This window comes from Oncorhynchus keta, chromosome 25, assembly GCF_023373465.1.
Source record: "Oncorhynchus keta strain PuntledgeMale-10-30-2019 chromosome 25, Oket_V2, whole genome shotgun sequence".
NCBI lineage: Eukaryota > Metazoa > Chordata > Actinopteri > Salmoniformes > Salmonidae > Oncorhynchus > Oncorhynchus keta.
This window is the reverse complement of record NC_068445.1, coordinates 17,061,879-17,133,967: the sequence shown is the minus strand read 5'-3', so window position 1 is coordinate 17,133,967 and position 72,089 is coordinate 17,061,879. Positions and strand designations below refer to the sequence as shown.

General features: G+C 40.3%; 4 protein-coding genes across 6 annotated transcripts in view; 3 read left to right on the top strand and 1 right to left on the bottom strand.

The window, feature by feature from the left end:
• The first annotated feature begins 16,699 nt into the window (after window positions 1–16,699).
• On the top strand, window positions 16,700–26,008 carry stc1 (stanniocalcin 1). Its single transcript, XM_035735975.2, has 4 exons — window positions 16,700–16,992; window positions 22,217–22,359; window positions 22,473–22,684; window positions 22,863–26,008. The coding sequence occupies exons 1-4, from the start codon at window positions 16,878–16,880 to the stop codon at window positions 23,161–23,163; spliced, it is 771 nt and encodes a 256-aa protein (XP_035591868.1). The 5' UTR covers window positions 16,700–16,877; the 3' UTR covers window positions 23,164–26,008.
• A 16,403-nt stretch (window positions 26,009–42,411) lies between these two features.
• Window positions 42,412–45,112, top strand: nkx2.7 (NK2 transcription factor related 7). Its single transcript, XM_035735233.2, has 2 exons — window positions 42,412–42,968; window positions 44,218–45,112. Exons 1-2 carry the CDS (start codon window positions 42,683–42,685, stop codon window positions 44,790–44,792), a joined length of 861 nt encoding a protein of 286 aa, XP_035591126.1. The 5' UTR covers window positions 42,412–42,682; the 3' UTR covers window positions 44,793–45,112.
• Window positions 45,113–60,772: 15,660 nt separating this feature from the next.
• On the top strand, window positions 60,773–61,978 carry LOC118357928 (homeobox protein Nkx-3.1-like). Its single transcript, XM_035735232.2, has 2 exons — window positions 60,773–61,092; window positions 61,303–61,978. The coding sequence occupies exons 1-2, from the start codon at window positions 60,894–60,896 to the stop codon at window positions 61,707–61,709; spliced, it is 606 nt and encodes a 201-aa protein (XP_035591125.1). The 5' UTR covers window positions 60,773–60,893; the 3' UTR covers window positions 61,710–61,978.
• Window positions 61,979–71,924: 9,946 nt separating this feature from the next.
• The window catches only part of slc25a37 (solute carrier family 25 member 37), a 10,936-nt gene continuing 10,771 nt past the window's right edge, over window positions 71,925–72,089 (bottom strand). For all 3 annotated transcript variants that reach the window (XM_035735973.2, XM_035735974.2, XM_052478768.1), the window contains one exon: window positions 71,925–72,089. This exon is cut by the window's right edge and continues 3,650 nt beyond it. The gene's annotated coding sequence lies outside the window, so the exon portion shown is untranslated.

The following is a 72,089-nucleotide window of genomic DNA, read 5'->3' as shown; positions in this document are numbered from 1 at the left end:
AATTTAATTCTAAACATATTAGTTTGTTGTATAATATTTGTAGTGTAATGTTACTGCTTTGTATGGTCATGTTTCAGTTTATGCATGAGTGTAAGGAATTAACAATTAACTAGCAATTTAACAAATGTAATAATAAAATATACTTGTTGATGATGAGCTCATAACATCACACTCCTTCAACGTTTATACTATTTACTATAATTGTGTCCAACTCACAATTAAACATATATATTAGTGTTGCACCGATATGTCGTTTTTGGCCGATACCAATATCCAATATTTTCTACCAATATCGATAACCGATATTTGCCATTATTGTGGCATTTTAAGCATTGTAGTACAGTAAAATAGTTAACACACAAATGGACACAGCGGTCTAATTTGATTGGCTGCTGTCCGATTCAACCTATAATCATTTAAATGAAGAGTTGATGCGCTGCACACTTTTTTAAATAGAATCATTTTTATATATTTGGGCTTGGGGAGGGTATCAAGTCAGGTCGAGTCATAAGGCTTAAGTCCAAGTCGTCATGAGTCATTAGTGTTAAAGTCAGAGTTGAGTTGCAAGTCATCATATTTGTGACTCAAGTCTGACTCGAGTCCAAGTCATGTGACTCGAGTCCACAACTCTGAAAAAGATACACATCAAATAGCACTATTTGACGTGTCAAATAAGCTTGTTGACCAATCAGGACCTGAATATGACTGCATGTCACAGAATAATTTAACGCATTCATACATTTTTTACATCGTTATTACACATTGATTACACTATCACTCGTATTTCATATGTCCCAACGACTCATCGATACGTATGCTATGATGTGGGTAAAGTTGTCTCACGCACCTATAGGGCTGGTCATAAAAAAGCTTAGCAAGCTTTTATGCAAATAAAAAAGCTAGCTAGCAAGGATGCAAATAATGTTCTTCCCCAAAAACATAGCAAAACAACATAATCTGTTTCAGTAGCTATAGCTCGGTGTCATCATCTAAAATAACCCTCATTTTTAAGACAGTTATTATTTGAGGAATGGTGGTCGGACCCATCTATGTGAAACTAGCCACAATAAGTATTAGCCACAATAGTGGACTTTGCGGTTAGCCTTCAAAATAAAAGTATGTCATTGACAGTGATGCAAATGAATACAAATAGTAGAATTATGCCATAATTTAATAGATCACGCTAAATGAGGTTGGAATGTTGTTATATAAAATCAACAAAAGACAATAATTTGTTTATTTGACAAAAATGTGTTGAAATCACACTGGATGTATTATACTTTAGAGTTGCATTGGGGGCATACTTATTTCACTGTACAGCTTTACCTATGGATTGCGGATCAATGACATGGGGTATCAGTCTACTCCGTGACACACAGAGAACATTAGCATCGTAGCTCTTATTGAAACAACTGGGAATTGAGCAACATCTATGTCTATTGAACACTATTCCTGAGGAAAAACAATACTGCGTGGATGTTTTGGAGTCTGATATCTCTGAGGATTGCGTTGGGATAAAATATATTGGGTATTGAGTAGACTGTTACCCCATTTCATTGATCCCCAACACTTACGGAGATAAAGCTGTACAGTGCAATATGAATGTCAATACACATAATAGGCTGACTGGGTCGGTGAGTATATGCCAAGACGTGCCAAGACGTGGAAAGCTGTCATCAAGGAAAATTGTGGCTATTTGAAGAATCGCACATATAAAAGAACACTTTTTTGGTTACTACATGATTCCATATGTGTTTTGATGTCATCACTATTATTCTAAAATGTAGAAAACAGTAAAAATAACGAAAAACCCTTGAATGAGTAGGTGTTCTAAAACTTTTGACCGGTAGTGTATATTCTCTACGTGTATATTCTCTAGTGTACACTCTCTACTACAAAACATGAAGAACACCATCCTAATACTGAGTTGCTCTTGACCCGCTCCACTACAGCCCTGTCGATGTTAATGGGGGGCTGTTGGGTCCTCCTTTTCCTGTAGTCCACAAACATCTCTTTTGTCTTGATCATGTTGAGGGAGAGGTTGTTGTCCTGGCACCACATGGCCAGGTCTCTGACCTCCTCCCTATAGGTGGTCTCGTCGTTGTTGATGATCAGGCCTACCACTGTTGTGTCAACTGCAAACTTAATGATGGTGTTGGAGTCATACCTGGCCGTGTAGTCATGAATGAACAGGGAGTACAGGAGGGGACTGAGCACACACCCCTAAGGGACCCCTGTGTTGAGGATCAGCGTGACAGATATGTTATTACCTACCCTTACCACCTGGGGGCGGCCCGTCAGGAAGTCAAGGATCCAGTTGTAGAGGGAGGTGTTTAGTCCCAGGTTCCTTAGAGTATTGATGAGCTTTGAGGGCACTATGGTGTTGAACGCTGAGCTGTAGTCAATGAATAGCATTCTCACATAGGTGTTCCTTTTGTCCAGGTGGGAAAGGGCAGTGGGGAGTGCAATAGAGATTGCATCATCTGTGGATCTGTTGGGGCGGTATACAAATTGGAGTGGGTCTAGGGTTTCTGGGATAATGGTGTTGATGTGAGCCATGACCAGCCTTTCGAAGCAGTTCATGGTTAGAGACGTGAGTGCTATGCGTCATCTTGAGCACAGACACTATGGTGGTCTGCTTAAAACATGTTGGTATTACAGACTCAGACAGGGAGAGGTTGAAAATGTCAGTAAAGACACTTGCCAGATGGTCAGCGCATGCTCGCAGTACACGTACTGGTAATCCGTCAAGCCCTGCGGCCTTGTGAATGTTGACCTGTTTAAAGGTTTTACCCACATCGGCTGCGGAGAGCGTGATCGCACAGTCTTCCGGAACAGCTGTTGCTCTCATGCATGTTTCAGTGTTATTTGCCCCGAAGCGAGCATAGACGCTCGTCTGGTAGGCTCTTGTCATTGGGCAGCTCTCGGCTGTGCTTCCCTTTGTAGTCTGTAATGGTTTGCAAGACCTGCCACATCCGACAAGCGTCAGAGCCGGTGTAGTACGATTTGATCGTAGTCCTGTATTGACGCTTTGCCTGGTTGATGGTATGTCGGAGGGCATAGCGGGATTTCTTATAAGCTTCCGGGTTAGAGTCCCGCTCCTTGAATGCGGCAGCTGTAGCCTTTAGCTAGAGCTGCTAACAACAATGTAGTGGATTTTCTGTTGAAGAACCCCTGTCATTGCCCATATCGGATTCAAGCTTCTTGGAAAAAGACGCATTGATCATGTAATAGACTAACGTCTGCATAGTCAAACTGCGTAACACAATGAGAAGGTAACTAAGAAGAAACAGGTTCACTGTAATGAACACGATGGGAGACAGAGAGCTGGTTTCATGCGTAGGGCGCAGCAGGTGTTTATTTGTAAAAGACCACAGGAGGAGGCAGGTAGCTGGGTCCAGGGGCAGGCAAAAGGTCAAACACAGGGGGTCCAAAAAGGCAACAGTACAGGCAGGGAAACGGCTAGTAACGTCGTCCAGGAGATCCTGGCAATAGGAAATCCGATAGGCTAGTACAGGCAGGGAATAGGCAAAAGGAGTTGTTACTGAGGCAGGCAAAAACTATCATATGCGGGAGGATTAAATTATGTGAAAAACAGAGCTCCGAATAGCATTTGTGTCAGAAAACAAACTATACCTCACAATGATGGGGTGCAAAGAACTGAACTACATAGTGTGTGATAATGACATACAGGTGTGAACAGGTGATCAGAATTCAGGTGTTTGGGATCTGGAGAGTGAGCTGCGTTCAGGGGATCTATGTGTTTGAGAGTGTGAGCTGGAAAGTGGGCTGGAAATTGAGCTGCGTTCAGGGGATCTACGTGTTTGAGAGAGTGAGTTGGAAGCAGACGTTACAGTCACAAACAGCTTATCAGCAAGAGTTGGCTTTTACTTAGAGGCACGATGAGAGGGAAAGTTCAGCTAATAAGGGCAACTACAAGGAGCTTACAGTGATAATTGCACGTTACAATGCTTTACTTGCTAAGCATATGGAAGTTGATACTGTCTTCTCTGGGATGGCAAAATCAAATGGAGTGACTTGAAAAATTTATGAGGAGACCCATGGTATAGGTGCGGACCACACGGAAATGATCATGAATCATTAAAGACAAATGATTTTAACCTAAAGCATTTAATAAAGACATTCATAGTGCAATATTATGGCGAATGGGAATGAGGGGGCTACTTACACAGTGTTGTGAAGTGATCACAGCAGTGATTGAATGAGGGTATGAGGCATGAGTTGATGTGTTCAGAGGCTTGACTTCAATGCAGGACAGGGGTTGAGGTGTTCATAGGCCTCACTGCAGGACATGCTCATTATGTATGGATGGTGTTGAAGAGGTCAACTCTTCCACTGAGGGAAGGACAGGTTTTGACTGGGAAGACAAAACACTATAACACAATACACTACAAGGTTAGACAAAAGAGCTAAGAATTATTTAGTCTAAGCAAGGAGTAAAATCACTGATCTGTAATAATGTGGTTTTGTTTGTGTATTTGATTGACTCTACATACAGTAATGAGAGACAATTGACAGGTTTACTGCTTGGAAAGGAAGCATTCAATGTGCCAGTGGATGAGCAGGCACATGAGACATGGCTTCAGTTCATGTCAGGACAGAGCTGACAATGGTAGTGGAGTGGAGTGGTCATCACCTCTTAATCAGGGAACAGGAGGGGACTTAGATGTTAATACAAATAGCAGATATTTTCCATTACAGGAGCGCCATCAAAGGTTTGGGCAAAAAGTTTCTCCATGAAGTTAAACTCAGACATCTTAGAATCCACAAAGTCAAATAGGTCGCAGAGAGGTAGGGTCATTTTTTCTAATCAGGTCACATGGTTTTAAAAAACTCCTGGAAAGAACTCCTGACCCTGGGAAGGATGAAACCCCTGTCAAACTACAGCAACCTCATACTTGTTCATATTAATTCAATTTAGACTAGACTAACAGAGGTTTCATCTACCCAGACAACAACTGATAGACCATAGAACTGACGCGGCTGAGCTTGCTTGATGCATGTTTTCATCATGCAGGCCTATGCAACTGCAGGCCTAATGAAAAGTAACTCACAGTCTATGTCATCACTATTATCTTGATTGATTAATACCAGTTAATAATGTTGGAATGAAAAGGTATAGGCTGCCTAGCCAGCCCAAGTTTGAATATAAACCAAATTTGATCACATGCACATTTTCTCCTGACAAACAAATACTATAAATACCTAACACTACCAATTTCATTACCCTCACCAGATGGTCAGGCTCATAGGTGACGTGTACCCTAGTGGTTAGAGCGTTGGGCCAGTAACCAAAAGGTTGCTAGGTCAAATCCCTGAGCTGACAAGGTAAACATTTGTCATTCTACCCCTGAACAAGGCAGTTAACCCACTGTTCCTAGGCTGTCATTGTAAATAAGAATGTGTTCTTAACTGACTAGCCAGGTTAAATAAATAACAAAAATGGGCTATATGCACTTGCTATTATTAGCAACCTACAGTTGATCAAACTGAAAAATCATCTAATTGACATTCTATATAGCATATCAGATCTCTCATGTTCGGGTGTAGCCTAGGCTGGTGCAGCATTTATGTAATGAGTTTTTGCTTGTGTCTGTCTGGAGTGATCATGTGTTATCACCTTTACTAAATAAATACCGGAGGAAAGTTGAAAGCCCACTTGTGTGTGTTCGAAAAGATCCACTGCATCAACCTCTCTTTTCAATTGAACTTTTAATGGATGATGAAATGGAAGTGATCAAATCATTCTGAAATGATTTTGACATCCCAGAGAAGACAATAGAAACTTCCATATGCTTAGCAAGTAAAGCATCTTAATGCTGCAAGCTCTTTGTAGTTGCCCTTGTTAGCTGAACTGTCATGCCTCTAAGTGAAAGCCAAACCCTGTTTCTTCAAAATTACCTTCTCATTGTGTTGCGCAGTTTGAATATGAAGACGTTCGTCTATTACATGATCGATGCAGCTTTTTCTAAGAAGCTTGAATCTAATGTGACAATGAAGGGGGTTCTTTAACAAAAAATCTACTACATTGTTGTTAGCCTCCAGTATTTATGCAAAGCTGTCATCAAGGCAAGGGGTGGCTACTTTGGGGTGGCTACTATTTGATTCTCAAATATAAAATATATTTGGATTTGTTTAACACTTTTTTAGTTACTACATGATTCCATATGTGTTATTTCATAGTTTTGATGTCTTCAATAAAGGAAGTCCAGTACCCAGTTGCACAGGGCGGGGTCGAGACCCGGGGTCGAGTTTGGAGGGTACTATGATGTTAAATGCTGAGCTGTAGTCGATGAACAGGTTTCTCACATAGGTATTCCTCTTGTCCAGATGGGTTAGGGCAGTGTGCAGTGTGATTGCGTCGTCTGTGGACCTATTGGGGTGGTAAGCAAATTGGAGTGGGTCTAGGGTGTCAGGTAGGGTGGAGGTGATATGGTCCTTCACGAGTCTCTCAAAGCACTTCATGATGACGAAAGTGAGTGCTACGGGGCGGTAGTCGTTTAGCTCAGTTACCTTAGCTTTCTTGGGAACAGGAACAATGGTGGCCCTCGTGAAGCATGTGGGAACAGCATACTGGGATAAGGATTGATTGAATATGTCCGTAAACACACCAGCCAGCTGGTCTGCGCATGTTCTGAGGACGCGGCTGGGTATGCCGTCTGGGCCTGCAGCCTTCCGAGGGTTAACACGTTTAAATGTTTTACTCACATCGGCTGCAGTGAAGGAGAGTCCGCAGGTTTTGGTAGCGGGCCGTGTCAGTGGCACTGTATTGTCCTCAAAGCGAGCAAAAAAGTTATTTAGTCTGTCTGGGAGCAAGACATCCTGGTCCGCAACGGGGCTGGTTTTCTTTTTGTAATCCGTGATTGACTGTGCCCAGGGTCTCTTGCCGTCCAATATTTCCTCCCATGTCCAGGAGTCCATTACACGCTGCTTGGTCCTTTGGTAGTGGGTAATTCTGTCATGCTCGGTATCCTCAAACTCCCTGTCATAAATCGACCAAGGCGCAGCGTGCATGTACTTCCACATCTTTTAATGAAAGTGAAACCGAAACAACCAAAAAACAAACAGGTAAACAGCAAAGACCGTGACGCAACCGAGGTGCACACAAACACACACGGAAAAATAATTACCCACAAAACACAGGTGGGAAAAGGCTACCCTAAGTATGGTTCTCAATCAGAGATAACGACAGACAGCTCTCCCTGATTGAGAACCATACCCTGCCAAAAACAAAGACATACAAAACATAGAATGCCCACCCTAGTCACACCCTGGCCTAACCAAAATAGAGAATAAAAATATTCTCTATGGTCAGGGCGTGACAGTATCATGCTTGTTCGGATGTCAACCCCAATACATGTTTATGTCATCGTCACCAATCAACTGCATTACACTTAAAAATGACTTAAACTACCATGACTGATTTATATGGCGAGCTATGCTACCAGTTTCTTTCTTCCGAAACCCCAAAAAAGACAACTTCTAAATATTATGCAGCAAAAACTGCCAAATATATTGAAATCTGATTTTAGTAACCACAATGTGGGCCTGTTAGAATATATATATATTATGATGGATTTGACGAATATCCACTTTGTTAAATCAGTTTTTTTGAATGGCCTCAACAACAGGGTCCTTGTTCTATCTGCCCTCCATTGATCTCTTACCGCATCCATATTTTATTTTTTTATTTGACCTTTATTTAACCAGGCAAGTCAGTTAAGAACTAATTCTTATTTTCAATGACGGCCTAGGAACAGTGGGTTAACTGCCTATTCAGGGGCAGTTAGGAATGGGTCTAGGGAATCACGTAATGTTCTCTAGACCATATATATGTTTTTATGGTTTCTACCAGCTTTATAAACTTGCCATGTTTCTTTTGTTCGAATGTAAATCCCCTGTGTGTTTATGATATTTTTATGTTTTTGACACACTGTTGGAGACAAACACTGTCCATCAGGATGTTGCTGAGGCAGCATTTACATGACAGTATTATTCACTGAAAGATTCCAAATGTCTCACAAGTCCCTTTTGCATGGCACTAATGTAACAATGTTGAATGTCAATTTATGACTAACAAGAAATACATGTATTCATTATACATACCTGTACACCTATGCTTTTATCTCTTAATTTCCTTTAAAATGATCGAGGACTACATCCCACCATTTTCCCAGGCCAAACCTATAACAATTAGCAACACAACTGCTTTTAACAAAGTGTTCAAAGTAACTGGATTATACTCTTTCACAGATTGGACATGGGGCACTTCAGTGGAATAAGCCAAATGCATGGAGATGACTTTGGTTGTGTCCTCGTTACGGAATATATAATCATTTACCAATGGAGTGGCTCTAACCTACTCAACACCCGTATCAAGTCTACCCTCGGCATAATGAAAATATACACTACAATTGTGGCTACTTAGATAGGCTATATCTGCAATAGGAGTCTGACTGTGGTCTTGATGTTTGGAAACATGTTGGAAATATTTACGAAAGTAATTTTGAAAGGTTGTAAAAACTGTTATTTGTTAACTTGATCACTCAGTTCATCTTGATTACTCAGATTCCCAGGAATTGATGGCAGTGTTTTTTAAATTCAATGTGTGGATATAATGTCAGATACTGTGTATATCTGCTGCAGGCAGATTATGCTAGAGAGATCCGCTATTCCCTAAAGATTGGTTGAACTAAATTGCCAGTGTATTCTCTGCTCAAACTGGCATCTGCTTTGCAAAGCTGCCTTAGGAACTGTTGTATTAAATTACTTGGCCTGCATTGGATGAAACAAAGGAATTGGGATTCTAATCTCTCTCAAAGCAATCTACCATTTTCACATTATGTGTGGTTTACTGTTCAAAAGAAGAACATAGGATGAACAAGCCACCCACTTCAGTAATTCTTTTGCACATTAACACATTCAGAGGAGTGGTTGACAAGGTACCGGTTGACAAGGTATATTTACAGTACAATGGCAAAATTATTTTTTTTAAATGGCCGTAACAATAGTTGTGAGCTACAATAAGGACAGATAGTTTTTAGAATATCCCTCTACACTCTGGTTGGTTACTCCTGTTTGGTTGAGTAGGTTTGTCCATGGCTAAAAGATGTTGTTACATTACAGCCTTATTCTAATTTTATTTTCATTTTTTTAAATTCCCTCATCAATCTACACACAATACCCCATAATGACAAAACAAAAACTGGTTGTATTTTGTTTTGTTGCAACCCCCTCAAATATCACATTTACATAAGAATTCAGACCCTTTACTCAGTACTTTGTTGAAGCACAGTATTTGGGGAATTTCTCGCATTCTTCTCTGCAGATCCTCTCAAGCTCAGTCAGGTTGGATGAGGAGCGTCGCTAAATAGCTATTTTCAGGTCTCTCTAGAGATGTTTGATTGGGTTCAAGTCCGGGTTCTGGCTGGGTCACTCAAGGATATTCAGAGACTTGTCCTGAAGCCACTCCTGTGTTGTCTTGGTTGTGTGCTTAGGGCCATTGTTCTGTTGGAAGGTGAACAGGTTTTCACCCTGTACTTTGCTCTGTTCACCTTTCCCTCGATCCTGACTTGTCTCCCAGTCCCTGCTGCTGAAAAACTTGGTGCCAAGTTTCCTACAGACGTGACACTTCAGAGCATCTTGTTTCTCATGGTCTGAGTGTCCTTTAGGTGCCTTTGGGTACACTCCAAGCGGGCTGTTGTGCATTTTACTGACGAGTGGCTTCCTTCTGGCCACGGTGCCATAAAGGCCAGAATGGTGGAGTGCTGCAGAGATGGTTGTCCTTCTGGAAGGTTTCCCCAACTCCACAGAGGAACTCTGGAGCTCTGTCAGAGTTACCATTGGGTTCTTGGTCACCTCCCTGACTAAGGCCCTTCTACCCCGATTGCTTAGTTTGAACGGGTGGCCAGATCTAGGAAGAGTCTTGGTGGTTCCAAACTTCTTCCATTTAAGATTGGTGGAGGCCGCTGTGTTCTTGGGGAGTTTCAATGCTGCAGACATTTTTTGGTACCCTTCCCCAGATCTGTGCATCGACACAATCTTGTCTCGGAGCTCTGCGGACAATTCCTTTGACCTCATGGCTTGGTTTTTGCTCTGACATGCACTTTCAAATGTTGATCCTTATATAGACAGTTGGGTGTCTTTCCAAATCTTGTCCAATCAATTGAATTTACCACAGGTGGACTATATTCAAGTTGTGGAAACATCTCAAGGATGATCAATGGGAAACAGGATGCACCTTAGCTCAATTTTGAGTCTCATAGCAAAGGTTCTGAATACTTATGTAAATACGTTATTTCTGTTTTTGTTTTGTTTTTATAAATTTGCAACAATTTCTAAAAACATGTTTCTGCTTCGTCATGATGGGGTAGTGTGTGTATATTGATGAGGAAACATTGTTATTGAATCCATTTTAGAATAAGGCTGTAACAAAATGTGGAAAAGGGGTCTGAATACTTTCAAGGGGTCTGAATACTTTCAGAATGCACTGTATATGATAGTTATATTTTCATTCCCTCACATCTGCATTTGAGAGCCCTCAATCATTGGGATGGTAATGACAGTGGTGAACGATATCTGATGGTGAGCCCCAGTCCCTGCTCAGTGCTGCCAGATGCAATCTTCCCTCCCTCTCTCCCTGCATGGAGCTACAGCCCACAGAGGTGCCACACTTCTACACAGTCCCAGAGCTTTTCCAGGAAGCCACAAAGCCAGTAGCCAAGTTCAATGTACAGTTTTCCATTCAATAAACATTAAATTGGCATTCCACATGACAGGTAAGACCTTTATGCAGTACAGTGGGCACGTAGTAAGATGACAAAGTCACTGTAGATGTCTCACACCTGTCGGTTATATTGCCTCCTCAAATTCCCTCTTGTGGACACAAGCATAATTGCAGTTAACCTCAGGTGGTATTGTAACTCTGACAGTTTACACTGCAGATACTCCAACACCAAATCATGCTGTACCGGACTGTAGTTACAAGACTATGACTGGCATATAATTGAAACTTCTATGACAATGACTGACATTTTTGTACAGGCACTGGCATAAAGCCATGCAGTGGATTTGAACATGGTATTACTCATTTATGAGATTAATTAAGTACATTTGATGGACTCATGTATGCGAGTATGCAAATATGTATGTGCTTAGTTTATGAGCAAAATATTTTGTGACATATCCTAATCAGGGAAGGCATGTATTACTGTGGTGGTATGAAAATGTTTGCAATATTGCAATGGCCATGGGGAAGTGACAGAGCAGCTACAGTGCCTTCAGAAAGTATTGACACCTCCTTGACTTTTTCCATATTTTGATGTGCTACATCCTAAAATAAAAAAATGACTTATTTTTTTAAACAGACATTGAATATCCCTTTGAGCGTGGTGAAGTTATTAACTACACTTTGGATGATGCATCATGGTTGCAACCAGGCACTAAAGTAATACTGCAAAGAATGTGGCAAAGCAAATTAACTTTTTGCCCTGAAAACAAATTGTTATGTTTGAAGAAAATACAATACAACTAATCACGGTTGTAGCACTCTAAATATTTTCAAGCATAGTGGTGGCTGCATCATGTTATAGGTATGCTTGTAATTGTTAAAGACTGGGGAGTTTCTCAGGATTCAAAATAAACAGAATGGAGCTAAGCATGTGTTTTGTCTGCTTTTTGTCCGCTTTTTGTCCGCTTTTTGTCTGCTTGCTGTCTGCTTGCTGTCTGCTTTCCACCACACTGTAAAGATAGAAAATCTCAAAACACAATGACTTTGTAATGAAACCATGAAAAGTAATGTACCTGACATCTGGTGCTTGGATGTAAACCCAATGTAATGTGTTTTAAATCAGTAATTAAGTACCTGAATATTGATGTTTGTTCAGTGCATGTAAAAAGCAGCATCAAAACACAAAAACTGTGTTTTTAATACAATCAATGGTTTATAAATGCAAATGGTTTATAGCCTAAATATTGATTGGGGATAAGGGCCTATGGAGAGTTTTTTAAAATGGAATTCCACCTTTATTTTTTCAATGCTTAATTTAGACAGATTAGAAACATTGGAATTTTACCCACTCAACCCCACAGCCACACAGTAAGTCATTCAATTATTTGTTCATTTCATTTTACCAAAATAATATAAGAATACATCCAACTTAATACATTGTTCAAAATTAAGTATCTTTCATGAGGATAACCAGAGTGAGAGAACATTTAGTGGTTGAACTCATTTGAAGTATTTGGTTTTAATCACCTTGCATTTACTCACTTGCCACGCAACTCTGTTTTAGACGATTGTGCATATTCATTTTTGGGGGGGCTTTATGATTCTTTCACACAATATTGTATGCATGTTTGAAGAAAGAAAAGTATATGTCTATATTTGTATTAGCTTGTTGTGCAATGAGGTATAATGGATCATGATGAATGGATATCAAAACCGTGAGGCAAACTGACGTTCTATGAGGACAGCAACCATTCCCACATTCATGATTGTCAATGGAAGAGGCAAGCACAGAATCCTCAATTCTTACAGTTCAACCTCTAATTACTACTGGTGGTTTGAACACTGTGCTTGACAATGCTGGCCAAAACAGTATAAAATGGCAAATGATCAAATACATAAAACAATGTTAAACATCCAAACTTCAGAAAAAGGGATCTAATTCTGCACTAGACACGATTCAAAACATCATAATGGTGTTTAGAAGCTTTAGAGAGAGAGGACACAACACCAATAGAGATGGTATCTACTTCTGCACTAAACAGAACTCGAAACACCAACATCGTGTTTTCAACCTTTACTGTCAGTGTTCCCAGTCCCTGGCAAGGTGTTGCACAACCTTTAATTAAGTGCTGTTACAACACACCATGTAATGTTTCAAAACATCTCAGGATGTTGTGTTTGAATACTTCAGCAAAGTTAAGGTTTCATCTCCTTCAAGTTGGTGGCAGCTCAGTTGCCACTAGTTTTGGTGTTACAAAGCACTTAATTTTAGCAGTGCCGACACTGAAAGATTAATTCACCTTTCAACAGGCCAAATCTACACTGGAGTTGCTTACCAAGAAGACAGTGAATGTTCCCAAGTGGCCGAGTTACAGTTTTGACGTAGCACTTTCTTGCAGTCAAATAACCTAGTGTCTTCATGGGTGGAATATTATTCATATTTTTCACAATTTCAACATTTTTTTTTTAAACTGCCGAACACCCGGTGTTTCTATGTCAAACAGTTTTGTTGTATTTCAGTCTTCTGTGATGTATATAAAGTGTAATACGCCGATTCAAACTCCAAATGTAATACATTTCAACATTTCTATATCTGACATGGTACAGGTGTCTTCTTTTTTATGTGTGTGAGCTATATACTTTTGTTTCAAAGTAGATTTGTTTAAGACTACCAAGAAACACTGTGTGACCCTGATTTATCCCACTGCAGTAAAAGGTTAAATATACTTTAAAATCTACGGCCAGACCAGAAAATGGTTGTCTAGCAATGATCAACAACCAATTTAACAGAGCTTGAAGAATGTTTTCAAGAATAATGGGCAAATTTTCCACAATCCAGGTGTGGAGAGCTCTTAGAGACTTAACCAGAAAGACCCACAGCACTGCCAGAAGTGCTTCTACAATGTATTGACTCAGGGGTGTGAATACTTATGTAAATTAGACATTTCTGTATTTCATTTTCAATAAATGTGTAAAAATGTCTAAAAACATGTTTTTACTTTGTCATTATGGTGTATTGTGTGTTAGATGGGTGAGGAGAAAAAATGATATTTAATCCATTTTGAATTCAGGCTGTAACACAACAAAATGTGGAATAAGTCAAGTCGTATGAATACTTTCTGAAGGCACTGTATCTGTGATGGACTACAGACAGGACCGGATGCAAAGTGCCTTGTAATCTGAAAATCTGTTAATACTACCTCAATGTAAATGAATGCAAAGCTGCCATGTTGTGCTATGCCAGGTGATTGAGTATTCACTCTCTGTGGCAGATTTGTCCTGTCTTTGAACTCTGCTCTCAATACTAGCATGATGCCAGTCTATTCTCTCTGCTGTGTTCTGGAAATTAGGGGAATTACCTAATTCACCATGACAAGGGGATTCACTATCACTTATCCAGGCGACACAGATATTGTCTCCTGAAATAGGTTTGTGTTATGGCTATGTTCCCAAAGGAAGATTCTTTACTTGAGTACTCATAAAGAGGGATTTTACCAACTTCTAGAGAGTCCCAGGAATAGGCACTCAATAAATCCTGAGATTTAAGGATCTATGTTTAATTAATTTGGGATGTTACATTTTGATGAACTCATTTGACCATTGCACTGTAGCACAGGGCAGTACGCCTCTGTACGACAGTGGACAGCCTTGGGTTTTCTATGAAAGGTATCTAACAGAGACTATGTTGCCATGTTTGAACTACCCTGGAAAGACAAGCTGCCAAGAGGAGACTTGGCAAAGTGCCTGGCTCTGAACGGTGTTCTGGGGTAAAACCAATCAGGGTTAAAGCATCACCATCGCCAAAGCAATTCTAACAAAGAGAGAGAGAGATGCTTTCATAAAAGTCTTTGAACATTTATTCTTTGAAACACCAGAAAAGAAAACAAGTAATTTAATGTAAAATGCTGAGCAAACATATGGATTCTTTCTTTAGCCAAAATGGCACTACATTTCTTATATTAAGCACTCAAGGGCACATTCCTATGTTCCAGTTTACTTTTCCTGTCATGAAAAAAAGTGAAACAAGGTAAATTACTAAATGGTGTCTGAGGACCGACTTCCAGGAGTGAGAGAATTCTATATTGGGCCTCTATTACGTTTGGAAGTTTCCTGGGACTGCCTATGAAGAAAATACCAATACCATAACCGTAAAATATATATATTAATAAAAACAAGTAATTAGAATATTCCACAAGGTAGCCTTAGAAAATGTGAATGAGGGCTCACTAATGTAAAAGCACTCTGCCAATATAAGATTGTGGAGATATTATAGGCCTACAAATTTAGATATGTGTGAGAGCTGTGTATTTGTGATGTTAGATGTGAGTTGTGTATTTCTGTATGTGGTGCCACGTGAAAGACAACTCAACTGATTAAATGCTTTGATTCTAAACAAGATGATGTTCTATTCCTTGTCTCCCAGATCTAATGCTATTATGGCCTAGATATGAAGATGTCTTGATAAGAGATAAATATGTATTTCTCTTGTTGAAATAGAATGGGCAGGTTTGGTCCAAAAATACAATAAGTTGAATCAGGTGTGTTAGTGCTGAACTGAAACCAAAGCCTGCACATAGTGGCTTCCAAGACCAGAAAGTGAGGATCAAGCTCAGGTATTACATTGGCTTTACACCAAAGTCACTCTAGTAGAGTAGCATAGGCTATACATACATCTACAAATGGATAGATGGATGGATGTACTGACATGGAGATACCAGCATTACACCTTGGCATAATGCCACTGTAATGTGGAATATCACCAATTTAACCAAACGTTTCTATTAGGCTTTGTTTGCCTTCCATTGATTAATGTTTGAATAGATCAAGGATGTCACTATGCTCAGACATGGATGACACTTTATTGGCATCCCTTTGGCACATGTAGCTCCAACTCGTTTGGATCCGTGCCTGGCTAAGTCTCTCACCGGCATGCCGCGAAGCAGGGAATACGTCAACAATGATGGTTATCCATACATAACATACTTTATGTCAATAATGAGGTAGTTTATCTCAATGTTAAATACATTCTATCCGTTAAACCAACAATGGTATCATTTATTGAGCATGGTTCAGCAAAATGCCAATGCGATAAAAGTCTAATCATTTGAATAACTTCAGTTGATATTTTTTCTAAGACATTTATGTACGACAAAGCGCGCAATCCATTTGACTAAAATCGCAGGTTATTAAATCACATCTATTAGCCTAAGCAGTATAACGTATACACATTATGTCATCTATTCATTCCGTCAGGCAATAAATCAACATAATAAAGTAATTGAGCATTGTTTCAAGATGCAATTGATACATTCGTGTTGACATAAATTGGACTGGACCATGCCATTGGTTGTCGAGAACTTACCCAGTGTCAATGTTGCTACCAATCTGTCCTGTCTATTTTAGCAAATGGAAATTGCAGAAAAGGACTATATGATATTGGTTTGCATGGGTTCAGGTAACATCAGGTAACATTAAATATATTTCACTCTTACAGAAGTTTGCATATGGCGCACATAAACTTAATTAACAATCAATCAAGTGAATATGCCAGTCAACGGTTGGTTGAAGAGAACAGATACACGGAAAGACATTGACTATTAAAACAAATGAATGTCAATTTTGACTGAATAAACAGGCTAATGAACTCTGTTGGACTTGAGATGACAAGAGGCACTAAAGCTTCATTGTTTTATCAACTCAAACAATAATGTATGTAGGCTATTATTGTCGCGTAATAGGCTGCCCAAGGCAACATGAGTTGAATTTCAATGTAGGCTACAGTAAAATGATCACTCAATTAGGCGACCGGAGAGAGAAAGCATGGTCGTGGAGAGAGAAAGCGTGGTCGTGGATGCTGTGTTTTGATTGGGCGAGCCAGGAGACTCGTAATGTGCGCAGTCCGATATAAACCCGTGCAGACCAGCGCTCTATCTGTCATGCTCGTCAAAAGAAATCAGTGCACGGTCCATGGAAGCCGCATTGTGTAGATGGTAGCCTACTTAGTAACCTAATAGAATTACATTGTTGAAAACACGGCACTGTACATCTTCAGAGCTGTATGAACTATATATCAGACAAGCAAGAAACACTATTTGTATTTTGTTAGATCATCAGTGATTATTGAATAATGCCTTTGAGGACCGGACTTTTTCTTCTAATGGTGCTGATTGCATCTGCATATGAACTGGATCAGAACGAGTCGTATTCACCCAGAAGAGCCCGCTTTTCAGCAAATACCCCTTGTAAGTAACAAACAGTATCTTTTACAATATTGCATATTTTTGAGCGGATGCGGTGTTCTCATGCACATATATATTTTTTTTATCCTATATTACCTTGTATGCACTGCACAGTATGGGGGGAAATGTTTGCGATTTCATGATATGCAGCTCTGTTTCCAAGTGAACGAACGCCTTGATCGACAGAATAATGAATAGCTCGAAGGATAGGTTACTCACCGTTACCGGTGTTTTACCGGCAACAGATGAGTGCGATGAGTTTCGCAGTGACTGACACCTGTGCTTGAAAGCTGAATACCACCATCAGCTGTTGAATAAATGGTCTATGAACAAATGTCTTTGAATTAATGGTCGTGTGGGTTGTTTAAACCCGATGAGTGACCGGAGAAGAGAACATGAGAGAGATTCATATTTCTTTTAGGACAGATATGGAAATGCATTGATACAGGTGAGCCCACTTGTATCGTGTGGATCAACGCATCAATGGTTATTTTGTCACTGCCTTTACTGTATTATAAACACTTGTTTTTCTTATAGATTGTGTCACATACTCGACAAGTAATGTCGTTTCAGTGTTGCATATGTCATACATTCGTCTACCTGCAATGTTGCTTTACGCACCGTTAAAGATGTATATATTTTTTTTAACCACAAAATAAATTATTTGCAAGTGTTTGGAAACAACTATGGACCCATCGCATTTGAAATGTATTGGTATTCTTCAAAGCAGTCACCAGTGTAAAGTGAAGATACTATTGCTGTAGGATAAATAAATACGGACTACTGCACGCACCTGTGGCTACTGGCTACGGTCTTGACTGGATGAATGAAGCACCTAATGCCAGAACAAACTTGAAGGGGATAGGCATATCAAAGTGAAAGCAAAGAGGGTGGAAACACATAGAGATAGATAGAGTACTCATTTTTGTATCTGTGTCATTGTAGCATCCGTGACAGCATGGGCAGTGCCATTGAGACAATCTCCATTTTGAAGTTGTCCACCTCCTAATGGAAAGATCAACCAATGAAGTTGGAAGTCCCACCCAGTTGACTACATTAAGGGCTGGCTCTCTACTTTTGGGGGCCCTAAGCGAAATTTGGAGGGATCAGCCAATGAAGTTGGAAGTCACAACCAGTTGACTACATTCAGGGCCGTCTCTAGCCTTTTGGGGGCCCTAAACACTTTAGCATTAAAAATAAATCTAAATTCCAGAAATTCTACTCGTTTGGCTATGGGGTGGATATACATGTTGGCAGTTCTAAAGATAATTTCCTGCAATTCTACACATTTTGAGTGAGCGTGACTAACAAAATCAATGTGGGCCACCTGAAGGTCAGGACCCCTGGGCACATGCCCTTCGTGTGCAGTCGGTATTCGGTCAATATTACTAAAAAAATGTTAGCTGACATAGCTAACTGACTGACTTAACAAGAGAAGAACTGTTGATGCACAACCAAATTTCGAACTGTATATTTTACTATTCTAACTCTCAACGGTAAGTTGAGACACCGACTGAGTTCCTAAAATAAAAAGTGGCAGCCTGTAGCCATCCTTGACTACATTAAAATGGAAGCGCTCAATGGCACTGCCCATGCTAAAACGTCCGTTTGGCCACTAGAGGCCTATATCTTCTCTATGTGGAGACGTTCATTTCTTCGAGGAAGGAATGTTGGCCATTGACAAGGTGTTCTATCCAGACTCAAAGAAGTACAGTGTGCAATGTGTGACATGATCAGTCGCGATTTTAGCATGTAAATCTTGGTAGGGCAAACAGCCTGTAATCGAACCCGGGGCTGCAGTGGCGCATTAACACTAATTGTTGAATTTGCGATTTTCCAACTTGTGCAATGTTTATGGCCAATGACCACCGATACATTTTATCTATAATTTCTCTTCATATGACAAGAATTGAAAAGGATTTGCCAGTAGATTGCTGACTTGAAACATGACTACTGGTCTAGCTTGCTAGCTAAGATTTTGAAAGTATGATGACATGATCAGTCCAATCAAAGCTAAGGAAGATATAACGTGGTTTGATGTGATTTTATCTGTGGCCAATGACATTGAGCCTTCTTGGATGGGCATGTCTAATGTTAGTCTAGGGCAGCACACAAGGGGCCTACATTTGTTTTAGCTCTACCCGTAGATTCTGCGGTGACATAGTGTCCCCATGAGTGACAGAACACTGAGCCAATCACGGCGCAACTAGAGAACATTACCAACCCCTACGCTCCGTATTGTCCGCAAGCTGCCCCACCGACACAGAAAGCACTGAGCTAGGCTGAAACACCTGCATTTTGGAGGTGCCTTACTCAAGAAAGCAAAAAAAAGACCATGTTTGTACGTGGCTTTATTAAGTCAATTATGTTTGGTTTTTTTTCATTGTTTGCAAACTGATACATGACATGTATTAATGCCAAAATACCAGGCAAAACAGGCAATTTTTTTAAATTGATTTAGCTAAACAGGTGGGGCTCAAACCTGCCCTGAATGACGTGTCACCACTGGGCATGATGCTCGTCCCCACCCACTCATTCCAGTCTGGTCTCATAGACTAGATATAACATAGTAAATGTAAATCCAGGACCCTTATTTATGATATAACAAGGAAGGTTACTTAAGGCAAAAACAAAAGTAGGGTCGCTTGTCAGGGTGGATCGGTTGGCATATAATGCAAACTTCCAACAACCCAAAGGTTGTGTGTTCGAATCTCATCACGGACAACTTTAGCTAATTAGCAACTACTTACTACTTTGCAACTACTTATTATGTTAGCTAACCCTAACCTTAACCCGTTAACCTAACTGCTCCTAACAGAGCAGCACACCTTGCCCTTAACTGCACATGCAGAACTAACATCAACAACATGCATGTCAGTCTTTCCTGATTGAGGGTTGACAAGAAATGTACTGCATCTTGTCTAGTTTTTATGATAAATATTACTGTGATGAAAATTCTAGATTGTCTGCATAATCAAATAACATTCAGCTCAGACACCCATACATTTATTTAATTTATTTAATCTTTATTTAACTAGACACCCATACATACCCCACAAGACATGCCACCAGGGGTCTATTCACAGTCCCTAAGTTCAAAACGAATTCACGGCAACTCATAGTTTTATACAGAACCATTATCGCATGGATCTCTCTTCCATCTCCAATAGTAAAGCAAACAGCAACATTTCCTTTTAAAAACAGATTAAATAACTCATGGAACGGCAGGGACTGTGAAGGGACACACACAAGCAGACACACTCTAACAGTCAGATTCTTAGTTGTATTATTTATATTCGTTTTTAGTTGTATTGTTGCATCATTGCATTTTACATTTGTGTGACTGTCCTTGTTTATCGGTGTATCAGTGTTTTGTTACTTGTCATGTTTTTTTTGTGGGTTGCAGGAAGAGTAGCTGCTGCTTCTACTAAAGATAATGGGGATCCGAATGAACAAAACCACTAACCCTAACCCCTAGCCTAGCTAATGTTAGCCACTTAGCAAATGTTAGCATTAGCCACCTAGCCACATAGCTAAGGTTAGCCACAACAAATTGAAATTCATCAAATATTCTATGTTTTTCAAATTTGTAACATATTGCACAAATTACAATTTGTAACATATCATATGAATTGTAATTCGTAACATACTGTATCATCCAAAATGGAGTCTCCTGGATTTACATTTACTATGTGAAGTCCAGGTTGCTCATTCAGTAGGCTCCCTTTAAGTCCCTTTTCAATGGCTTGCCAACTGAAACTGCTCATAGTATTTCAACTAAGCACGGCCCCTTAAAAGTGATGATATTGTATAGCAATAAAAAAAATCTAAATGAATGGTCTAGGTCTACATTGCAGGGGGCTGTCTGCCACCATGTATTCTGTTAACCGGTAAATTAGTTGTTGGAATAAGTGCTCATGCACTCTTTCCAAAAATGTGTATATGAGATGTTTTTCTATAGCCTACATTCTCAGAAAGGCAGTTGTATTAACAGTCCCATAAAATGAGTAGGGCAGTGAAAGGCCTACATGAGGAGATAAGGGAATATATGAGGTGTTATCTAGGTGTGATCATTAAGCCCTTATTTGTTATTTAAACCAATGCAGAGGTTACATCAGACTAAGTATCTGCAGCATTGGCCTCCTTGGTCCTACCAATAAGAGATACAGAGGGGGTGTGCATCTTTAGAAATACCATTTCTATATTTCTATGCGTGCATCCACAGAATTTAGACATTATCTAACGACCTGAGAGAAACACGGTGGAGGGACAGTTTGATTAGTGATTAGAGTGTTGTACCACTTAGAGATCACTTATCTGCTTGACAGCCATAGCGATTCATTGCTGATTTGCTAGTTAATTAGTGTGGGCTCGGCTGGACCCAAAATGTTCAATGAATGAGAGTGCATCCATTTGTGATACAGTACATCAGCTCATTGTCACAATTGCTGTATGCTTACCATGAACTTGTCCCAGTCTTACTAAATGGACATTAGAGGCACTCATTGGAAGACATTTGGGGGTTTTCTGGATACTTTAGATCTTTGCCTTGTCAGAGTAGTTTACACAGCTGTGTATATCAGCTTGCTCTTTAATATTACGTCTGAGGCTATATTAATGTGACACATGCACATTAGATCTATTTCTGAGGAATGGGGCAGTGACCCATGGTGGCAGGGTACTTGACTGTACTGTTTAGTGTGCACAGTTCATGGTGATGAGTGTCAGAGGTGGTTTGGCACACCTTCCAATTGAGCATAATATTATTGCCTTGTCACATATGAGGGTAATGGAAACAAGGGGTCTGGTGCCAAAAGTGAAAGTTAGCTGAACCTGATCCTGAATAAGCAACACTTGCACCAGTGTGTGTGGGTGTGACATGCCATGACTCCATAAGAGACCTTTGGGTATTTGTGGTGCAGTTGGTCACAAGGCTGTTCCAAGAACCAAAATGCTGGAATATCCATAAAATTCTTTCCCAGGAAGAGGAAATGTAATTATCCTAAATTGTCTCCCAGTTTTAAAGGGTTTGACGTGTCCAGTGACCAGTCAAGTTGTAATTTGTCTGAATATTGATGATATCGGCATAGAATCAACTATGCGTGTAAATTCTCATCAGATCACTTCCTTGTTTGGTTCACAACCAATACAGACTTATCTTTCAATTCTTGTTGAGAGGTACATGGTAGCCTACCCCCTGCTAATGATCCCTTCCCTCTGTCTACAGCTGATGTGGCACGCTGTCTGAACAGTGCCCTCCAAGTAGGCTGTGGAGCTTTCGCCTGCCTGGAGAACTCCACGTGTGACACAGATGGCATGCACGACATCTGCAAGTCCTTTCTCTACAGTGCAGCTAAATTTGACACTCAGGTATGATCATTCTTCCTCTTCAAATCTGACACAATATGTTGCAGTAGATTGAACCTGTTAACTGAAGTTGAGTCATGTTCTGTGGTATGACTATAATATGTGATTTTGTGCAGGGCAAAGCCTTTGTTAAAGAGAGCCTCAAGTGCATTGCCAACGGCATCACCTCAAAGGTGTTCCCCACCATCCGCCGCTGCTCCACCTTCCAAAGAATGATCTCAGAGGTTCAGGAGGAGTGCTACAGCAAGCTAGATATCTGCACTATCGCCCGCATCAACCCAGATGCCATTGGAGAGGTGGCACAGCTCCCAAGCCACTTCCCCAACAGGTGAGTTCCTAGAAAACGTGGGTCAAAGGGCTTCCATTTCTGTTTAACTTCATCTTAGTACAACAAAAGCTATCCATTTGATACACTCACTCTATTGAAGCAAATACATTTCAATGGGCTCCCAAAACATACTTTGAAATTGTACAGCAACAAAAATGCATGCTGCATCCTCTTGTAGGTTTTACGGTAAGCTCCTCCAGAGCCTGATGGACTGTGATGAGGAGACTGTGGACCTGGTGAGGGCCAGTATGGTGTCCAGGCTTGGCCCAGAGATGACTATTCTCTTCCAGCTGCTGCAGAACAAGCCCTGCCCCTCGGCTGCTGCTGCTATTGCTGCTGCCATTCCAACTGGAGTGGAGGGCCGTGGGAGCTTGCAGTGGTCCATGGGTCCACACATGTATAAGATCCAGCCTGGTCTACGCAACAGAGACTCTGCCAGCCATTTAGGCAAGAAGCGTGCCACTGGTGACAGCTCCTAACTCCCACTCAGATCCGGAAACTACACACACCCCTCAAAAACATAAACAAGCTAACAGTGGTCTCTTCACTTGGGTATTTAAGAATCATTCCTCTCCAGACTGGAAAATAACATGCACCTCTAAGAGAATAGCCAATGTGTTTCAAGTATGTTTAACATCAAAGTTTGAGTTGTTGTGTGAGGTACCTTAGGTTTGAGAGGATCCCCTCCCCTAAACTATTTCCTAATTCTTATCACTCACACTGTTTGTTCATTGAACATGTTGTTATTGTAGCACCACAACTTGGCCCTGTTCATTCCTGTTCACCTCCCATACTTGATATAGTATCATCTGAGAGCCAAGTATCATCTGAGAGCCTAGTGAGGATGATGTCCCTCTAAGTTTTCTGTCTAGGATTTCAAGCATAAACCTGCAGGTATGGTTCATATCTATAGAGCACAAGTGTTTCCAAATAATTTCAGTTGCAATATTCAAATGTGCATCCATTAGTAGAATATCAATTGATAAGTCAACAATATCTTCATCAATAGATCATTATTAATAGACGTTTCATACAGTTTATGTGAGATATTTCTATATTATGAGATTAGTCAAATGAGTGTGCTATATAAATCAGTGTCATGTAGTCACTGACACAAACAGGATTTATTTATTTATTAATTATTAGTCTCAGATGGCCACAGCTAGCTCTGTGAGAGAGGCGTGTCCCTCAGATGAGAGCAATCCTAATCAACTTTGCGCAGGAAGCTACTTTAGACCGACCAAATAACTTGAAACCACCCAAAATGTTATTCAAACCAGACTTAAATGTGGTGGAAGGTGTTTAGCTAACGCCAAATACCAGAGAATATAGCATTGTTTAGATACAACTACATATGTTCTGTCCTGAAACACTCAGTTCACAATAAGTACGGACCAGCAGTGTAACTTATGAGCAGGTGACCCCCTGAGATTGATAGAGGTCACCCCCTTGGACTGATGAACAATATTCTCCCTGGTGAATATGACACAGAGGGGTTGGATCATACACACTGACTTCCAGTGTTGATAATGACTATTTAAAAGCCTTGTTGGTATAACATTGATATTTATTTTCCTACTATATTTAACTTGTTATTTTATGATGTTGCTGTAGTTTTAGTTACAGATATACAATTTTAAAGTGCAGTTTGGTCATGGCTCCTATTTCAATGGGGGCTCATGATCAAATACTATAGTATCTGCCACTCTCCACACTTTCCCCTCTGTTGACTGAATAGGACTCATGGTATGACTCTGTGCTGGACATAGGGAACAACATTGTCACTTATGTACTGTTGCAAGGGGACTTTGTGTTTATTTTCCAAACCCAGTTAATAATGTTATAAAGGTAGAGAGAAAGTGTGGTCAAGCCATTCATTGTACATTTAACAAACAGCTAAACTTGAAGACGGAACTGCAAAGTATTTGCTGAATCTATTCTTAACATCATGCAAAATAATGTATCTCTCAGAAAGCTTACCCTAGTGACATAACTCCATTAGTGCTTCAACAGGGGGAGATTAATTCATAAGATGTTGAGCAGTGTATTCTCACAGTGCACATGCCTGGCTGAGGGAGATGTACAATAGGGGGAGATTAATTCATAAGATGTTGAGCAGTGTATTCTCACAGTGCACATGCCTGGCTGAGGGAGATGTACAATAGGGGGAGATTAATTCATAAGATGTTGAGCAGTGTATTCTCACAGTGCACATGCCTGGCTGAGGGAGATGTACAATAGGGGGAGATTAATTCATAAGATGTTGAGCAGTGTATTCTCACAGTGCACATGCCTGGCTGAGGGAGACGTACAACAGGGGGAGATTAATTCATAAGATGTTGAGCAGTGTATTCTCACAGTGCACATGCCTGGCTGAGGGAGATGTACAATAGGGGGAAAGATCATTAAAGAGATGGTGATGGTTTTACAATACAAAATCATTTGAAATGTTAAGAACTCACAAACCTATGCAATAATCTGTCATATGGAGGATTCACAGTAACACACAAACATGCCCTTTGTCACAAACAAAGCCAGCTGATGCTGAATATATGTGGCAGCAGCTTATTTGCTCCCATACTTATAGTGAAGTAGCAGACAACGTGCCCCTGGACTCCCCCTTTCTGTTGCTGACTTTGTTGCTGTGGTCTCTGTTGTATTGTTTTTTTGTTTAGTATTTTTCTTGGGATATAATATCTTGCTTTTAGTAGCAATATTGTGTATATTCAAAATAAAAAAGTAAGGAAAAAAAATCCCTCAGAAATGTTAAGACTGTATTACTTATGTTACATGTGCACTTTGCATCTCTTATGACCACTAAAGGGCCACTGAATCGTTCAACACTTGTGATGGGTCCTTTCTGTACTGTTAATATCTCTGTCTGTAATAGCTGGACAAATCCAGAACAGTTGCTGCTAAAGAATAGCTTGCTCCCTTGTATGATGGATTATAATTTCCCCTAAAACATTTACTTGGATACATTTGGTAAAAACCCATTCACAGAACCTAGCATCAATCTGTAAACTTGCATTTTACCATTTACATTCAGTTTGGCACTTCTTCTGGAATTTGTACATTTCTTTGAATGTTGCTTGCAGTGAATATATGCCAATGGTGTTCTGTTTATTTCCTCTCCCTTGAGACTATGCTTATACATCCAAGTTCTGGGTAACTTCAGAGAATGTATCTTATATTGAATGTCTGTTCTGATGAGGATGTGCCCAAACCTAGATGGTTCATTAACGTATTTTAGAATGTGTGTTTCGTTTAAAGGTGGTGTATGAAAGTCTGAGAATTAAATTAAATTAACAGACTTACAAGTCATATTTTGTTATTTCAAGACATGTTTTGTTCATTAGCCTTTTATTGCAGTGGGCTAAATCAGGGTCAACAAATCTACTTTAGGTGTGTTCATAAATTCACTCTGAAGTACCAATGTGCTCTGGGTGTTTGTAAATTCATAGCTTTTTCAGAGCACACACTGCACGCTCTGGCTGAGGAGTAGGATTGATCCAAGCTTCCTGACCTCACAACTGCACTTAAGCACCCAAGCTAACTGGCTGAAGTTTGCTTGCTAGCTACTTCCAGACACAAATGACAGAACACCTCACTCTGACCATTTTACTTGCCCCAGCAGAGCTGGTTTTCATGTTATGTAGAGCGTTGTTGACTAATTGTGCTGCTGGCAACAATTTAATTATGTTTTTTGCTAACATTTACTGACACCGGTCATAAATTGCTCAGTTATTCTGTGCTTTTGCACATTCAGACGAGAGTGCCCGGAAATCGGAGTGGATTTACTAACGCACCCTTTGAAACAAAGGTATACACCTCACACACGTGGTTATGGGCTTGATAAATGATGACACCTGTACCATGTAAGATATAGAGTTGAAATGTATTCCATTTTAAGTTTGCATCCCAATATTACACTTTGTATACATCACAGAACACTGAAATATAACAAAACCTTTTGCAAAGAAACACCGGATCTTATGTGTAAAAAAAATACATGTTTATGAATTATGAAAAATATGAATAATTCCACCCATGAGGCCACTAATTCCAGCCAGTTGGTCATTTGACTGCAGGAAAGGGCTACGCTATTTGTTGCAAATCAAGATTAGGGTGAATTTTGGGTGGTAGGCCTACTGCATTATTAGCTAGATCTATAGCTAAATCTATCCATAGTGAAATCATCAGGAGCAGTTTCTTTTGATACACTATACGTTTAGGGCAGGTTGGGGACTGGGCTCCCTGAACTCTGGAACTTCATGGTACTCGTTCTTCTCAAGACTTGAAATCAATATAAATACAGTATATGTATACTTTTGCCAGAATTAAAACTACTGGGTGATTAATAAGAATTACATCTTAATCGTAGTGACAGTTACTTTACTTTCAAATTCGTAGATGAAATTAATCAGTAAGACATTTGAGGAGATTGCTTGCTGAAGTTCCTAATACAGTAGCTACTGTATGTTAAGCATGATTGATCCTTGTAAATCACTTGCACTTTAATACATACTCATCTACATATATACCCATACTGTAGATATGTATGGGTTTTTTCTCTGTGCTGAAACTTATGAAAGATACAAATGTATCATCTGTGTGTCTTTGCTGATTAGAAATAAACTATTATCATATCTGGCATATGGTATCAAATGTGTTGACTGCGTTCATTTTACTAACATGTAAACTTTGTTCTGCTAACACGTACTGTACATCTAAACTTCAAATCTGAAAAAGTGCAATTATTAGCAGTGAATATCTATAAATAATTGTACTGTAATGAGTTGTTATTTGTCTGATGATATTACAAGCAGTTCCATCACTTGAGAGTAGATGTGCATATCACAATGGCCAATATTAATCTCCAGTCTGATTCAGAATAGGGAAGCTTGCTACCAATACCATAGAATATTACACAAGCCAGCCATATCTCCTCAGTGCTTTCTGGCTGTGACAAATCTGCTAGGACACATGAAGTAGAAAACAAGGACAAATAGAGCATGTCCTTATGAAAATGAACTTTCTTAAACTTGAGCACAAACGAGCTGAAACTGCAAAGTGCCTGTATCATTGGAGTGCCCCAGGAAAAGAGAGAGTGGTACGCAAGTGGCTGCATGACCGCTATCTCAGTCAGAGGCAGATATCATTTCATGCCAATTTGGAAGAATCCTGTAGGGCTTTCTCATCAGCAGCACTCCAGTCCCAAGGAATAGGTGATGCAGCTTCTCTCCATAGAGTGATTCCAACATGTTCTGCTTTTAAAGAGGCACTCACATGGAAGTCATCAGCCCATTCTCTTGCACAGTGCAGAGCACTAGCCTCTTTTACTACAAGTATAGATATTTAAAGACCCAATTCAGCCATTTTAATATCAAATCAAATGTATTTATATAGCCCTTCGTACATCAGCTGATATCTCAAAGTACTGTACAGAAACCCAGCCTAAAACCTAGGAAAACTCCCTAGAAAGGCCGAACCCTAGGAAGAAACCTAGAGAGGAACCAGGCTATGAGGGGTGGCCAGTCCTCTTCTGGCTGTGCTGGGTGGAGATTATAACAGAACATGGCCAAGATGTACAAATGTTCATAAATGACCAGCATGGTCAAATAATAATAATAACAGTAGTTGTCGAGGGTGCAGCAAGTCAGCACCTCAGGAGTAAATGTCAGTTGGCTTTTCATAGCCGATCATTAAGAGTACCTCTACCACTCTGGGACAGGTAGCACGTCCGGTGAACAGGTCATGATTCCATAGCCCCAGACAGAACAGTTGAAACTGGAGCAGCAGCACAGCCAGGTGGACTGGGGACAGCAAGGAGTCATCATGCCAGGTAGTCCTGAGGCATGGCCCTAGGGCTCAGGTCCTCCGAGAGAAAGAGAGAAAGAGAGAAAGAGAAAATTAGAGAGAGCATACTTAAATTCACACAGGACACCGGATAAGACAGTACTCCAGATATAACAAACTGACCCTAGCCCCCCGACACATAAACTACTGCAGCATAAATACTGGAGGCTGAGACACTATGGCCCCATCCGATGATACCCCCTGACAGGGCCAAACAGGAAGGATATGACCCCACCCACTTTGCCAAAGCACAGCCCCCACACCACTAGAGGGATATCTTCAACCACCAACTTACCATCCTGAGACAAGGCCGAGTATAGCTCACAAAGATCTCCGCCACGGCACAACCCAAGGGGGGGCGCCAACCCAGACAGGAAGATCACGTCAGTGACTCAACCCACTCAAGTGACGCACCCCTCCTAGGGACGGCATGAAAGAGCACCAGTAAGCCAGTGACTCAGCCCCTGTAATAGGGTTAGAGGCAGAGAATCCCAGTGGAGAGAGGGGAACCGGCCAGGCAGAGACAGCAAGGGCAGTTTGTTGCTCCAGTGCCTTTCCGTTCACCTTCACACTTCTGGGCCAGACTACACTCAATCATATGACCCACTGAAGAGATGAGTCTTCAGTAAAGACTTAAAGGTTGAGACCGAGTCTGCGTCTCTCACATGGATAGGCAGACCGTTCCATAAAAATGGAGCTCTATAGGAGAAAGCCCTGCCTCCAGCTGTTTGCTTAGAAATTCTAGGGACAATTAGGAGGCCTACGTCTTGTGACCGTAGCGTACGTGTAGGTATGTACAGCAGGACCAAATCAGAAAGATAGGTAGGAGCAAGCCCATGTAATGCTTTGTAGGTTAGCAGTAAAACCTTGAAATCAGCCCTTGCCTTAACAGGAAGCCAGTGTAGGGAGGCTAGCACTGGAGTAATATGATCAAAATGTTTGGTTCTAGTCAGGATTGTAGCAGCGTATTTAGCACTAACTGAAGATTATTTAGTGCTTTATCCGGGTAGCCGGAAAGTAGAGCATTGCAGTAGTCTAACCTAGAAGTAACAAAAGCATGGATTCATTTTTCTGTATCATTTTTTAACAGAAAGTTTCTGATTATTGCAATGTTACATAAATCTGTCCTTGAAACAGTTTTGATATGTTTGTCAAAAGAGAGATCAGGGTACAGAGTAACGCAGAGGTCCTTCACAGATTTATTTGAGACGACTGTATAACCAACAAGATTAATTGTCAGATTAAACAGAAGATCTCTTTGATCCTTGGGACCTAGAACAAGCATCTCTGTTTTGTCCGAGTTTAAAAGTAGAAAGTTTGTTTTCGAATGACATCCCCAACAGGTAAAATATATAGTGAAAACAATAGTGGTCCTAAAACGGAACCTTGAGGAACACCGAAATGTACAGTTGATTTGTCAGAGGACAAACCATTCACAGAGACAAACTGATATCTTTCCGACAGATAAGGTCTAAATCAGGCCAGAACTTGTCTGTGTAGACCAATTCGAGTTTCCAATCTCTCCAAAAGAATGTGGTGATCGATGGTATCAAAAGCAGCACTAAGGTCTAGGAGCACGAGGACAAATGCAGAGCCTCGGTCTGATGCCATTAAAAGGTCATTTACCACCTTCACAAGTGCAGTCTCAGTGCTATGATGGGGTCTAAAACCAGACTGAAGCATTTCGTATTCATTGTTTGTCTTCGGGAAGGCAGTGAGTTGCTGTGCAACAGATTTTTCTAGATTTTTTGAGAGGAATGGAAGATTCGATATAGGCCAATAGGTTTTTATATTTTCTGGGTCAAGGTTTGGCTTTTTCAACAGAGGCTTTATTACTGCCACTTTTAGTGAGTTTGGTACACATCCGGTGGATAGAGAGCCGTTTTATTATGTTCAACATAGGAGGGCCAAGCACAGGAAGCAGCTCTTTCAGTAGTTTAGTTGGAATAGGGTTCAGTATGCAGCTTGATGGTTTAGAGGCCATGATTATTTTCATCATTGTGTCAAGAGATATAGTACTAAAACACTTGAGTGTCTCTCTTGATCCTAGGTCCTGGCAGAGTTGTGCAGACTCAGGACAGCTGAGCTTTGAAGGAATACGCAGATTTAAAGAGGAGTCCGTAATTTGCTTTCTAATGATCATGATCTTTTCCTCAAAGAGGTTCATGAATTTATTACTGCTGTAGTGAAAGCCCTCCTCACTTGGGGAATGCTGCTTTTTAGTTAGCTTTGCGACAGTATCAAAAATGAATTTCGGATTGTTCTTATTTTCCTCAATTAAGTTGGAAAAATAGGATGATCGAGCAGCAGCGAGGGCTCTTCGATACTGCACGGTACTGCCTTTCCAAGCTAGTCGGAAGACTTCCCGTTTTTGAATATCAATATGAAAACAATTCTGGGCAACAATTAAGTACCTTACTGTAATAGATTTCCATTAAAATTGACAAAAAATCGCTTTTAGGAAAAAAATATTTGTCAAGCAAGAATTTTGCTTGGAGAATCTGACTGCTGATAGGTACTTTTCAGAGTAGGAGGCCGTTCCTTCTATTGCTAGAGCAAAAGACTCACCTGCTGCGTACCGACTTGGTACCAATGAACCTGACGTTTCTACTAATCGCAATGCTCCTCAGTGGCCAACAACTTGCCTTTGAGCCAATCAGAGAGCATTAATCTCCACATCGGGGAGCTGACAGGAGTGACAAGAAAAAGGAAAAGATAGTGGCACTTTTTACAGTCTAATCCACACCCTTTTTATCAGAATTGTTCTAACTAAAGCAATACATATTTTTTTCTAGAGTAAGTCTACATCTTTCACGTCTAACTACAGAGTTTTGTGCATGAAGAATGATTATTTTGTTAGCTTGCTAACTGAGCAAAACAGTCACGCACACTTCACATGACACAAATGGGGTGGCAAGTGCAGCACGATACACACAACACTAAATGATCCTAAAGAGGTTTTAAATTTAAAACATGAGCGCAGCTAGATAGCATTGACAATACCATTAAGCAACACAGACATACATGCACTGCCAAACAACGCAACTGCCCTTACAAAAAAAGATTTCAGTTTTGAAACTGCAGTAAAAGTGTAGTAAATGCTGTCAACTGTGGTATTTTGAATGCAGTAATTGCATAATAACTGCAGTGTACTGCAGTTGATCTGCAGATATACTGCACTCTAACTGCAAACTTCTGGTTTGGAGTATTTTAACAAGGCTGGGTGGCTGATGACTTCAAGATCTTTGCTGTGTGAACACAAAAGAGATGGACTGCCGACACTGTTCAGAGGTGCTAAGTACTGTTGGCAGGCAAAAGTTTGACAATCGTACCGGTGTGTTTGAGCTATTATTGGCAGAGAGATTTGGAACTCTCTTTGTAATTGGTCTACTAACCAATGTACCACATGGTGATGCCACCATTGAAAGCTAAAACTACCACTCATGCAAACCTGCTGATTAGAAGGTACTGTGTAGATTGCATTTTCAACAAGCAACTATCAGGAAATGTTTTCCTAAATGTACAGTGTTAGTGACATCAGCTATTCTACAATATGATGTAAAACTCAAGACAATCTAGTTTTTGACTGCATTGGGCATGTAAATATCCTTAAAGGGATCCAAGTGCAACAAAAATTTACTTCTCTATTTGTCATTTATGATAACTCGTCATGCGTTTGTGAGGAGACAATCAAAGCAGAGATTTACTGGTGTGTTGTTGCATCTGACCACAGGGGGGCATTCTCTTCACTGGAGAAAAATACAGTGGACATAAAGCACATGTATTTTGTCTAGAGGTGCTCTGCACACCTTACTCAACATGTGAGATGAGTGGGCATTCTGCACTTGCTTGACAAAGCCATAAACAGAAAAGCAAGTCTTCTTAGAGGCCTATTGTACCATGCCTTTAAACAGATGATGGATGAAGGTCCCAGATCATCTAGCTCAACCCTCTTGCAACCCTTCCAATTTATTCTCACGGATTTGATGTTCTGAAATGTGGCAGATTAATTATAATCTATTTTGGAAGAACTACATGTAATTACTCTTCATTAACATCAATAGGCTGGCCAGCATGCCTCCAAAATATCTGTACACCGTCTGTCAACAATGTGATAAGATCATTGCACTATTATCAATGCGGTAAGCAGATCCTGCTTCTCCCTCTGCATTAGATATTCATTATGTCTTTCTCTTCCCATAAAACTTGACATATTCATCGGCAGCGTGACAAATCAGATGTGCAGTGAAATGGAGTGTGACTGAGAAGAGCAGTGGAGGATTATATCCAACAGGCAATCTCTCCACAATCCCTTCATTTGACTGGGGAAATACCCAGGGACGAGAATGAGATTGAATTTAACTAAAGATAGATAGATGAAGAAAAAGCAGATGGAGAACATTGTGCTATAGTTAAGTAATCATATATGCCATACAACAAACTTGGGTCCTAATTAATTCAACCACGTAATGCAACAAGATAGGAAAAATGCCAAGGGTGGTGAATACTTTTGCAAAACACTGTATTTATAAAGGGTTTGAATGATTTGTGCCCTTGGCCTCTCTCTCAGAGGAATGAGGATGTCGATGTAATCGAACACATCGATGAATTCCAATCGGTTTCCCTTCAAACATTGAAGTGTAATTTCATTGTCTTCATAATCTGCACTATATAGTCATTCTTATTACAATACATATAGCACATCCTAATCTATCAAACGATTTCACCCATATACCTTTAAGTTTGAAAATGAACTCAAGGTTTCAATATAATATATTAACAATAGCCTATTTTTGTACCCTCTCTGTACCACACCAGCAGGCTCTTGAATATTCTGGGTTTCAGTAAAGCACAACCTACCTTGGTTAACAACAATGGAGTGAACTAACACGGTCTGTTACCATGGATCCATCTACATTACTATCAGCATTCCCAAGGTTTTATTCAGACATAGCCATTATTAAAATCAGCTGGCTTAGTAACTACAATATCCAGTTGATTTAAATTGGGAAAGATAAGTTGGGAATGACCAGGTCTTTTAGGTCTACATCCACACAAAACTGTAGAACCTGCCAGATGTCTCACCACTACCACCAGATGGGGATGTTTTCAAGCCTTGCTTGAGACCTTGTACCAGGGCACTACCAGTGGAATAACATACTGTAAAAGGGGCTAGTATAGTACATGCTAGAGGAGGGTAGTAGGAGGAGCTATAGGAGGACGGGCTCATTGTAATGGCTTGAATGGAATAAATGGAAAGGTATCAAGCACATCAAACATATGGAAACCACATGTTTGACTCTGTTCCATTAATTCCATTCCAGCCATTACATTGAGCCCACTCTCCCATAGCTCCTTTCACCAGCCTCCTCTTGTGCATGCAGTTATGGAAAATCACTTTCGTGCTTACTTTCATTATTTTCTGATATCAAATACTACCAAATACTTAAAAACTTCTTAGGGCTAGGCCCCTTTTTTCTCCACTTCCTGTCTGAATGACATGCCCAAAGTAAAATGCCTATAGGTCAGGCCCTGAAGCCGGGATATGCATATAATTGGTACCATTTGAAAGAAAACACTTTGGAGTTTGTAGAAATGTTCAAATAATGTAGGAGAATATAACACAATAGATAAGGTAGGATAATATCCAAAGAAAAACCAACCCATAATTTATTTTTTGAGAGAGACCATCCTCTTAGAAATGCAAGAGAAAGGTCATGTTGAAAATTATCTTTCTGGATGCAATTCCTATGGCTTCCACAGGGTGTCAGCAGTTGTTGTTCAAGGTTTCATGATTGTAACTTCAAAAACTAATAAGAAATATCAGTTTTAGTAGAGGGACACAGTCTTGGAAATTAGTTTTTGTGGGCACCCTGAAGACATTACGCACATGCTAAAATTGGTTTCCATACATACTTCTTTCTGAAATAAATATTATAGTTTGATTACATTTGAGGGTATCTGAGGAGTAAATAGAAACGTATTATGACTTGTTGACAAAGTTTAGGGGTAGATTTTCGGATTCCTTTCTCTGCAAGTTGAATGAGTGGATTACTCAAATCGATGGCGAACACTAAACTGACTTTTTGGGATATAAAAGAAGGATTTTATCTAACAAAACGACACTACATGTTATAGCTGGGACCCTTTCGATGACCAATCAGAGGAAGATTTTCAAAAAGTAAGTGAATATTTACATTTACATTACATGTACATTACATTTAAGTCATTTAGCAGACGCTCTTATCCAGAGCGACTTACAAATTGGTGCATTCACCTTATGACATCCAGTGGAACAGCCACTTTACAATAGTGCATCTAAATCTTTTAAGGGGGGTGAGAAGGATTACTTTATCCTATCCTAGGTATTCCTTAAAGAGGTGGGGTTTCAGGTGTCTCCCTGGAAGGTGGTGATTGACTCCGCTGTCCTGGCGTCGTGAGGGAGTTTGTTCCACCATTGGGGGGCCAGAGCAGCGAACAGTTTTGACTGGGCTGAGCGGGAACTGTACTTCCTCAGTGGTAGGGAGGCGAGCAGGCCAGAGGTGGATGAACGCAGTGCCCTTGTTTGGGTGTAGGGCCTGATCAGAGCCTGGAGGTACTGAGGTGCCGTTCCCCTCACAGCTCCGTAGGCAAGCACCATGGTCTTGTAGCAGATGCGAGCGTCAACTGGAAGCCAGTGGAGAGAGCGGAGGAGCGGGGTGACGTGAGAGAACTTGGGAAGGTTGAACACCAGACGGGGCTGCGGCGTTCTGGATGAGTTGTAGGGGTTTAATGGCACAGGCAGGGAGCCCAGCCAACAGCGAGTTGCAGTAATCCAGACGGGAGATGACAAGTGCCTGGATTAGGACCTGCGCCGCTTCCTGTGTGAGGCAGGGTCGTACTCTGCGGATGTTGTAGAGCATGAAACTACAGGAATGGGCCACCGCCTTGATGTTAGTTGAGAACGACAGGGTGTTGTCCAGGATCACGCCAAGGTTCTTAGCGCTCTGGGAGGAGGACACAATGGAGTTGTCAACCATGATGGCGAGATCATGGAACGGGCAGTCCTTCCCCGGGAGGAAGAGCAGCTCCATCTTGCCGAGGTTCAGCTTGAGGTGGTGATCCGTCATCCACACTGATATGTCTGCCAGACATGCAGAGATGCGATTCGCCACCTGGTCATCAGAAGGGGGAAAGGAGAAGATTAATTGTGTGTCGTCTGCATAGCAATGATAGGAGAGACCATGTGAGGTTATGACAGAGCCAAGTGACTTGGTGTATAGCGAGAATAGGAGAGGGCCTAGAACAGAGCCCTGGGGGACACCAGTGGTGAGAGCGCGTGGTGAGGAGACAGATTCTCGCCACGCCACCTGGTAGGAGCGACCTGTCAGGTAGGACGCAATCCAAGCGTGGGCCGCGCCGGAGATGCCCAACTCGGAGAGGGTGGAGAGGAGGATCTGATGGTTCAGAGTATCGAAGGCAGCCGATAGGTCTAGAAGGATGAGAGCAGAGGAGAGAGAGTTAGCTTTAGCAGTGCGGAGCGCCTCCGTTATACAGAGAAGAGCGGTCTCAGTTGAATGACTAGTCTTGAAACCTGACTGATTTGGATCAAGAAGGTCATTCTGAGAGAGATAGCGGGAGAGCTGGCCAAGATCAGCACGTTCAAGATTTTTGGAGAGAAAAGAAAGAAGGGATACTGGTCTGTAGTTGTTGACATCGGAGGGATCGAGTGTAGGTTTTTTCAGAAGGGGTGCAACTCTCGCTCTCTTGAAGACGGAAGGGACGTAGCCAGCGGTCAGGGATGAGTTGATGAGCGAGGTGAGGTAAGGGAGAAGGTCTCCGGAAATGGTCTGGAGAAGAGAGGAGGGGATAGGGTCAAGCGGGCAGGTTGTTGGGCGGCCGGCCGTCACAAGACGCGAGATTTCATCTGGAGAGAGAGGGGAGAAAGAGGTCATTTAATCGTTATATGTGAATGTATGAAACCTGTGCCGGGGAAAAAATATTTTGATGTGGGGCGCCGTCCTCAAACAATCGCATGGCATGTTTTCGCTGTAATAGCTACTGTAAATCAGGCAGTGCAGTTAGATTAACAATAATGTAAGCTTTCAGATGATATAAGACACTTATTAGTACATAAATGTTTAAAATCCATAATATTTATGATTATTTCTTTGAATTGCGCGCCCTAGCCCTAAAAAGTTTTAAGGTGTGCTTGATTTAGCTTGCCTGTACACAATTAACCATAGAATCATGTTGAAGTCCCAAATTGCAAATTGTGCCCACTCTGCACATCAGTCAAGCTAAATCAAAAAGATATTTGACATGCAGGTAACTGCCAAAATAAAGGAAGCACCAACATAAAGTGTCTTAATAGGCCGATGGGCCACCACCAGCTTCCAGAACAGATTCAATGCTCCCCTGCATAGATTATATTGGTGTCTGTAACCCTATTGGAGAGATGAGACACCATTCTTCCACGAGAAATTCCATCATATGGTGTTTTGTTGCTGGTGGTGGAAAACGCTGTCTCAAGCGCCACTCTATAATCTCCCATAAGTGTTCAATTGGGTTGAGATCACAATTTTAAACCCGCTATGCTCCTTTGAGTCTTCACTTTCAAAGTCACTGAGATCTCTTCTTCTCTTCTTCTAAATAATGGGAAACTTAATTTTTTTATATACATTGCATGACCCTAAGCATGATGGGATGTTAATTGCTTAATTAACTCAGGAACCACACCTGTATCCCTCACTTTGTATCCCTCATTTACTCAAGTGTTTCCTTTATTATCCTGTAGGTATAGGACCGCTGTACTCTCAAGAGAATTTGGAGACATAGTTCATAATTAGGCCAGTCTTGCAGAGACATCTAGTGGTTGCACAATTAATAATGTATCCAACTGTTTCCATTAGTGTCTAAAAGGAAAAGGTTTGATAACAAATACTTTCTGTTATACTTCAAATAAATCTACACAACTGGTAACTATCTGGTACCAAATGGTGTCTTGTGGCGCTACTATTGGGTTATTAACGTGTAATTACCATTTCACCATGTACATTCTCAATAACTACCTCGTAATTGATGTACTATAAAGATATGTTTCATAAATGTAGTATGGAGCACAGAGAAGCATGGCCATATAAATTGCACCCATTTAAGCTTCTATGGCTGCGTTTACACATGCAGCCCAATTCTGATATTTTTTTCCGCTCATTGGTATTTTGACTAACCACATCAGATTTTTTTCAGAGATGATCTGATTGGTCAAAATACGAATTAGTGAAAAGAATATCAGAATTGGACTGCCTGTGTGAATGCAGCCTATGTTTGCAGACCAGATACAGATATAAATCTCCATAAGGGCTGGCTGCCAGTGTAGGGGGCCAGTGACAGACACATCTCAGGTGCAGAGCGTGTGGTATATATACAGTGCACTGAGTGCAGGAGGAACCTTACAAGGGAAAGGGATCCACGGTGAGTGACAGCACTAAAGGAGGTTTGGGGCTGGCGCCTGTTGAGACCTCTGCCTAGCAGCAATGGAGAAGAGTGGCTGTTTCCTTGACGAGAAGCAGATCTCTGTATCTTCTGTCCCCTCCCCCATCTCCCAATGCTACAATGATATTCCTCTCCAGGGAAGTCTCAAAGAGGTCTGTGAGACACCGAAACTAAAGATATACCATGTATACATATTCCAACAACTGAATCTAATCCAAACCCTATAACTTCTTTAACTTCTTTATAAAGAAGGTTAGCGTTTTTGTCATGATTCTTGTTCTGGAGGCAGCTCTGCAGAGTGGTCCCTAGCTCACACAGCCACAGAGTCATACAATCTGATTTTAAAGATAACCTTAACCACACTGCTAAACCTAATGCCTAACCCTAACCATAACATTAACACCATTTTTTTTACACTATATACAATTTTGACTTTGCAGCTGGCCCGTCTAGTGGAAATCGCTAATTCCTGCCTCCAGTACAAGACTCAACATGAGACAATAAGGGGAAAACACAAGCGTTGTACGTAATATAACACCTGTGAGGAGCAAGAAGAGTATAGCTTGGTCTGCTACTGGCAAATTAATAATTTCCACCTCCACACCAAAAGTAGACCTTTGCACCATCTCAAAGAGCAGAGGTCCATCCAACACACCCAGACTAACCAGCCCTAAACTATTAGTCTGAGAGTCACAGCCTGTCATAGTAAACGTCAGAAGCCCTACTGTAAGCTGTGCAATAGTAATTCTTGGGAATCTCACGTAACATTTTGATGAAGATCTTTGGTGACAAATTGGTCATGAGAGAGGGGATTCTGCTTAAGTCAATGGAGGATGAGTCGAGCTCTCCTTTCAGCTGCTATCATCTCCCTATTTTGGAGTATGATTAATTAGGGTATTTTGTGGTAAACGTTACTTAACTGGCTTCTTATGTTACAGTGATGGGACAATTGATAGGATTAAGAGGGGAGGCTGTGCTGTAAGAGAAGAGGAGCTGCAGAGACTCAGAGAGCACTGCCTTCTGTAGGCTAATCAGCTCCAAGCGTTCACAGAACACAGGTGGGGTGTCATTAAGTCATTTAGTCATCAAACTGGACACCGTCTGCCTTCGAAACATTCCAAACAATTCCCAGCTGAAATGTATGCCTATAGAGTTGCTACATGAATTGCAGTATAGGAGCTTTGAAGTTTTTGCTTGCTTGTTACTAGTTACAGCGTATTATGTGAAATGTGCCATAATCTTCCAAATAAACAACTTTTGTCAAACAAACCTTTTTACGTAATTGTATTGGTTAAATAGAAAAGGGGATTTTGTTATTTGATTTATGAATGCCTCATTTTGAATTCAGCTATTTTGAATTTAAAAGGACAGTCTACAGTTCAAACAATAACAAAGCGAACACCCCACCACTGTGTTTGGTAAGCAGATGAGGGAGGGATAGGGTTGGAGAAATGTACCACTCTCAGACTCATAGACTGAGCTATGGATGCAAGGACTGACAGACCATCACATTAAAATAATACTTTTAACATGTGTTTGGTTACAATTACATTGTTTATAAACAATGGAGTAAAACAGTCTTATATTTTGGCTTCTGATGGGGTATGATAGTAGAACTAAGCTCATGCAGCATTTATAAGTTATATTCCACAAGAATCAATGGGTATATATCATTCATTTAAAATGATCCACCCCCGAAAATGTGTCATCACAATTATGCCCCAGCCCTGTGCCTCATAATAAAGTTGGTTACACTTTTTCATATTGTATTCTTGTTATAGAAAAATGATCCTAATATCTGAGTGAATGACAGGTGAATTTTTAAAGTTCCCTTAAAACACACGGTGCTTCGATCACGCAGACATTTATTTCAAACGTGCATTGACAGGTTTATATTCCTCTTAGAAAAGACACTGACGCGTGAAACGAGGAGACAATCCTGCAAGTAAACAGGAATTGAGAGTTTTGATAAACTGGTGCAGCTGGTCAATAAATCTGATTTAAAACAGTTAAATTAATATTTTCTGATACCACTACAAATCGTCTAAAAATATTGACAACAAAAAAGCATTGGTCACATATATTTCACGACCATCTAATATTCTTTGACTTGGGTCGAATTCTATATTGTATTAATAAAATCGTGTTCAACCTTAACTAGGCAAGTCAGTTAAGAACAAATGTCTATTTACAATGACGGCCTAGGAACTGTGGGTACAACGACAGATTTTTACCTTGTCAACCTCGGGGATTCGATCTAGCAACCTTTCAGGTTACTGGCCCAGCGCTCTAACCACTGGACTACCTGTAGCCCCAGCAGGAATCATGAGTGTTGCATATAGAACCCGATATGGAACCAATGTTGGTTCAGTGAAGGAGAATCCCTAGGAATCCCTATCCATACCATATGAAGTAGTATTTTCGATTATTTGTACTAGTCATTTCCAACTTGTTTTGATAAAGGTCAGGAAGGCCTACATGGAACAATTTATTACGTTTGATAAATTGTCGATAAATAGATTGGGTATGGATTGGAAGAAAGTATGCACAAATTATAGGTAATTATTTACTCTGAATATAATGTAAGCATTTCGATTTTATGACTAACGATTACGATTGTCATGACTGATAAATAAATGAAAGAAACGTGTGCAGCTGTTGGCTATGCATCTATGCTACTGCTGGTGCCCTATTTGAATTCCTCTTGTTGGACTTAAACGGAAAGTTCGGTTTAAAATCATAAGATCTCATATGTGCAAGCTCTTCTTAATTTAGGAACATTTTAGGAGGTGTTGCAAAGCTTCTGGACGTTGCGAACAACTAATTTATATCCCATTCACGAATTCGGCTAAAATATATGAATGTCTTTATTATGTACTTTTCCCTTTCCCTGCATTAGATGAGATGGAAATTGAATTGAGACCCTAACCTGTCTATTACATTGGGGCAGTAGAAGAGCTCATTAATGTTAAACCCTGGTCTCTCTTTTCCCTTCCGGCGCGTCTCAGTATTAGCCAAGCATTGCAGGCTGGCGCCGCGGCCTCTCCACTTCCACAACATTAGGTGTAATGTTACTGTTTGTTGTGGCCTAAGCATACTAATAGGTCGTTGGAAGTCAGCATCAGTGTAAACCTGAGCGACATCCACCTTGCCGGGCAAGATCACTCAACCATGAAGACCTGAACAACAATTGAGTAACCTACCCTGTCTCAACAGAAGCTCATGAATAGAGAGCCACTGGTTTGGCATCATGCAGTCCATCTGGTTATGGATAGTTATTGCAGCCGCGAGTTGAATTTAGTTTGCTGCGGCTGCTATTAGAAGCACATCTGCTTCAAATCCTAAAATCGTCTTAAAACGCAATCAGCCTAAACTCCTCTGCAATAATCTCATTTATGATGTCTATATCATACACTATTAGAAAACAATTGTTATATGCTTGTCTTGCTTCATATATGGCACCCCTAAAGGCTTCATTCAGCATGCTTCCCATCCGAAACAGTTTGGGTCAGTTAATGCATATATTATGACGACATTTTGTGACGTTTTTGTTCATTTTGGCCTTCGGCAAGGGTTTTTGCACAATAAAGGTTTTCTCAAGGCAAGCAGAAGTTCTGGTGCTTAAGTCTACGCCCTTCGTCGGTTATTGGTCAACAGTAGAGATTATTCAATGAAGAGTTTGTTGTCATTCAACAATAGACTAGTCCTGTTTTTTCACTTAAAAAATACTGCACCAAACATCTTAGTTTGATGTAAAATTACGCATCTCGTTAGCAAAAGCGTCAAAATCAATGACAGATTTCTTGAGTTATCTTAGATTAATTCTGACTATTTTGAGGAAGTGCATACTGGCTATGGTGTCTCAAGATGGGACAAACAGTAGTCTACTATTGCCACTTTTTCTCAATTTTCTAGCGAAGGTCTTATAAGGGAGTATGCGACCACACTTGTTCGGTTCGCCTAGCCGAGTTCAGCTAGACACCAGCCGATCCGAAGCATGCGGAAGCCTTACAGGTTCTATATAGAGCCGACATTGCATATAGAACCCGATATGGAACCAGTGTTGGTTCAGTGAAGAATAATCCCTAGGGTTCTGATCAAAGAACCCTACAAAAGGGTTATATATAGAACCTTTAGGGGTGCCATATATGATGAAAGCAATTATAACCCTTTTTTGATTCTATCCGGAACCTTTTTATCTAAGAGTGTCCAACAGCCAAACATTCTTCTTCGTCATCATCATCTTCAATAGCTAGGAGAAAATGTAGGTGTAATAACTTCCCATCCTGGCACCCCACCCCCATTCTGTCCATCCTTACCCAGTTAAAGTGAGATGTCTCGTGTCACCGTGTAAGATGAGATAAAGGAGTGGTTAAAGTGCATGAGACAGGCGCATCACACACTTGGCTATTGGCAGTTTGGAGACGGTTTCTTGGAGTGCTGAAAGGTATGCCCTGATGATACTACACACGATAGTGAGACCAGGTTGACTTTCAGACAGTGCTTATCAACTCACCTAGATCTAAGGAATTATTACATCCCTATTGAAGAACATTTGGAGAGCATCGCTAATATCTGTTGTATGATTGATTTCACTTGACCACGCTGAAACTGTGCAGTTACACATTTGTCTGTCTTAAAAATAATCCTCTGTATAAACTAGTGATGCTTCCCAGTCCAGTGACTTCAACGCCATTCTCGGTGAAAGATATTCTAAAGATGGAGCAGCAACATCACCCCCACCAAGGTTACTTCTATCCAGATCAAGACGCCCAGATGTCTCTGCAGCGCATGCACAGTGCACTTCGGAGCCTCGACTTACTTGACAGTCAGGATAAGTCGTGCTTCTCGGGAGCAACACAGATGAAATGCACCCTGAGTTCGGAGGACATTGACATCCTGAGGGGCAGTTGTAGTTCAGCGGCTGAGGAGGAGACAAATGGGGACCCAGGTAAATTAAAACGATGTCGTTAAAACACGCAGCGCTGACATCCAATGACAGATATTTCAGAAAAAAATATTCGATTGGGCTCTGTCAATACAAGAACTGAATTAAAATGTTGTTTTTTTTATAATCATGAATTATTTTGAAACAAACTGAAGTACACCCTGAATGAAGCTTTATGGAATTGGCCCCAATCCTGCCTCTTTGATGCTGCATGACAGCCTGTCTCTCAACCTCATGCCCCACCAAAATCTATGTTCATGAGCAATATTATTAACATTTTTTAAAGGGGCAATGAGCAGTTGCTACATTAATTTCTGTACTTATAAATGAATGATATGTACCCATTGATTATTGAAGAATATAACATATTGGTGCCTCATGAGTTTGGTTCAACTGTCGTACCCTATCAGAACCAAACATATAAGCTTGTTTTACTCCAATGTCTCTAAACAAAGTAAATGTAAGCAAACACTATATAGCCTCAAAACATTGTTAAAACTGTAATGTTTATTTCATGGATTGTCAGTCCTTACATCCATAGCTCTGTCTATGAATTTGAGAATGTTTACATTTCTACAGCCTCATCCCGCAGCTTGTTAACCAAACAGGTGAGGGTACGATGCTTTGCTATTGTTTCTACTGCTGATTGCCATTTTAATAGGCATGCACAAAATTACATTTTTTCAATATAAACTAGCTAAACCTCCTATTTTGACAATGTTTTACAAATATAAATAAATGGCAATGACGAGGCCTACCTATAGGAGAAAATAAAGGCTAGTAAAATGGTAATGAATTGACCTTCTCACCACATTTAAATTTAATCTCCGTGAAAGCTTTATATTGTGACATTGCTGATATGCATAATGCGTAATGCAGTTAATCCATGTGACGCAGAAATTTCAATTGAAGTAGGCCTAACCCACTGTGCAAAAACTGGGTGAATCAACGTTGTTTGCACGTAATTTCAACCCCCCAAAAACAATGGGATGATGTTGAATCAACGTGGAAAACTGATTTGATTTGCAAGAAGTCATCAATGTAAGGTAATTTCCTATTTTTTTGCCCAACTTTTAACCTAAATCCAATGACATGGTGAATGTGTTTGTTAATTTCACGTTAGCTGATCACTCCACCAAATGTAAATCAGAACTTGAAGGTGAACTGACGTCTGTGCTCAGTGGGAAGTTTTTAACTAGGCAGTTTTCCAATGAAGGAATGTGTCTAACATTGCTATTTCTAATTATTGCAGGTATGCTTCTTGACGATTCGATGGGTTGTGATGGGAAAAATGACAATACCTATTCAGGCAAGCCAAAGCAAAGATTGCGCAGAAAACCACGCGTGCTATTTTCCCAAACGCAGGTTTTTGAGCTGGAACGGCGCTTCAAACAGCAGAGGTACCTTTCTGCACCAGAGAGGGACCACCTCGCCAATATTCTAAAGCTGACTTCTACTCAAGTCAAAATCTGGTTTCAAAACAGGAGGTACAAGTGCAAGCGGCAAAGACAAGACAAGTCTCTGGAATTGGCTGGATACCCGCCTCTACCACGAAGGGTGGCAGTGCCCGTGTTGGTTCGAGATGGCAAACCGTGCATGGGAGGACCTCATTTAGCGCCATACAACGTGACAATTGGCTCTTACAACACCATATATGGATATGGTAATAACTCACATGGTTGTAGTTATCCGAGTATGCCATCCATACCAAGTGCAACGCAAATGTCCAACAACCATATAGTTGACATGAACCTCATGGAAAATGTAGAGGGACCATTCCAACAAGGACACTTTCAGGCAACTTTACCGGGGATAAGAGCGTGGTGAGAAACTATTCCAAAACAACCACCCAACTCTCATCAAGTTTTTTTCGTTTAGGTTTTTGTTTAGGTTTGGCTATGCAGCTGCAAGGTTACTTGTTGAAAACATCAACGAATGGGCCAATAGGCAAATCCAAGTGTAGGCATATACTGTTTAACACGTTTATATTGGACTATATGTGTTTTTTTCTCACTATGTGTATTGGTCTACTATAATTTCTTGTTTCACTATTTAGTTTTGTTTAGCTATTTAACTAAGTTGATAATATTGCTCTAACGGACTGTGTTCAAGACATGGTATTTTTGTACATGACAATAAACCTTGATTTAATATTTTATTGTGCTGTGAGATCACGCCATCCTCTCTCTGCAACCCAATCATATTATATTTAGACTTGTATTAGACCTACAACTACATCTACAACAAATAACACAAACGATTAAAATGATTTTTTAAAACAACATCAACAGTCAAGGCCTAATGGGAATACTAATTGTATTATACGTTGTATTATAAATTGCATTATGATTGTATTATTTGTCTTATAATACAATTATAGTTTTATTATTATTACTATACAGCCAAATTGATAATACATGTTTGGGGTCGCTCTGTGCAGGGGATAAATGGTCCAAAACAAATTGGCTATAACGTTGCTCTATTAGAAGCATATAGTTCGTTGATCTTTTTATGAAACCATTAAAGGGATTTCATCGTTGAGCCTGAATTTAACTTTCGAATTTGAGTATGACTTGAGTTGACGTTGACAATTAATAGCCTAAATCTATACTCGTCATAAATTGAGATTGGGCTTCTGAAAATAGCCTATTTGTAATGAGGTAGGACTAATTGCTCATCCAATTAACGACAATTACAATCAACACGCTACTGCTGTATTTTTTTCCACTTAACGAATTAAGTTGTGTTTTCTTTACCCTGAAAACGGAATAAAAAAACAAAGCTCACTTTTCCTCCCTCATAGCAGTGTAAAATAGCATGTTCATGTTTTTAAAATATTCGTTGTATATTGTTAGACCATATAAATTGTTGCTAAAGATATCTCTATATTGACATATGACCTGGCACAAGCCCAACGATTTAAATGGTTCCACAATCTTAATGCTATCAACCCAAATGGTCATTATTGTTCCGTCGACAAAGCCGCTGAACAATGCCACACGCGATAAGGACGAGGAGCCTGTCCTGTCATGGACCTTGGGAAAAGGTAAACAAACTCGTAGACACAGTGGCTCTTTTCCTCTTAACTTTCAATCAAATAGGGAAACAGCTTCCAATCTAACCTGTCAGCCTTCGATAGGAGGGAGATACTAACACCACTTGTGCTAACTGGATTGCACAGTTTAGATAACTATCAGTGAATGTAGCCTAAAGTGCACCAAATTTGCACATTCAAGTCAAGACTTGAAAATAACAGATTTCATGATAAAACGATATATAGCCTACTGCATTGTTTCTTATGTATTCATATTCTGCTTACCTAAAATCCAATTACAGCTCTATAATTCAATTTTTATGAAATGTAAAAATTATTTGTTGTTCGATTTATGTGTCATCAATTTAATAATTCAGGGATCCTGAGTGGCACAGCTCTAAGGCACTGCATCGCAGTGGCGTCACTACAGTCCCGGGTTTGATCCCAGGCTGTATCACAACCGGCCGTGATCGGGAGTTCCATAGGGCGGTGCACAATTGGCCCAGCAATTTGTTCTTAACTCACTTGCCTCGTTAAACAAATTAAAATTGTTATTTTATTTGGTAGCCAACCTGTGAATGTGGATTCCCTGTGTGGCTGCCTGCCTTAGCCCCCTGGGGCAGATATAGTGGTGAGCTGAGGCACATCAGAGCTGAGATAAGGGAGAGAGTGTCTCAGAGCAGAATTTAGCAGCAGACAGAGTGGAGACCAAGACCTCTTGAGAAGATCAGATAAGATGTGTGTGTCGGAAGCTCAGTTTGAGAAGGAGATGGAATAAGGTTGGCACTTTGTTAAGGGCGAGATGAGACTCAGAGAATGGGGATGCATTACATACCCTTTTCAAAGACCAGGGCTCAACAGCTGGCTTAGGGCTTACATCACGGACAGAATAGAGCAGACTATAAATGGTAGATGCTGTAACCATCTCTGATCTGTAGTCATCACAGAGAAGTCCACCCGTTTGAGGCTTGAAATGAATGGATTTTTTTTCACAATGTTGATTACAAATCAGATACCCTTTTTGCACTGAAGTAATGTCATTTATATTGAGGTGCTTGTTTTGGAATTGAAGACTAGTTACCAGTATGCTGTAATCTAAATTATTCAAACTCCATGAAAATAACTTGTTCTAACTGAATGGACACAAAACACATTTACTTTGATAAGGTGAGGGCATTACACACTGATCAAAAATGTGAGCCATGCTGTCACAGAGATCCTTTTGTACTGGACTGGAGCAAAACGCTTCAGCCAGGGAAAACACCATACAGTGGTGTAGTCACTGGGATTTACAGATTCAACTCTGCCACCCAGTCTTTACATCAAAGATATCAGACAGTGAAATGTATGAGTCATCAACCTGAGGTAATCTCAAAGAACACATGATCAGTCAGTTCAAGAATGTAAATACCACATAGGACATAATGTATATGTGTCTAAGAAAGACACAACATAGAATGTGTGTCGTGACCGGAGGATGTACTTACAATCTAGAATGTTGACAATCTAGTAGTACAAAAAAATAAAAGTACAAATCGGCAAGAATTGGTCAACCATTTTTAATACATGACCTATTAATACATAATGCATCCACACACCAATAAGAATTTGAGTTTAAAGCCAGACATGTTTTTTAAGCTGTTCAATGCGTTAACATGGTTTTCAGCCAGAATAGAAATCTATGGACAAGGTAAAACAGCAATCCATGGTTTAGTTGAATTTCCCTGGCACCGTTTCTACATGCTAACGTTTTAGCATTTGCGGTAAAAATCCCATTCAAGTCATGGGACCGATATTAGCATTTTTCGCGCATCACGTTCCAAACATCTAGAAGAGATTTTATTGAGCTTCACAATACATTTGACATACTTTCGGATTATCTGGACTTGATGCGTGAAAAATGCTAATATCGGTCTCATGCCTTGAATGAAATTTGTGCCTAAAATGCTAAAACATTAGCAGGTGGAAACAGTGACAGGGAAACTTCACCAAAGCATGGACTGTAATTTGGGTGAACTATCCCTTTAAATCTAGATCCCCAACTGGCAGTCCGCGGGCAGAATTTTGCAAAAAAATAATTCTAATTATTGTATACAATACCAGTCATAAGTTTGGACAAACCTACTCCTTCAAGGGTTTTTCTTTATTTGTACTATTTTTTACATTGTAGAATAAAAGTGAAGACATCAAAACACAGATGGAATATTGTAGTAACCTAAAAAGTGATTTTAGATTCTTCAAAGTTGCCACCCTTGCCTTGACGACAGCTTTGCACACTCTTGGCATTCTCTCAACCAGCTTCATGAATGAAGCTTCTGGAATGCTTTTCCAACTGTCTTGAAGGAGTTCCCACATATGCTGAGCACTTGCTGGCTGCTTTTCCTTCACTCTGTGGACCAACTCATCCCAAACCATCTCAATTGGGTTGAGGTTGGGTGATTGTGGAGGCCAGGTCATCTGATGCAGCACTCCATCACTCTCCTTTTTGGTCAAATAGCCCCTACACAGCCTGGAGTTGTGTTGGGTCATTGTCCTGTTGAAAAACAAATTATAGTCCCACTAAGCGCAAACCAGATGGGATGGCGTATCACTGCAGAATGCAGACACAGCAGTTGGAACCAAAAATCTCAAATTTGGACTCATCAGACCAAAGGACAGATTTCTACCGGTCGAATGTCCATTGCTCGTATTTCTTGGTTTAAGCAAGTCTCTTCTTCTTATTGGTGTCCTTTAGTAGTGGTTTCTTTGCAGAAATTCGGACATGAAGGCCTGATTCACGCAGTCTCCTCTAAACAGTTGATGTTGAGGTGTGTCTGTTACTTGAACTCTGTGAAACATTTATTTGGGCTGCAATCTGAGGTGCAGTTAACTCTAATTAACGTATCCTCTGCAGCAGAGGTAACGCTGGGTCTTTCTTTCCTGTGGCGGTCTTCATGAGAGCCAGTTTAATCATTGCTCTTGATGGTTTTTGCGACTGCACTTTCAAAGTTCTTGACATTTTCCAGATTGACTGACCTTCATGTCTTAAAGCAATGATGGATTGTTGTTACTCTTTGCTTATTTGAGCTAATAATATGGACTTGGTCTTTTACCAAATAGGGCTTTCTTCTCTTTACCACCCTACCTTATCACAACACAACTGATTGGCTCAAACACATTATGAAAGAAAGAAATTCAACAAATGAACTTTTAACAAGGCACACCTGTTAGTTGAAATGCATTACTGGTGACTACCTCATGAAGCTGGTTGAGAGAATACCAAGAGTGTGCAAAGCTGTCATCAAGGCTAAGGGTGGCTACTTCGAAGAATCTCAAATCTAAAATATATTTTGATTTGTTTAACACTTTTTGTTTACCACATGATTCCATATGTGTTATTTCATAGTTTTGTCTTCACTATTATTCTACAATGTAGAAAATAGAAAAAATGATCAAAAAACCTTGAATGAGTATGTCCAAACTTTTGCTGAAACTGCATCTCTGCCCCATTGCAAAAGCCACTTGCATCTAAAGGTGTTATAAAATTACTTAAATGTTTGCTCTGCACCATGACAAAATGTGTAGAACTGCAGATAAATTGCTTTAAAACGGTGGTGATTTTCCCTATGCCCCATTGCAAAATGTGTATAATTGGGGGAATATATATTGAACAGTTTTGTGGGTGTGTGTGTGTGTGTGTGTGTGGTAGGGTGGTGTGCAGGTTAAATAAGAAAAACTGTATAGTTGATTTGGACTGTAAAACACTGAAATCAGCCTGTGATTTTAACTTTGGAAACCGTTTCCCAAGTATTCACTACTCATAATAGAGAGCACCATGGTCTTGTATGATCATATTCAAATGAAAGCAAAGTTTGAAATGATTATGTTTTAGTCAAATATTATATCTGTTTGGGCTTCTGGATGAATTTGCAGTTTAATGGCACAGGCAGGGAGCCCAGCCAAAGAATTATCCAGTAATCCAATCTAATTGATGATCCTGCTTTAAATGATCTTCATCTGTGATATCAAGCAATGTTTAGTACAGTTTGTCAAGCAATGTTTAGAACCGGGACACCGCCTTGATATTAGTTGAGAACAGTTTGTCCAAATCAAACCAGGACATAAGCACTTCCCCTCATGGCCTAGATCTAAACATCTGCAGATGGACATGTTCTTACTCAAGAGACATCACTCAACTGTCTACCATCCATAAACACTCTTTTGTCCCCTGGCTGAGGATGTTCAGCTACTGAAATACTGGAAAGACAACATTCTCAACAACTTTAAACAACTCATTCGTGTGCTGTTTGTATTGATAAGTTCTTTGATGCTGTTGGAAAACAGAAAATAACTTGAGTTCTCTGCTATTTAATCAATACTCTTCCATCTATTCCACCAATGACTGAAATCTGTGTCATAGATTAAAATGACTTGGTGTAAGCGAGAATAAGAGAGGCCTAGAACAGAAAACTATGACACCAGTGGTGAGACCAGCGTGGTGAGGAGACAGAGGCTGCCATCTCGTTATCTGTTAGGATAAAAGTACCTGTCAGATATACACAGAACAATGCAACGCGTATGGAATGTGGACATGCCTAAAGCCAACACCTCAGAGGAGGATCTGATGGTTCACAGTACTCTGCTGCCTGTGACTAGAAGGATGAGAGCAGAGTTGGAGACTTTTATCTCCCTCTCCAACTTCAAACATCAGCTATCAGAGCAACTAACAGTCTGCAGCTGAATACTAGTCTTGTAAAAGCTCACTGATTTTCACCTACCTCATTCCCATACTGTTTTTATACTGTTTTTATTTATTTACTTTTCTGCTCTTTTGGACACCAAATCTCTACCTGTACATGGTCTGATCATTTATGACATCAGTGTTAATCTGCAAAATTGTATTTTTCGGGTGCAACTCTCATGCCTTTTGCACACATTGGGAGGGACTGCCCATTTTTTCAGGGATGATTGTCTGCTAAATGGTCTGGAGAAGAACTCTGTGGGTCTAGGGTCACACGGGCAGCTTTATGTTGGCCAGGCCGCCGTGCAAATGAGAACTTGATTTCATCTGGTTAAATAAAGGTGAAATAAAAAAATAAAAGCATAGGAAAGGGCAGTTGATACAGACACCACTGTTCATTCATGAGGATGACTACATTACATTTACATTTAACATTTAAGTCATCTGCAGACGCTCTTATCCAGGGGGACTTACAGGATTGGTGCATACACCTTATGACAACCAGTGGAACAGGCAGATGCATCTAAATCTTGAATGGGGAAAGTGGCTTGAGAAGGAGACAGAGGAGGAAAATCCTAGGTATTCCTTGAAGAGGTGGGGTGCCAGGTCTCCGGAAGGTGGTGATTCCATTTCCGCTGTCCTGGCGTCGTGAGGGAGTTCATATGTTCACATTCTACAAGGCGAGTAGAAAATAGAAAAAATGATCAAAAGTTTTGAATGAGGTCCAAACTTTGCTGAAACTGCATCTCTGCCCCATTGCAAAATGAGTAGAATTGCATTAAAGGTGTTATAAAATTGCCCTAAATGTTTGCTGTGGGCCTGACAAAAGAGCCTGCAGATAAATTGCTTTAAGGTGCAACATTTTCCCTACAGCCCCATTGCAGCACCATGGTCTTGCAGCGGATATATATTCAACTGGAAGCCAGTGGAGTGAGCGGAGGAGCGGGGTGACGTGAGAGAACTTGGGAAGGTTGAACACCAGACGGGCTGTGTGCGTTCTGGATGAGTTGTAGGGGTTTAATGGCACAGGCAAAGCCCAGCCAACAGCGTATAGTTGCAGATAAAAGACGGGAGATGACAAGTGCCTGGATCAGACCTTCGTGATTTTCCTGTGTGAAACCGTTTCCCAAGTATTCCTACTCATTGTAGAGCATGAACATGCAGTATGGGGACACCGATCATATTCAAATGAATGCAAAGTTTGAAATGATTATGTTTTAGTCAAATATTATAGGTCTGTTTGGGCTTCTGGGGAGGTCAATTTGCAGTATATGAACCATCCTCTCGAGAAATAATTATCCCTTCCCGGAAGGAATTGATGATCCTTCTTTAAATGAGGTTCATCTGAGGTGGTGATCAAGCAACTGATACATGTCTGCCAGACATGCAGAGACCGTTTGTCCACCTGGTCATCAGAAGTTTGTCCAAAGGAAAAGATTAATTGTGTCCCCCTCTGGCATAGCAATGATAGGAGAGACCATGTGAGGTTATGACAGAGCCAAGTGACTTGGTGTATAGCCAGAATAAACAGGGCCTAGAACAGAGCCCTAGGGGGACACCAGTGGTGAAATACTGGAAAGACAGATTCTCGCAACGCCACCTCATAGGAGTGACCTGTTTGTATTGATAAGTTCTTTGATGCTGTTGGAAAACAGTTAGAAAATAACTTGGAGAGGGTCTATTTAATCAATACTCTTCCATCTATTCCACCAATGACTGAAATCTGTGTCATAGGTTAAAATGATGTTGAGCAGAATAACAGTGTAAAACTATGTCAGCAGTGCGTGACCAGAGATGCCTCCGTGAAACAGAGAGCAGTCTCAGTTGAATGTTATCTGAAACCTGACTGATTTGGATCAAAAGGTCATACTGAAAGATATAGAGCAGAACAATGCAACGCTCAAGAGTTTTGGAGAGAAAAGAGAGAAGGGATACTGGTCTGTAGTTGTTGACATCATGAGGATGTGATACAGGCAGCCCACAAAGGCTTTTGACTTACTTACTTACTATGGCCTAAGTAAGTCAGTAAGTAAGTCAGTAAATAGCCAAAGTCTATTTAGTCAGGGCTAAAAGAAATCTGGAAAGATATTACATTTCCGACCTCCTTTTACTTCCACCTATATCCCTATATTGTGGCTGTGTTTTTCTACATTTCTCAAACATTTACCAAACAGTAGGCATAGTACATTTCAGATTTCCTGTCCATCTAGCTACAATAAGAAAACAGTAAAAGATACCAACAAAATTGCATGTGAAAGATAATTCAGGTTAGAACGTTCAGTGCAGAGGAGGCTGGTGGGAGGAGCTATAGGAGGACAGGCTCATTGTAATGGCTGGAATGGAATAAATGGTACGGTATCAAACACATCAATCATATGGAAACAGGATGTTTGACGTCATTCCATTAATTCCGTTCCAGCCATTACAATGAGCCCTCCTCCTATAGCTCCTCCCACCAGCCTCCTTTGGTTTAGTGTACAAATCAACCTAATATATTTGCAATGGAGCCTTCTGCCATAACACTGCAACTAATTTGAAGATGACAACCAACCAGGCGTAATCCATATCGATCCCCATGTTCACTCCCATCTACAGTATATACAGTACATGCAGTGACTGATTACCTTTTTGCCTGGGGAGTTGAACGTTTTAAAAACATAATATGGCCTTGGAGCCCCCTCTGCTGGTGAGACCACCATACTGTATCTCTACAGACACACACAATATAAACAGGCAGAACCAAGAGCCTGACTGGCTGAAGACAATGTTCAAAGCCAACAGGGATAGGTGGCTTTCCTCCTAAAATCATAACTGTCAGCTATGTCAGACTCTAAGCCAACACAAATTAGCCGTTGACACACAAAATATCACTGACAGACAGGCAGGAGAGCAGGTGTATTCATTCTCTATCTACTAAATAAACAACATCTGAAATAATATTTTCTCAACTACTTGACTGGAACGAACTACAAAAATCCCTGAAACTGGAAACACATCTCCCTCACTAGCTTTAAGCACCAGCTGTCAGAGCAGCTCACAGATTACTGCACCTGTACATAGCCCATCTATAATTTAGCCCAAACAACTACCTCTTCCCCTACTGTATTTATTTATTTATTTTGCTCCTTTGCACCCCATTATTTCTATTTCTACTTTGCACATTCTTCCACTGCAAATCTACCATTCCAGTGTTTTACTTTCAATATTGTATTTACTTCGCCACCATGGCCTTTTTTTGTTGTTGCCTTTTCCTCCCTTATCTCACCTCATTTGCTCACATTGTATATAGACTTATTTTTCTACTGTATTATTGACTGTTTTACTCCATGTGTAACTCTGTGTTGTTGTATGTATTGAACTGCTTTGCTTTATCTTGGCCAGGTCGCAATTGTAAATGAGAACTTGTTCTCAACTTGCCTAGCTGGTTAAATAAAGGTGAAATAAATATATGTTTTAAATTCAGCAGTAATCATAACATTTATCCTAAATAGAGATAACCAATTTCCTCAGAATTACATGACCCCACTTTTATGACACAATTGCAAGGAAAACAGCAACAAAATGCTACTACACAACAAAAAGGCCACAACACTTGTTGTTAGTGTGAACATCCTTTTAAGCCTGGGTGTCTTACTCCAACTATCATTAAATGTCTCCTTTTTTACATTTCTCACTGTAACAAGACTCATAACATATTACGGTACATAAATTATGACAACAGTGCAGTGATGATCGGTTTCAATTGACCTTTTGCTATGTGTAGATTATTACTGGATTGATTCTTGAAAAGAAAGAATAGATGCATATATTTGGTAGGCCTAAATTACCCTACACAGTATACATAGATTCAATATACTTTTAGCGCCTATTGACGATAGTATGTATCTTCTGGCCTGAGGAATTGTGTTAAGAGCCACAGCTCTTGCTTTTACACGCATCGGTACGGTTTTGTAATGGGTCTATGTGTAGCTGGTGTAGATGACTCAGGCGCAGGACAGCAGATATGAGTAATGTACGCAATTTTACTCAACAATAATCACAATACACATCAAATAAATCCAAGGCCACAATAACGGACCGCAATACAATAAACAATCACTCACAAACACACATGGGGGAACAGAGGGTTAAACAATGAACAAGTAATTGGGGGATTGAAACCAGGTGTGTAAAACAAGGACAAAACAAATGGAAAATAAAAAGTGGATCGGCGATGGCTAGAAGGCCGGTAACTTCGGCCGCCGCCCGAACAAGGAGAGGGACCGATTCGGAGGAAGTCGTGACAGCTTTTGGAAACATGAGGAACATATCTTTCAATACAGCAAGCTATAAATAACGCATTTTTTAAAAAAGGTTAAAATACTACACACCTTTTATAGGGTTAGGGTTTGTGTTCCCACATTGCCATATCACCATGTTACAGCTCTTCTTTATGGAAAACAGGAAGACAGGCGACCACCTGTGCTAATTAGCTATATAACAAGCTCCGAACACCTGTGTTTAAGCGTAACTCGGGAAGTGTAGCTGAAGTGTAGTTTCATCAGATGTGGGCATCCATAGCTGTATGGATCTGTGCAAAACTGCTACAGTACGTTTTCTTTTAAGGATTCCTTCTCGATGATGAATGATACAGGCCATAGGCTTCGAGAACTGTTTCGCAAGCGATGATTATTGGCATTTCTAAATGTTAAAATGCAGTTTAGGATTGTAGATCACATGAGCCAGTCGTGGATGAAGCTAATGGCTGAAAACTTTAGGGAGAAGGCAGAATGCCGTCTGGAGTTTTCGAAAGCTATATCATACCAAAATGTAACAAATGTATAAAATGTTGCAATAAACGGTAAGGGAATGGTGTAACTAATTGTTGTTAGATAATATGCAATATAGATTTAACAAATCTAGTTTAACTTGTGAAAACCTCATGCATTTTCAATGCTCTCAATTGTTGGGAGTTTGGAGAGGGCACGAGTGGAGAGACATGCTTGCCTAGTGCTTCTTCAACACAGGGCAGGTCAGGGTCTACATGTAAAGTTGAGGAAGGGAGAGTTGCAAGATTTTGTACTGTTTGAATTATGTCAGGTGAACCACAAATACCTCCTTCATTAAGTTAAATCAGCTGGAACTTTGGAAATAGCAGAAGGCTATATCACACTTTTTGTGAATCTCGAGCCTATTTTTTTGTTTGCTTTTCTTTTCGTCCTATAGCCTAACATTGTATATTGGAAATATGGCTGTGTGGGAACCCTAACCCTAAAAATGGTATCAATTTAACCTTTTTTATTATTATTATTTTTTGCTGATATGAAAGATAAGGTCCTTATGCGCTCAATACCTGTACCACAAGCCACGTCTATTAATGTTCGGACCGAGCGTCAGGCTGTGGACTATTATTATAGGCTTACAATGGAGCCTAATGTAAATATGACATTTGATTACTTTGTAAATTGAACATCTGGATCCCTATTGTCATCTGTAAATAAAATCACAACTTCTGCACCTGACCCTGCCTGCCTCCTGCAACATTTATGTTGTACTGTACATAGCCCTTTTTTTACACACTCCTTTAGACCATAGGCTATGTGCCAAGTGAGAGATAAGTATTGGATCCTTTGCTGTGCTGCATTTGCACCAATAGAGGGCATCTCCACTTCATGATACAGTAGGTGTTAGCCAGACTCATTTCAATAAGGGTTGCATAATGAAACATGGAACATCTGGACAACTTTGACGGTGCTGTATTGAGGCAAAAAGTAGAGAAAAGTGATTTGTACATTAAATGTGTAATGTATTCATTACAAACAGTATGAATTACACAACATACAATTGATACTGTAGGCCTACTAATAACAAAGAGAGAACAATAAGCCAGACACAGTATTTCACCGGATGTATAAATGTGAAGCATCCGGTTGTAGTTTCCACTCACTACCAAATATGGTGATGAGAGGAAGCCCAGTGGCCAGCAGTGGGAGAAAATGGAGAAATGTTTTTGGCTGACATTCTTCTCATTTTCTCATCAATGAAACATTTACTCTACATAAAGTTTTCTGTTCCAAAACTAGATTCTGTAACAAACAGAGTGGACTGCATTTTGTAGACTTGACCCTTTTCCAAAGTTGTCAAAAATCGCATTGTTTAGAAGAATTCAAGGGCGAATTGAGTTATTGCACACACACACACTTCAGTGCCCTAACGGAAATATGATAATAAATGCTAGAACACGCTAATAGGATCTAACTAGCTCATGCTTGGCTCTGCTCACCTCCTTGCTTGTTCGGCCCACTAGGATTAATTTGCTCCCATTGGAAACAACAGGCTTTGGTCCATCTTGGGTTAATTATACAAATATTTGATAATAAGTAAAAATGTGCAAAATATCCACATCAATTTGGTTTCATATTCAACTATTCCTCAACTCAGTCAGGAACATAGCACTGAGGTACTGAATAAAAACAGAAGCCTGATAGTCCAAACCAAGACTTCCTGACTGGGTGGAAACAAAACAACAGACTGTAACACATTATTATGTAGGGTGGAAGACTAATGCCTTCCTAGGCTAAAGGGTCAGATTCTAAAAAGCCAACATCTGGTGGGGCCAGCCAAGTGAAAGCTACTACATATCTGCACCATCCTATGAACTTTAGGCACACAATGGTGGTCTATAGGAGAGACAGAGACCAGTGTCCACATGATATGAGAAATGCAATCTTAATTACTCAGCTTGTTTAATAGTCAGGGTAGAGGATGACATAGCCAGGATACTGGATAAACAGGGTTTGTGCATTTACAATTAAGATAGGCATCGGGGGAAAACATTAAACAGGAAAGAGACTCAAAGACGTACACACGGGATAAAGACACTGTGAGAAGATACATCCTACAGTGAAACTTACTCACAGAGGGATCTGGGGGAGAGAGGCAGACAGAGAAAGAATTCAAGGTGAACCTTATCAAACAAAACATCGTAATACAATGTTTACATGAAAGCAACTCATGTTTGAAATTAAGTTGGACCCTAAAATATCCATGCACTGGTAAAGTTTTTCTACTTAAAGTACTAGGCTACATGATCTACTTAGAAAGGTAACTCAAATCAACCTGACCTCTGTTGAGATCCAATCCAGTCATATAAAACACGGGGAATAAACTAAACAAACAATTGACAATAAATTGAAGTACATCTCTAAAACAAACATGTTATTTGCATTTGACCTGCAGTGTAATAAAAAAAGGGAAAGTAAAATTGAACGTAGAATGAGTAGCTTTCCATGGTGTGGTGTGGTAGGGAAGAGAGATGTCAAGGGAAGCTGATGGGGGTAATAGGCGAGGGCAGAGGGCATGTGGAGGAAAACGGATCTGTTTGTCATCCCTAGATTATTGTTATTACAAACAGAGTCTCAATTCTCAGAGGACTAGTGCCACTGCAACACCCCCCTTTCCCAGGCAGAGGTCAGGCAGAAAATGGTAGAGCACAACAAGCAAACAGCCGTTGAACAATGTATTTGTTGGTTAAGGAGCCGGCCTAAATCTGCTGAACACATTACCCACTCCAAGACGGCTGGCCACCCACCCTGACCCCTCCCTGGCACTAGCAGCCCACTGCAGGCGAAGACACAAGGGTCACTTACTCCCCTAGACCTGAAGTAACAGGGGCCTTTAACCCAGGCCATGGCAGTAATGAATATGACTATCCTGTTACAAACACTTAGTAATAAATCTCTCAATAATACATCTCACAGCTGAAATAACGGGCACAAGACAAAGGGCCACATCCCCAGATCTTCCAAGTCCTATCTGATCACATCACAATAGTATTTCCACTATTGAACAGTAATATTTTAGTCAGTAATCCCACCATTTCTAAAGATTTCTAAAGATCAGGGAGACACTGGTAAATACAGTTGTACATTGAATTTCTTGTACTAACAAATAAATATAAAATAATTTCATCCATGCAATATTATTTATAGAATGGTTAATTTTAGTCACACATGTCACATATATGAACTGGCATGACATAAAGAGATCTTAAAATAATAAAACAATGTAATTGAGCACAGCAGGTCTGTCCCTATCATTAGTCATCTAGGTCATATGGGTGGCAGGTAGCCTAGCAGTTAAGAGTGCTGGGCCAGTAAGCGAAAAGTCGAATCCCCGTGCTGACTAGGTGAAAAATCTGTCTGTGCCTTTGAGAAAGGCACTTAACACTAACTGTTCCGGATAAGATTGTCTGCTAAATGACTAAAATAAAATCTAATTACATCAACACAGGGTCGGCTCAAGCAGGTTGAATCTTTTAGTGGCCCCCCTCTGGTCTGAGGAGAGAAAAATGTACTTTTTAAAGTTAATTTCCTGTAATTATACACATTTTGCAATGGGGCATAGAGAAAATGTTGCAATTTTAAAGCAATTTTTCGGCAGTTCTACACATTTTGTCATGGGGCAGAGAAAACATTTAGCAATTTTATAACACCTTAAAAGCAGTTCTACTCATTTTGCAATGGGGAAGAGAAAGTTTGGACATACTCATTCAAGGGTTTTTGTCAATTTTTACTATTTTCTACATTGTAGAATAATAGTGAAGATATCAAAACTATGACATAACACATATTGAATCATGTGGTAACCAAACAAGTGTTAAACAAATCCAAATATATTTTAGATTTGAGATTCTTCAAAGTAGCCACCCCTTGCCTTGATGACAGCTTTGCACACTCTTGGCATTCTCTCAACCAGCTTCATGAGATAGTCACCAGGAATGCATTTCAATTAACAGGTGTGCCTTGTTAAAAGTTAATTTGTTGAATTTCTTTCCTTCTTAATGTGTTTGAGCCAATCAGTTGTGTTGTGACAAGGTAGGGTTAGTATACAGAATAAAGCCCTATTTGGTAAAAGACCAAGTCCATATTATTGCAAAAACAGCTCAAATAAGCAAAGAGACATGACAGTCCATCGTTACTTTAAGACATGAAGGTCAGTCAATCCAAAACTTTTAAAGTTTCTTAAAGTGCAATCACAAAAACCCTCAAGCTCTATGATGAAATTAGCTCTCACGAGCACCACCACAGGAAAGGAAGTTTCCAGTTTCCAGCCTCAGAAATTGCAGCCCAAATAAACAGACACATCTCAACATCAACTGTTCAGAGGAGACTGTGTGAATCAGGCCTTCATGGTCGAATTGCTGCAAAGAAATCACTAAAGGACACAAATAAGAAGAAGAGACTTGCTTGGGCCAAGAAACACGAGCAATTGACATTTGATTTGCTGGTGACACTGTCTGTGATTTATTTAGAAGTTCAAAGTACATTTAACCAGCATGGCTACCACAGCATTCTGCAGTGATACGCCATCCCATCTGGTTTGCGCTTAGTGGGACTATCATTTTTTTCTAACAGGAAAATGAACCAATACACCTCCAGGCTGTGGAAGGTCTATTTAACCAAAAAGGAGAGTGATGGATTGCTGCATCAGATGACTTGGCCTCCACAATCACCCGACCTCAACCCAATTGAGATGGTTTGGGATGAGTTGGACTGCAGAGTGAAGGAAAAGCAGCCAACAAGTGCTCAGCATAAGTGGGAACTCCTTCAAGACTGTTGGAAAACCTTTCCGGGTGAAGATGGTTGAGAAAATGCCAAGAGTGTGCAAAGCTGTCATTAAGGCAAAGGGTGGCTACTTTGAAGAATCTCAAATATAACATATATTTTGACTTGTTTAACACTTTTTTGGTTACTACATTATTCCATCTGTGTTATTTCATAGTTTTGATGTCTTCACTACTATTCTACAATGGAAAAAATAGTAAAAATAAAGAAACTCTTGAATGAGAAGATGTGTCCAAACATTTGACTGGTACTTTACATTTGTGAAGTTTTCTGCAGTTCTACACATTTGACATTGAGGCGTAGAGAAAATTGTGCAACTTATTAATTAAACTAATTCATGCAATTCTAATCATTTGCTATGTGGCAGAGATGCATTTGATTCGACGAGATGACCCGCCTCGCCAGTCGCTGCTGCTGTCATGACCACTACAGTATTAGTATAAATTGAGGCGCCAGTAAGATATGAGTCAGCCCAGTGTCTGGGACAACATTCCGTACTTGGCTTGCGCGCTTCTTTCAAGCCTTAGTCTACATTCGTTGGCAAATAAATTGGATTACTAACTGCAGAAATGTCGGAGACTGTCAAGCCACTAACTTCATTTTTCATCGAGGACATCTTGTCCATTAAAGAAAAGACACGGCTAAACGTAAGGTGCTCTTCACACAAATCCAAGGAGGGATGCGCTCAATGGAATAACCAACAGCACGATCAGGTATCACAGTCCGCGGAACTTTGCGCAAAGCACACCGCATTTGGAGCGCGGAAAGGTGAGCACATTGGGATCTTATTTAGGCAACTTAAATAAAGTGTAGGCCTATAGGCAAATTTATATTTTGACGGGGGTGTGCCAGATTCCCTGGACTCATGCCCATTTATAAAAGGTAATATTCGATATATGAACCTGTGGAGTAGGCAGCTCACCTGTCAATTGTCAAATTTTGTACCACAAACGGGCTAATCATAACTTTCTTTTACAGATTCCATTGCCAGCTCTAGTTCCAGCACCCCAGATGCTATGAAAAGTTTTACATCAGCGGGAAAACAGAAACGCTCGCGCGCTGCCTTTTCGCATCTGCAAGTGCTAGAACTGGAGACTAAATTTAACCACCAGAAGTACCTGTCCGCTCCTGAAAGAGCCAATCTTGCTAACACGTTGAGACTAACGGAGACGCAAATTAAAATCTGGTTTCAGAACAGAAGATACAAAACCAAACGCAAGCAGCAAGCTACGGAGTACTGTAAGGATTTATTTCAAAAGTCAGAAGGACTAAATACAGAGGACGATTTAGTCAGAGCATCACTTCTCACCACGTTGTACAAAACATATCAATTCCGACCATATGTGTATGACTTTAATCGCACATGGAGACCAACTCTGTGGTGAACATTAAATCTACTGGATAATATTAATGTCAATATGGTCACTATTCCTTATGAGGGAGCATGTTAAGCTAATTATGTAACATAGGTATTTGATCTACTTTTCTATGGCTATACACTGTAACCTACCTATGTCATAAACTGTCAACTGTCATTATTTTTTATTCGTAGCCTATACCTCTCTATAAGTATGTTATCACAGCAAAAATAGTTATTTATTTGTTTTTTTCCTGAAAATGTATGTTGCAAGAAAATAAAGAGTGACTGATTTGATGTTGAGACAAAGTAACTCAAATGATATTGCAGTGTCAAGGTTTTGCCAGCTGTAGTAATGGAAGTCGTGCTAAATTTGTCAGTACCCATGCAGCTCACCATTTAATTTAGGGAGTAGCCTAGTTATGGTTATTAAAAATGAAACAGTGTTTACTCAAGTTTACTCTTTCCATTTTGCTGAGTTACAGCTAAGCAAGCATAAATGGCACTATTCTGAGCTCTGAGTTGATTAAGATAAAAAACACTATGTACTCGGCCATGGCTGGTTGTGGAAATAAGGTATGACTCAACAGTTATTTAGCCATTTCTTGACAAACACCTCTCCCTGTGCGAGCCATAAGTGTCGCTTTAAACTGAATGTATATACTTACATGCAGGAATGAATGCTTGAAATAGGGTCTACAGAAACTGTTGCTCAAGGCAAACAATGGTTGTACCTGTAGTTAAACTCTGATAATACTAGCAAATTGCATGAGCAGATAAGGGTTTGGCTGGAAAACCTGAGTGATGAGGGCCTTCTCTAAACAACAATGCTTGTCTTCTTTAACAGATAAATAGCCCCTATCCATCAATTTAAACTGAGATTTGATTCGACATCAACTTGTCTTAAAAAAAAACCTAGAGTCTAAACCCTGTCTGAGCCGGGGAGGGGTTCTACTAAGCCAGTGGTTCCCAAACTTTTTAAAGTCCCGTACCCCTTCAAACATTCAACCTCCAGCTGCTTACCCCCTCTAGCACCAGGGTCAGCACACTCTCAAACGTTGTTTTTTGCCATCATTGTAAGCCTGCCACACACACACTATACGATATATTTATGAAACATAAGAATGAGTGTGAGTTTTTGTCACAACCCGGGTCGTGGGAGGTGACAAAGAGCTCTTATAGGACCAGGGCACAGATAATAATATAATAATAATCAATCATTTTGCTCTTTATTTAACCATCTTACATATAAAACCGTATTTGTCCATCAAAAATTGTGAATAACTCATCACAGGTTAATGAGAAGGGTATGCTTGAAAGGACACACATAACTGCAATGTTCGGCTGTATTGGAGAGAGTCTCAGTCTTAAATCGTTTTCCACAAGCAGTCTGTGCCTGTATTTAGTTTTCATGCTTAGTGAGGGCCGAGAATCCACTCTCACATAGGTATGTGGTTGCAAAGGGCATCAGTGTCTTAACAGCGCGATTTGCCAAGGCAGGATACTTGGAGCGCAGCCCAATCCAGAAATCTGACAGGGCTTCTGATTAAATTCCATTTTCACAGAACCGCTTGTTGCAATTTCGATGGCTGTCTTGTTCCGATATCGGTAAGTGGACTGGAGTCAGGGCATGAAAGGGATAACAAATCCAGTTGTTTGTGTCATCCATTTCGGGACCGTACCTGCGTAATTGCGCACCCAACTCACTCAGGTGCTTCGATATACTACATTTGACATTGTCCGTAAGCTTGAGTTCATTTCCACACAAATAAATCATACAATGACGGAAAGACCTGTGTGTTGTCCTTGTTAATGCAGAGAGAGAAGAGCTCCAACTTCTTAATCATAGCCTCAATGTTTTCCAGCACATTGAATATAGTCGCGGAGAGTCCTTGTAATCCTAGATTCAGATCATTCAGGCGTGAAAAGACATCACCCAGATAGGCCAGTTGTGGGATAAACTCGTCATCATGCAAGCGGTCAAGTTTTTATATATTTTTTAATGTGAATCACATTTTTAATTGGCGTACCCCCGACGGCATTGCGCGTACCCCAGTTTGGGAACCTGTACATAGCTATATGGGATTGTTTTAAGAAGGTCATACCAAGGATCATTTAGCTGATTGATTTTTAATTAAGACCCCTTGAAGTATCAAAAAAATATACAAAACATGTATTTGATGAAAAAATATTTTCCTAACTGCTATTAGCCCATACAAACGCATTGAATAACAGATTCACTACATGGAACAACTGATAGCCCCCCCCCAAAAAAAAATCTAAAGGAAATTTGTTATGAAGTGTCTGTCCTATATCTGAGCAGTATAAGAAAGATCAGGAAACTTTACTATAATGATTTTTTTTTTTACATGTATTTAACCCTTTTTATTTGGCACTAAACATTGTCTATATATACAATTCCATTCATTTTGTCAACTGGTACTGGGGGACCTTCAGAGGAGTGGGCTTCCTAGAGCAAAACAACAGACATGTATGTGTTCGTGAGAGTCTCATCTTTCCATAGAGATTTCATAATAGTTCGGACACTACAGACGATTTTGTAAGAAGACCAATTTTCCGGATGTCTCACCTTCTGACAAATTCCACTCTAGCTCTGTCACCTTTCACCACACATGTGGAAGTGTTACATAAGAGGATGCGGTTGATTGAGACACATCCCATGAAAGAAAAAAAATCTCTAGATTAAACTGATAGATTTTTATGGGGATGTTTGTATTATGCAAATTAGATCTCCTCGCGGGCTCGGAAATCGACCTTAGTTAATTGACCTATACTGAAGGCAGTTCCTCATTGTGGTGACTACGTGAAATGTGAAATGGTTTCCCCCACAATCACACTTGAGACAGGCAAGGGATGTGAGACAGGCAAGGGAAGGACACATGGAGCTATGGGGGAAATCAAAGTTAGTGTATCCTTCAGGATCAAATATGGGAGTAACACTATTGGTAGAATGCCCACAAGTAAATGGTTGTTGAGTTCAGCATGTGACTCTCGCATGGCAGCCAGGCAATCTTACACGTAATTGTGGTGATACTTTGGTAACATTTTAAGGTGCATTTTTGTAATGGTTTATGAAGGTTTTGCAAATGCTTTATAAGTAGGCTACTATAGTTAGTTTTTGTTTATATTTTATAAATCAGTAATAAACACTTATAACATATTTGATGATGGAACAGGAACAAGAGATACAGGTACTGTAGGTAGCCATACCTTCAGCATAAAAAACAACAACATCTATCTAGGAAATGTCTTGTCTAGATCTGTCTCTCTCAGACATTATTGTTGTCCTGTCCTGACGTCAAATTGATACACAAGATAGCACTATTGTCCTTGCCACTAGCATGTGGTTATGTGTAAAACAGAGCCACCCAAACTGTATTTCTCAGTAATGTCAAGCCAGTTAATAATAGCAATCTCTGTACTGACAATGTTTTCATTGAGATAGGCAGGGTGGCGTAAGGGTAGCCTAGAGTAAGATATCATGGTGAAAAATGGAATGCCACCCACTCACCTCTGTGGCAGCTATGGAATGTACTCTCTCTAGTTGACTGTTTCCAGCAAACTCTGAAATCCATGGCTTGTATTTGGTGCCTCCTCACCCCACTCAATCACATAGCCTCCTGTAGGCATGTTGCCAAAGGGCAAGGGGCTCGCTTTTATCAGCAGAGACAGAGACACTGCTTTCCCAAGCCTGAGGTCTCAGTGTCTGGAGGGGCTGTCTACTACTCCATCTCAATTTAGCTCAATGTACCTTGATTGTCATTGGCCTGTTCTTGTGACTCATTGTACATGACTCAGACATGTTTTGAGTTGGTGGTTTTGTTCTCCAGAAGCCCCTCTCCTGGTGCTCTCCTGGACAGATGAGTTCTCATCCATGACACTCAGAGTGAGGGCAGGAACAATGGGCCATGACGCTGAGTCAGACCAAGCAGCATTCACCTGCAGCACAAACCCACTCTGATCTCCTCCCCTGATAATCACTGGTCCCCCTTGCTCGAGCAGAGCCTGTCTTGATTTGATCTCAGATACAAAGAGGGTAGTGGGTGCAAATGCATTTTTATCGTCCCAGTGTAGTCAAAATTCTGTTTTCCTGTGTGATTCGTATCATATGTACAACAGCTGATGAAACTAACTGTAAAAGTGTGAAAAAAAGTGATCAGATCTTCTCATGTTCTGTCAGGTTGGATGGGGAGCGTTGCTGCACAGCTATTTTCGGGTCTCTCCAGAGATGTTCGATCAGGTTCAAGTCTGGGCTCTGGCTTGGTCACTCAAGGACATTCAGAGACTTGTCCCAAAGCCACTCCTGCGTTGTCTTGGCTGTGTGCTTCGGGTCGTTGTCCTGTTGGAAGGTGAAACTTCGCCACAGTCTGAGGTCCTAAGCGCTCTGGAGCAGGTTTTCATCAAGGATCTCTCTGCACTTTGCTCTGTTAATCTTTTCCTTGATCCTGATTAGTCTCCCAGTCCCTGCTGCTGAAAAACATCCCCACAGCATGATGCTGCCACCACCATGCGTCACCGTAGGGATGGTGCCAGGTTTCTTCCAGACGCTTGGTATTCAGGTCAAAGAGTTCAATCTTTGTTTCATCAGACCAGAGAATCTTGTTTCTCATGGTCTGAGAGTCCTTTAGGTGCCTTTTGGCAAACTCGAAGCGGGCTGTCATGTGCCTTTTACTGAGGAGTTTATGCCACTCTAGCATAAAGGCCTGATTGGTGGAGTGCTGCAGAGATGGTTGTCCTTCTGGAAGGTTCTCCAATCTCCACAGAGGAACTCTGGAGCTCTGTCAGTGATCATTGGGTTCTTGGTCACCTCCCTGACCAAGGCCCTTCTCTCCAGATTGCTCAATTTGGCCAGGTGGCCAGCTCTAGGAAGAGTCTTGGTTGTTCCAAAATTCTTCCATTTAAGAATAATGGAGGACACTGTGTTCTTGAGGACCTTCCATGCTGAATACATTTATTTGGTACGCTTACCTAGATAGGTGCATTGACAGATTCCTGTCTCTAGACAATTCCTTTGACCTCATGGCTTGGTTTTTGCTCTGACATGCACTGTCAAATGTGGGACCTTATATAGACAGGTGTGGGCCTTTCCAAATCATGTTTAATCAATTTAATTTACCACAGGTGGACTCCAATCAAGTAGGAGAAACATCTCAAAGATGATCAATGGAAACAGGATGCACCCGAGCAGAATTTCGAGTCTCATAGCAAAGGGACTGAATACTTATGTAAATATTTAGCAAATATTTCTAAAAACCTATTTTCGCTTTGTCATTATTGTGTCTAGATTGATGAGGACTTTTATTTATTTAGTCCATTTTTGAATATGTGGAAAAAGTCAAGGGGTCTGAATACTTTCCGAATGCACTGTTATATCTTGTAGATTGAAATAATTATTTGAAAAATAATCCCCCACTAAAACAAATAAATTGTGAGGAACACAGAAACAAAGTGAAGTTTTAGCTATAAGAGTAGCCAGATAAACAGAAAAAGAAATGAGGACAACATCATCCAAACATTGCTGATAAGATGACATGGTCTGGGGCTGTATGAGGAAGGGTATGTTTACAGTTGCACAACTCCAGTGTCGACAGAGGTCTGATCCAGTTCAGATAACCAAAGCCTTTATCTGGAGGTTTGACGAGGCCATGCCAATAACCTGTTTGAGACCGATAACTAACTCACTGAGCTTAGGGATCCTCCTCAGGCAACGTACCCAACATGTTACATACAGTGCTATTTAACTGGTAACTCCAATATCAAATATAGGGATCATATCCCTATAAAATGAATAATAACAAATAGTAACCTGTTTACAAATAATGTGTAACTGTACAGTTATAAAAAGTGTAATACTTACATGGTTACATTGAATAAAAATATAAACGCAACATGTAAGGTGCAAACCAAACATTTTCCATACACACAAAAAGCTTATTCCGTGTTGTGCACAAATTTGTTTACATCCCTGTTAGTGAGCATTTCTCCTTTGCCAAGATAATCCATCCACCTGACAGGTGTGGCATAACAAGAAGCTGATTTAACAGCATGTCATTGTGTTGGGGACAATAAAAGGCCACTCTAAAATGTGCAGTTTTGTCACACAATGCCACAGATGTCTGAATTTTTGAGGGAGCGTGCAATTGGCATGATGATTGTTCACCAGAGCTGTTGCCAGATAATTTAATGTTAATTTCTCTACCATAAGCCACCTCCAACGTTGTTTTAGAGAATTTGGCAGAACGTCCAGCCAGCCTCACAACCACAGACCACGTGTAATCACGCAAGCCCAGGACCTCAACATCCGGCTTCTTCACCTGCGGGATCGTCTGAGACCAGTGACCTGGACAGCTGATGAAACTGTGGGTTTTGCACAACCAAAGTCAGAAACTTTCTCAGGGAACATAATCTGCATCATCTCGTCATCCTGATCAGGGTATTTTTTTTCAACAATTGTTTTCGGATAGATTATTTCACTTATAATTCACTGCATCACAATTCCAGTGGGTTAGAAGTTTACATACACTAAGTTGACTGTGCCTTTAACAGCTTGGAAAATTCCAGAAAATTATGTCATGGCTTTGGAAGCTTCTGATAGGGTAATTGACATAATTTGAGTCAATTTGAGGTGTACCTGTGAATGTATTTCAAGGCCTACCTTCAAACTCATTGCCTCTTTGCTTGACATCATGGGAAAATCTAAAGAAATCAGCCAAGACCTCAGAAGAAGAATTCTGGTTCATCCTTTGGAGCAATTTCCAAACGCCTGAAGGTACCACGTTCATCTATACAAACAATAGTACACAAGTATAAACACCATGGGACAATGCAGCCGTCATACCGCTCAGGAAGGAAACGTGTTCTGTCTCCTAGAGGTGAACGTACTTTGGTGTGAAAAGTGCAAATCAATCCCAGAACAACAGCAAAGGACCTTGTGAAGATGCTGGAGGAAACAGGTACAAAATTATCTATATCCACAGTAAAACAAGTCCTATACTGACATAACCTGAAAGGCCGCTCAGCAAAGAAGAAGCCACTGCTCCAAAACTGCCATAAAAAAAGCCAGACTACAGTTTGCAACTGAACATGGGGACAAAGGTAATACTTTTTTGGAGAAATGTCCTCTGGTCTGATAAAACAAAAGTAGAACTGTTTGGACATAATGACCTTATGTTATCTTTGGAGGAAAAAAGGGGAGGCTTGCAAGCTGAAGAACACCAACCCAAACGTGGAGCACAGGGGGGGGCATCATGTTGTGGGGGTGCTTTGCTGCAGGAGGGACTGGTGCACTTCACAAAATAGATGGCATCATGAGGAATGAAAATTGTGTGGATATATTGAAGCAACATCTCAAGACATCAGTCAGGAAGTTAAAGCTTGGTCGGAGATGGGTCTTCAAATGGACAATGATCCAAAGCATACTCCCAAAGTTGTGGCAAAATGGCTTAAGGACAACAAAGTCAAGTTATTGGAGTGGCCATCACAAAGCCCTGACCTCAATCCGATAGACAATTTGTGGGCAGAACTGAAAAAGCGTGTGCGAGCAAGGTCTACAAACCTGACTCAGTTACACCAGCTCTGTCAGGAGGAATGGGCTAATATTCACCCAACTTATTGTGGGAAGCTTGTGGAAGGCTACCCAAAATGGTTGACCCAAGTTAAACAATTTAAAGGCAATGCTACCAAATACTAGTTAACTGTATGTAAACTTCTGACCCACTGGGAATGTGATGAAATAAATAAAAGCTGAAATAAATCACTTTCTACTATTATTCTGACATTTTACATTCTTAAAATAAAGTGGAGACCCTAACTGACCTAAGACAGGAATTTTACTAGTATTAAATGTCAAGAATTGTGAAAAACTGAGTTTAAATGTATTTGGCTAAGGTGTACATAAACTTCCGACTTCAACTGTATCTGTGACCAACAGATGCATATTCGTATTCCCAGTTACGTATGTGAAATCCTTAGATTAGGGCCTAATGAATTTATTTCCTTACATGAACTGTCACTCAGTAAAATCTTAGAAATTCTTGAATGTTGCATTTATATTTTTGTTCAGTGTAGTTTCACTATGCATGTTTCATAGTCTAACAATAAGTTGCACTGTACCGGTGCTGCTGGCTTATGGTTTCTCATTATTATGCGAGTGTGAAGTCAAATCTAAACAGATGTTCTAAATGAAAGAATAACTGTAAAAAGGATGACTACATCCCCATTCATCTCTAGCAAGCTATATTTTGTGAACAAGGCCCTTGGAGGACACAGGTAGTGAAGAGGAGATAGCATCTGTTTTGACGAATTAGAAATCTGACAGTATCTCTCAGTGTGTCTCTGGCAACATGGTGTAAAAGAACATGCCCATCAAGATAAAGGAGCTTGTTGACGGCCATAGCTGAAGGTTAGAACTATAATAACCCCATGTGCTATTGTGTAGCCTGCACTTCCAGGAGCTGTGAGGGACATGGTACATTGATTTACAAACACAGTAGAGTAAAAGAACCTCCTCCCTGTTTCTCTTCCTCCACATCGTATTTCTTTATGCTCAGACAGATGGAGTGTCTCTCCGCCACCGGTACAAACAGTCTTTCCTAAAATCAAAGATGAGGGGTTGAAAAGGGGGAGGTCCCAATTCACCTTCCCACACAGAGGCTCATAAGCCCCCATTGTAACATGGAGCCACCAAAGCATACCATGAGTACATAGTTGCCATACTGTAGAAAGAGGATCTGCATGGGAACAGAGGGACACCATATAATTTTAATACTCATTCCTGTGATATCAATAATGAGGAAATAAATGTTGCTTTGAAGTACAGTGGGGAGAACAAGTATTTGATACACTACCGATTTTGCAGGTTTTCCTAAGCCCCAAAACCTGAAGGATCTGGAGAAGGTCTGTATGGAGGAGTTTGCCAAAATCCCTGCTGCAGTGTGTGCAAACCTGGTCAAGAACTACAGGAAACGTATGATCTCTGTAATTGCAAACAAAGGTTTCTGTACCAAATATTAAGTTCTGCTTTTCTGATGTATCAAATACTTATGTCATGCATTAAAATGCTAATTAATCACTTAAAAATCATACAATGTGATTTTCTGGATTTTGTTTTGGATTCCGTCTCTCATAGTTGAAGTGTACCTAAAATAAAAATTACCGACCTCTACATGCTTTGTAAGTAAAGAAACACTGCGGATTTTGCAGGTTATCAAATACATGTTCTCCCCACTGTATATCTATAATGACAAAAGTAAAGTGAGAGTTCATGGAAATGTGCCCCTAATGTCTGAACAGAAACAAATAGACAGAATGAAAATGTTTTTTAAAATTTTAAATCCTGCACTTTTCCTGTTTAGCTCTGTGCTTTAACGGTCTATCTCCCTGTGAATCTGATTGGCCCTTAAGATTCAGCACATAGTGTGGTCGTGACACCATCATGCTGCTCTTCATGGTACCCACTCATACTTTGGAAAACAAAGAGATTACTTCCTTTAAAGACAGGGAAAAACCTAACTCCACTACAAAGACAGGCATTGTCAGTGCTCTAATATGCCGTGACTGGCTAACAAATTTGCTGGAGCTGAAAGTGGTTCAAATCAGCCCTGATCGTTGCACAAGGGAAGATTCCCTGGACAGCGGTGAAACTGGATCCCTGATGTACGTACCATGGCACCAGCACAGCTCCTTTTTTTCTCCCATCAGCAGATATACTCTTGCATCCGACTCGTCAGATGGTTGTCATGGATTTTATGCCCTGTCCTCATATTGTGTGAGTGGTTAGTGATTACATTCATAGCATTGTAGTTGTTATAAATGTATGCTGTTATACAATGATGCATTTATCCACAAACACAATTTTATATACATCTTAAATGACCACATAATAACCACAATCGACAAGCCCGTGATTTCAAAATTATTAAGGCATATGTCAATATTATACCTTATCAAATGCAACAATTAAACATTGTAAAAATTCCCTAACTCTCACCATAACCACACATAATTTTCAGAAATAGACACCTGGCTACAACTCCAACAACACATGTGAGCAGTGTGCTTTGAGGTGACAATCCATTATGAACTATAGTGCCCTCTATTGGTTCTAAAGTCATAAAGTTCAAGGTACAGACTGGTCTTTCCACATACTTTAAGACTGAGAGCCCTCAGTGACACTCCATTAAATCACATGGTTTAACAATAATAATAGAATCCAGTGCACATATAATTTATCACCTGCATTTTTATTTCAGCTCCAGTGTTATATACACTGTAGCAGCATTACCACAGTCATTTAACATTCTTGTGCTGTAGATGGCACTCTTGTCATAAATCTTCCCAGTTTCCCCCGGTGTTTTGTGCGCAAAAAAGCAGCAAAGATGTAACATGA

Coding starts and splice junctions, on each gene's coding strand:
- stc1 (XM_035735975.2), top strand. CDS start 16,878: ATGCCTTTGAGGACCGGACTTTTTCTTCTAATGGTGCTGATTGCATCT. Junction 16,993..22,216: donor CTTTTCAGCAAATACCCCTT/GTAAGTAACAAA, acceptor CTCTGTCTACAG/CTGATGTGGCACGCTGTCTG. Junction 22,360..22,472: donor CAGCTAAATTTGACACTCAG/GTATGATCATTC, acceptor GATTTTGTGCAG/GGCAAAGCCTTTGTTAAAGA.
- nkx2.7 (XM_035735233.2), top strand. CDS start 42,683: ATGCTTCCCAGTCCAGTGACTTCAACGCCATTCTCGGTGAAAGATATT. Junction 42,969..44,217: donor GGAGACAAATGGGGACCCAG/GTAAATTAAAAC, acceptor TAATTATTGCAG/GTATGCTTCTTGACGATTCG.
- LOC118357928 (XM_035735232.2), top strand. CDS start 60,894: ATGTCGGAGACTGTCAAGCCACTAACTTCATTTTTCATCGAGGACATC. Junction 61,093..61,302: donor CGCATTTGGAGCGCGGAAAG/GTGAGCACATTG, acceptor TTTCTTTTACAG/ATTCCATTGCCAGCTCTAGT.